Source organism: Oncorhynchus kisutch, linkage group LG27 (genome assembly GCF_002021735.2).
Source record: "Oncorhynchus kisutch isolate 150728-3 linkage group LG27, Okis_V2, whole genome shotgun sequence".
NCBI classification, from domain to species: Eukaryota; Metazoa; Chordata; class Actinopteri; order Salmoniformes; family Salmonidae; genus Oncorhynchus; species Oncorhynchus kisutch.
Window position 1 is genome coordinate 31634223 of NC_034200.2, and position 71004 is coordinate 31705226.

General features: G+C 42.6%; 5 protein-coding genes and 1 non-coding gene across 12 annotated transcripts; 4 read left to right on the plus strand and 2 right to left on the minus strand.

The window, feature by feature from the left end:
• The first annotated feature begins 947 nt into the window (after positions 1-947).
• Positions 948-7849, plus strand: LOC109871788 (calponin-2). Its single transcript, XM_020462784.2, has 7 exons — positions 948-1342; positions 4250-4371; positions 4686-4752; positions 5090-5227; positions 5531-5647; positions 6116-6262; positions 6449-7849. The coding sequence occupies exons 1-7, from the start codon at positions 1280-1282 to the stop codon at positions 6740-6742; spliced, it is 948 nt and encodes a 315-aa protein (XP_020318373.1). The 5' UTR covers positions 948-1279; the 3' UTR covers positions 6743-7849.
• A 1192-nt stretch (positions 7850-9041) lies between these two features.
• Positions 9042-14112, plus strand: LOC109872059 (40S ribosomal protein S15). Its single transcript, XM_020463150.2, has 4 exons — positions 9042-9151; positions 11702-11787; positions 12218-12452; positions 13956-14112. Exons 1-4 carry the CDS (start codon positions 9149-9151, stop codon positions 14067-14069), a joined length of 438 nt encoding a protein of 145 aa, XP_020318739.1. The 5' UTR covers positions 9042-9148; the 3' UTR covers positions 14070-14112.
• Positions 11843-11975, plus strand: LOC116357854 (small nucleolar RNA SNORA35). Its single transcript, XR_004205896.1, has one exon. It is a non-coding gene; the product is annotated as a small nucleolar RNA SNORA35 (small nucleolar RNA).
• A 64-nt stretch (positions 14113-14176) lies between the features above and the next one.
• Positions 14177-34892, plus strand: LOC109871695 (dipeptidyl peptidase 9-like). Of its 5 annotated transcripts, none has more exons than XM_020462658.2 (21): positions 14177-14965; positions 16899-16989; positions 17194-17432; positions 17589-17701; positions 19307-19480; positions 19870-20041; positions 20171-20281; positions 20537-20665; positions 21154-21215; positions 21318-21418; positions 21748-21925; positions 22354-22513; positions 24625-24704; positions 24856-25008; positions 25816-25951; positions 28137-28282; positions 28940-29086; positions 30170-30322; positions 32691-32833; positions 33226-33337; positions 33665-34892. In XM_020462658.2, exons 2-21 carry the CDS (start codon positions 16934-16936, stop codon positions 33755-33757), a joined length of 2658 nt encoding a protein of 885 aa, XP_020318247.1. In that variant the 5' UTR covers positions 14177-14965; positions 16899-16933; the 3' UTR covers positions 33758-34892. The 5 variants fall into 5 exon arrangements, with proteins under 5 accessions (XP_020318247.1, XP_020318248.1, XP_031662491.1 ...); XM_020462659.2 differs by having other exon boundaries at positions 14708-14965; positions 19873-20041; XM_020462660.2 differs by lacking the exon at positions 16899-16989 and having other exon boundaries at positions 14730-14965.
• A 4460-nt stretch (positions 34893-39352) lies between these two features.
• On the minus strand, positions 39353-42543 carry LOC109871821 (angiopoietin-related protein 4-like). 3 transcript variants are annotated; one of them, XM_031806789.1, is made up of 3 exons: positions 41973-42543; positions 40223-40501; positions 39353-40051 (listed from the first exon to the last, which is right to left on the minus strand). In XM_031806789.1, exons 2-3 carry the CDS (start codon positions 40473-40475, stop codon positions 39867-39869), a joined length of 438 nt encoding a protein of 145 aa, XP_031662649.1. In that variant the 5' UTR covers positions 40476-40501; positions 41973-42543; the 3' UTR covers positions 39353-39866. The 3 variants fall into 3 exon arrangements, with proteins under 3 accessions (XP_031662649.1, XP_031662648.1, XP_031662647.1); XM_031806788.1 differs by lacking the exon at positions 41973-42543 and adding an exon at positions 40575-40696; XM_031806787.1 differs by having other exon boundaries at positions 40223-42463.
• A 5820-nt stretch (positions 42544-48363) lies between these two features.
• Positions 48364-55794, minus strand: LOC109871672 (angiopoietin-related protein 4). The gene is made up of 7 exons (XM_020462618.2): positions 55142-55794; positions 54085-54195; positions 53884-53974; positions 50960-51073; positions 50717-50812; positions 49955-50233; positions 48364-49783 (listed from the first exon to the last, which is right to left on the minus strand). Exons 1-7 carry the CDS (start codon positions 55661-55663, stop codon positions 49599-49601), a joined length of 1398 nt encoding a protein of 465 aa, XP_020318207.1. The 5' UTR covers positions 55664-55794; the 3' UTR covers positions 48364-49598.
• Between the last annotated feature and the right edge of the window lie 15210 nt (positions 55795-71004).

Here is a 71004-nt window from a genome sequence, read left to right on the forward strand (position 1 = left end):
TTTCTCTCTAGTCATGGTTTTCAACGTTTTGAAATCTCACCGTATCAACTATAGGCCTATACTGCACTTCATTTGCTATATGGGCCTGCAGTGAAGGTAGAGTTTGTACCTTCAGACATATAAAATGGTTAAAAATGCCAACAGTTGGCCGACCAGGCCACAGTGCAGCTGAATCGGTGCACCTACCGACAACAGCCCAGACTAATAAAGAAGAAGAAGTGTAACCTATAAATGTTTGTCTTTTTTTACCCCCTTTTCCCCCAATTTCGTGGTATCCAATTAGTAGTAACAGTCTTGTCTCATCGGTGGAACTCACAGAATAATAGGAAATAGCTTATGATACTGAATTGGATAACGTTGTTGGTAGGTATCCAAATGAGTTCAGTATGCCATTTTCATTTGAGACTAAGAAGTGTAAATGTCATGGATTATCAAGATAATATTCCAAAGACTCTAATTGAATTGACAACGACACTAAGGCTGCGTTTAGACAGCCAGCACAATTATGATTTTTTTTTCTCCCACTAATCAAATCAGCTCTGAAAAAGAGCTGATGTGAAAAGATCTGATGTGATTGGTCAAAAGACTAATTAGTGGGGGAAAAAAACAGAATTGATCTGCCTTTCTGTCACTGAAGTGATATAAATGGACACTGAATTGACTTTACTTTTTTTATCAGTGTTTTATGATGTTATTGTAGACAAAACTAACTGTGGTTTATAACAATGTAATAACACATGAATCATGATAATTTGTCTAATGTAGGCTAAACTAAAATATTCGGTTAAATGTTTTATGTCGTGTTCTCGTTTGGATGTAGCCTACTAGTGATATTAACATTCTCAGAATTCCAAACCCCTTGAACGAGCAAAGGGGGTCCTTTACACTAAAAAAATGTGTCTCAAGAGTAGTATCATTACGTCATTCAGTAGCTCGTTTTGGTAGTTCCTTCTACTCAAACTTTTCCCGACGGTGATTCAAGACTCCATGACTGCTGGTTGGACCATAGGATACTCCCACCATTCAGGAATGTGGGACTTTCCTTCCATATAAGGACTTTTTGATATCAATCACGAGTCACTACCTAGACTCAGAAAGGGGAAGGTGGAGCCTAAAATCGATTAACGAAGCGTACAAGTTCGTGTAAGCATTTTTATTGGTTGCAAGAAAAAAGAAAGGAAGTGTTTAGTTCACTCCGGAGTTTAACTGGAAGAGAAACGAAAATAAAAGTATTTGCACAAAGTATCTATACGAAAAACAAAGTAACTCGTTTATAATAATGTCTGGCTCATCATTTAACAGAGGTCCTGCTTATGGGTTTTCTGCAGAAGTCAAAAGCAAGGTAAGTGTTCACGGAAGGGAGTAAAGTGCAAATGAATAATTTGCCTATAGCGTTAGTGAGGTTTATTACGGAAAACTTGATTTATTTATTGAAAAATGTGTATGCCTAGGTCTTTTAGGCTACATAGGCTATGATGTAGACTGAGTGTAAAGATAATTACGTGGAACGGGCAAAGCTACTATACTTTTGGAATGACCTAAATAAAGCGGTAAACTTTTATCAAATTACAAGTTTTACCGGCTACGCACATATGTTTGATAACACTGTTCATTAATATGACAAAATGCTAATTTAAAAAAACTTTAGTTTGGTTTAAGTAGTTGGTTTACTTTTGGGAAGCGCTTAAAAAGGCATGGGCGTTGCCCGTGTTGGCAATGTATATTTTCTTGTGGCAAGTTAAAAATCCCTATACTGTCCCATTACATAGAGAAACTGGTCAGTACAACACTGTAGGTCTTTCATGCATCCATCCATCCACGTCCCTGAGTTTGTCACCCATCCAGAGGTCACACAGTCCTATCACGAGAACAACTGCTGCATCCTGCGCTGTGGTGGATTGGGGCCTTGGTGAATGGCTATTGTAGTGCGCAGTGCGCCCACGTGCGTAATTTGACAATTGGCATCGCAAAACAATCCAAATAGAAATATGTACTATTTTTGAACATGTGCACTTTCAAAAGTAAACGTTGACAGGAGACAGTGCCAGTGTTTTCTGGTGGCAGGTAGTATAGCTGTTAGGGAACCGAGTCAGCAACCCGGTGGGTTGCCAGTTCGAATCCCGGAGACTCGAAACATTTGTCGGGAAGTGAGCAGGCAACCGGAGGTTTGCTTCCACCAAATCGGTTGGACCTTGTGTGTACTTGACCAATTAAGTGATCTTAGATTAATTTTATCTGCAAATGCCCTTCATCCAAACATCAATGACAGTGTGGATGGCACAACCAGGAGTTAACCTACTACTGTATCCCTCGGGCCAAATATAACTGTTTTATCACAAATTTACAGTGAAGATTTAGAGAGTTTGTGGTCCTGTACTTATTATTTTTTTGTAATCGTGTGTTACACTTTTACAGTGTAATGGGAGAAATGAAATTGAAATGCTTTGCAAAGTTCGCCAACCTGGCTCTTCACTTATTGGCTCTTCACTTATGTAAATAGAGAATAATGACTAATATAATATTATTTTTGTTTATCTTTCATAAACAACAAACTTTACCCATCATGTTCCAAGTTATGTTATACAAAGGAATACTCAGGTCCCCATGTTACTACCCTGATCCATTTAACTGCAGATTACACATAGCAGATGCATGTGCATTATGTTCTTCTGTGTCTGAGACCTAGCAATGTGTCTTTTAGACCACCGGCTGATTTATTGTTTGCATTCCGTGGCTGAGTCCTTATATTGGCGAGGGTTTTCCATTGGTCCTCAGAACAGTGTACGGGTAGCCAAGTGGATGTAAAGCTGGTGGTTTCCTCTCATACCAATGAATGATGTCCATTGTCTCTGGTATTTCCTGCCGTTAATGATGTAGCAATGCAATGTGAAGTGTTGTTATTCAAGGAGTTTTTCCTCCTTGACTAGGCCCCTTAACAATTCTAGATGGTAGGTGAAATTATGGTTAACCCAGATGTTGGAACTGATCCACTAGACAAGACTATCAAATATGTTTTTTGAGAACGTAATAGTGGTCCATGTTCAATCCATTGGATTTAAACTCCTTCAACTCAGCGTCCTAACAGTCTCATTCCCCATGATCTAAATTGCGCCGCGGAATGAATTCCTTGAGTTCACCATGCCTCTCGAAATTACATCTTTCAAATGTCCTGTGGGCAATTAAAGCAGTCAATGTTGTTTTAATTTGGGGATAATCAAATGAAGCAAATATATAATGACAGGACCGGTTTGCCCAGAAAGTCCTTTATTCGGTTGTACTTAAAGTTCCGCTTCACATTTTAGCCGTGGAGGGAAATTTGTGGAGAATATTTTGACCCTATTCCTCAGTCTTACTATTCTTTGGTATGTATTTGTAACTTCAACCTCAAAATGCATTGTTGAGAGATATAGAGACCTTTTTAAAAAAATATAACTTTCTGTACAAACATTGCAGTGTTTTTGCATTTCTATTTGTAGTAGCATTTTCACAGTAAGATCGACACTACAGATATATGACGTTTTCTAAACGTTGCTTTTAGTGCCAGTTTCCATCTTCACACTTTCTTTTGATTATTTACTCAACCAAAGTATTTACAAATCAGGATAACACTTTAAACACCCTCTCAACAAGGAATGCAGCGTCAAATTGTGCATAGTTTAACTCTCCCCTATACCATGCAGCTGCCTTCCTGTGCTTCAAGGAGATTTAAGTGGTTAACCGAACAGGATGCGTGCGCGTTTTGTGTTTGAGCTAATGTCAGTGTTGGCTCTGTAAGGGCTGTTAAACAGCAAGAATAACACACAAAGTTATCCCAATTGGTTGACACCGTGAATCATGGTTTTGGGGCCGCCCATAATAAACTCTTGAGAGAGAATTTTAACACGCACAAACCATAATATTCTTTATTTCTGCTGTGGTTCTGGAAATGCAAACGCCCACTACCAAGTCATCAATTGATGATGAGTACTTCCACACATATGTTAGTAACACTTTTTTTAATACGGGAAGTACCTGGTAAAATACACTGTAATAATCTATGAATTACTTGTTTGTTTCTTTGGGATTCATTCAAACAAGCAGCAATGGTCACCATTAGGTACCAGATAATTCTACACAATTGGTAACTATTTGAAGTACCCATTGGAAAGTTTTCTCCTAAACACCAGTGGAAACATTACTGTAAAATAAAGTGTAACCTACATGTTGTGCAACTTTTTCCAAGATGTAATGAACTTTTGACCTTCCCCAGATTGCCGGAAAGTACGACCCTCAGAGAGAGGAGGAGCTAAAGGTCTGGATCGAGGATACGACCGGATGTGACATCGGGGAAGACTTCCAGAAAGGCCTGAAAAATGGTGTCATCTTGTGCAAGTACGTTTCTGAATAGGGCCAGGATCCGTCATCACGTCCCTATGTACAATGTGGCTTTATTGACCCATAAAGCTACACATTTTATGGCACCAGCCAATGCATTCAACCAAAGACATCACTCACAAACGTTCTGCTAGCTACAATATTATACATCAAATCATACAATCCATTGCATATCTGTCTGTCCTCCTTGCTGTGGGTTTTACTGCAATATAGAGCCTTTTCTCCTCAATATAGAGCCTTTTCTCCTCTGATTCCTTCTGTTGCCTATGAGGTGTCGCAGTCTAAGTAAGCAAACTCTCTTCCTCCCCTAGACTGATCAACAAACTTCAACCTGGCTCTGTGAAAAAGATCAACTCGTCCACCATGAACTGGCATCAGGTGAGCTGCTTGGATTGTTCTCTCTACGTGAACAGACTTGAACTGTACTTTACCAGCTGGTTTTACAGCTAGAGAATATATCTGAGCTGTTGTGCTGACCAAGCCTGTTTTTTTACTAGCTTAAAGGCAGAGGTAGATTGTTATTGTTAGAGGTGCAACTCTCTGGACCAGTGAGTTTACTGAAATATAGTGAGACCTCGGTGTGCCAGAGAGAGCCTTTTAGCTCAATGGCTTGTGATGGCCTCGTTATAGGTGTGACTTCCTAAAATCTACCTTCATGCAATTATTGAGAAGCTCTTTACTCATCTTTTCTTCTTATGCACTCGTCTGGTTCTAGCTGGAGAACATCACCAACTTCATCAAATCTATCCAAATGTACGGCCTGAAGCCCCATGATATCTTTGAGGCCAACGACCTGTTTGAGAGTGGGAACATGACCCAGGTCCAGAGCACACTGCTGTCTCTCGCTGGCACGGTAAAACTTTTCAAACAAATTTTTATGGTTGCATCCCTTATGAGAATCTTCTGTATTTGAACTGTGTAATTGCCACTTGCATAAATCGCTTAACCTGACATGCAGTAATGCTCTGTTCAACAAGGTCTTGTCTTCGTAAAGATGTTCCAGACGCTAAAATAATGGTGTCTCGTCTTCATCAACATATGGTGTCAGAAGCGGGATGTAAATACAGCCCCCTCCTGAATAAGCTCATAGAATTGTGTCCAGTAAAATATTGGGGCATTCAACAGTGAATGGATTTCTGTACACTTTCCCCTGCAGGCCAAGACCAAGGGCTGCCAGTCCCGAGTGGACATTGGTGTGAAGTACGCAGACAAACAGGAGAGGCTATTCGACGAGGAGAAGATGAAGGCCGGACAATGTGTCATTGGACTGCAGGCAAGAGGGAATGTGTTGACAGTGATACCACTGAAGAACATGTTGTTCTTTTTGCTGTTGCCAGCTCTGTTGCCGTCTTGCCAAACAAAAAAACATCAGTAGCAAAGCTAACCAATACATATTGCTAACAGCCTTTATAACAGGCTAAGGCAGAGACAGACTGGCATCCATGCTATTGTTCTTATAAAACTCATCTTTTATTTCATCTTTTCATAACTTCTATTTGTTTTGGATATTTCTTATTGAAGGGATGCATGTAGGGTTAGATCAATGATTCCTAACTTTTATATGCCCTTTGGCATGACTTCTATTTCAGCCAAGAACAATATTGTTGATTTGATGATATCTACTCAGGCATTCTCAGTCTGTCTGAAAGTCTCCATCTAAGGGGGGGGGGGGGGGGGTTGTAATTTTCCATTCATCCTTTGCTGTTTTCCTTTTATAACTGATATCTGTCTCTCGCTGCAGATGGGGACGAATAAGTGTGCCAGCCAGGCGGGCATGAATGCATACGGCACCAGGAGGCACCTCTACGATCCCAAGGCTCACATCCTGCCCCCCATGGACAACTCCACCATCAGTCTGCAAATGGGTACCAACAAGGGGGCCAGTCAGGTAGAAGTCCATGTGTAGAAAAGCAAATGCAAGTTCTCATTAATTTCACCATGTCTTAACTCAATCAAGGTATCAATATTGTCAATGGGGGACATAACTGCACTAGTAAACTTTGGCTTTTACTAATGGATTCTTACTTATTTTAATTCACTGCTACATATGAATTAGTTATCTTCATCTACTCAGGCTGGCATGACAGCTCCAGGAACCCGCCGTGCCATCTATGACCAGAAGCTGGGCACAGACAAATGTGACAACAGCACCATGTCACTGCAGATGGGCTCCAATGCAGGTGCCAATCAGAGCGGGCAGAACTTTGGCCTGGGTCGTCAGATCTACAACGCCAAGTACTGCCCCAAGAACGAGGAGGAGCAGAATGGGGCCGGAGCCGAATATGTCCCTGACTACCAAGACGAGGGTTACCAAGAATTCAAAGATGAAGCAGTGCCGGTGTACCAGCAAGAGGGGACGGATTATTAAAAGGGGGGTTGTGCTGGTTGAAAACAGAAGAAACACCAAGAAAGGCTTTTTCAAAGTTATTTGTTACATAGGATTTTCCGCCTTTTGGTTGATCTCCTTTTGGTATTGGACAATAGTGCCCTCTTGCCCTCATTTAAGCACCGGTTAGGACCAATGTTAGACATATCTCACATGTACTATGCATTAGTAGGTTTTTATATTCCTGTTGAAATGGCTATGCTTATGTGTTTTTAAAGTGTAACCACTAAAGCTAGTACTGGTGTCTGGGCTGTGATTAGCTTTTATATCCCAATGATTAGCTTTTAGTAAAGTACCAAAGCCCTCTTGCCAGTTTCCCCCTCAATAACTGTTTGCCATTGGTACATTTAAATGTTTATGACAATTTTTTTTAAATCTTCAGGCAAATATTGCCTGGAATCCATCTTTGAAAGGACCCAATAGAATTCAATTATTAAAAATCCCCAGTTCAAAAATGGACTGTTCCATAATTGTAATTTACCTATCCTTGTACCAAAGGTCATATTGTTAATGTAACCTATATACATTTATATTACCATAATTGATGTAAATTTGTGGTAATTATTTGTATCCATTCAGTATTTTTACTTGGTAATCTAAAAGACAACAAGATGTATCTGTTTGGACCTTCAAAAGAAACCACCGTCCACGTTTTTATGTATGCCAACTGTATACTTTCTTTGGAGGAAATATTTCCTTTGTTTGCATAACCAGAGCAACTGGAGCCAAGATTGTTTTCTTTGGCTTAGAGTATCTTGGGGAAAAAAACATTCAGGCTTTCAACATTCCAAGCTGGATGCTGGATTCATTTTGTCAATTTTCTTCATTGTATAATGTTTTAATGGATTCACTGATAAGAGGATCAAACATATTTTTTGATTTTGAACTCTGTCATTCAATGTGATTATTTATATATAGTTTTAAGTGTTTTTGTTTTATACCGACTCTGAAGGGAAATGTGCTTTTACTACCTTTTTGGTTTTATATATATTCTTTGGGCTTTCCTTTCGATCCATATTTTCATTATGAATAGAAACATTTATGGATGTTGGGAAATATGTGTGAATAAAGACATACATTGTATACAAACCAGCCTGATGTGCCAATTAGTTACAATTATAGAGTGTCTCATTAGTTACATGGTTATCATAAGTTAGGCTACGATCATGTGGTTTTAATTAGGACATGAACAATGTCTACGTTCCATAGCCTAACATAGTAATTGCATGGTGTGTGAAAAATGCAGTGTAGTCGGCATGGGATTTTGAGTCATTTGGGTCACTGATGGAATAGAGAAGTACTTTTGGTAATTTAGTGTATGTGGACACCTGTTTGACAAATATCTCATTCCAAAATCATGGGCATTACTATAGAGTTTGTCCCACCTTTTGCTGCTATAATAGCCTCCACTCTTCTGGGAAGGCTTTCCACTAGATGTTGGAACATTGCTGTGGGGACTTGCTTCCATTCAGCCACGAGCATGCTTCCAATTCGTTTCATGGGGTTGAGGTAACGGCTCTGTGCAGGTCAGTCAAGTTCTTCCACACCGATCTCAACAAACCATTTCTGTATGGACCTCGCTTTGTGCCCTAGGGGCATTGTCATGCTGAAACAGGTAAGGGCCTTCCCCAAACTGTTGCCACAAAGTTGGAAGCACAGAATCGTCTAGATTCCAGCCATTACAATGAACCCATCCTCCTATAGCTCCTCCCACCAGCCTCCTCTGGTACCAGGTAAGGTGGGTTGATATCACATAGAATTTCTTAGCAATTTTCATACAGACATATGGGTATTACATGTCTTGTTCTTGCACATGTTTGTTTCTAGGTTGTCCACCCACAGCAGAAGCTCTGTTGTATGGCACTTTGCAGTTTCAGAAGGAGATCACGTGGGAGAAGAAAATTAAGATCTGGTACCGAAATCAGGACCTCTTTCTACATGGTTTATTTATAGATGGTGATTGACTTTATACGGCACATAATCAGGGTAACATTGTACTCTGTATGAACATTATCAGGTGTGGTGGGCTGGGTGTCTTTAATCAAATGTGTTTTCTCTTACCACCTGCCTTTGTGTTATTCCATGTTAGATATATTTTTGTGTGACAGCTGTAAAAAAAGATGACACAAATTGTTCAGCTGTTTTCATTTGGATATCTCCTATAGAAGTATCCCGACTATGGTGAGTGACTTCAACTTGAATGGAAGTTGCACTGTTTGATGTTTGATAAAGATAAAAGTTATTGTACAATACCTCCACCTACTGGTCCAGTGAAATATACAAATATTTTGCCTGGCCGGAAATAGATAGCCGGATGTCCCTACGAGTCGCGCGATATTAGCACAAACGAGACTTCGGAACATTCTTTTCACCGGAACATCAGGCAAAATGGTAGGGCCCCGATTTTACAAGAACCTGAATTTGACCATCTATGTCCATCTCAGCTAAGTTATAATACATTTGATTTATTAAACCTTACAGTGCAATGCATCACTACGTATCAATTGATACATTGGTGAATTTTAGGATGAAACACTATTGACGCTACCACAAAGCTTGGGATGCATGTTAAGCTCATACGGTTGCCTGCAGTGCTAATGCTAGCTTTCTGTTTATTTACCGAGTCAGGTTTAGTCATTTAGAGAATTTTTTTATTATTTAACCTTTATTTAACCAGGTAGGTTAGTTGAGAACAAGTTCTCATTTACAACCGCGACCTGGCCAAGATAAAGCACAGCAGTTCGACACATACAACACAGAGTTACACATGGAGTAAACAAACATACAGTCAATAATAATGAAAAAGTCTATATACAGTGTGTGCAAATGAGGTACGATAAGGGAGGTAAGGCAATAAATAGGCCGTGGTGGCTAATTACAATATACCAATTAAACACTGGAGTGATAGGTGTGCAGAAGATGAATGTGCAAGTAGAGATACTTGGGTGCAAAGGAGCAAGATACATAAATAATGGGCTATGTGCAGTGATCTGTGAGAAGCTCTGACAGCTGGTGCTTAAAGCTAGTACGGGAGATATGAGGCGGCTTCAGTGATTTTTGCAGTTCGTTCCTGTCATTGGCAGCAGAGAGCTGTAAGGAAAGGCAGCCAATGATGGAATTGGCTTTGGGGGATGACCTGTGAGATATACCTGCTGGAGCGCGTGCTAGGAGTGGGCGCTGCTATGGTGACCAGTGAGCTGAGATAAGGCGGAGCTTTACCTAGCAAAGACTTGTAGATGACCTGGGAGCGAAGGGTTAGGCGACGAGTATGAAGCGAGGGCCAGCCAACGAGAGCGTACAGGTCGCAGTGGTGGGTAGTATATGGGGCTTTGGTGACAAAACGGATGGCACTGTGATAGACTGCATCCAATTTGTTGAGTAGCGTGTTGGAGGCTATTTTGTAAATGACATCGCCGAAGTCCAGGATCGGTAGGAAGGTCAGTTTTACTAGGGTATGTTTGGCAGCATGAGTGAAGGATGCTTTGTTGTGAAATAGGAAGCCGATTCTAGATTCAATTTTGGATTGGAGATGCTTAATGTGTGTCTGGAAGGAGAGTTTACTGTCTAGCCAGACACCTAGGTAGTTGTCCACATATTCTAAGTCAGAACTGTCCAGAGTAGTGATGCTGGCTAGGCCAGCAGGTGCGGGCAGCGATCAGTTGAAGAGCGTGCATTTAGTTTGACTTGCATTTAAGAGCAGTTGGGGGCCACGGAAGGAGAGTTGTGTGGCATTGAAGCTCATCTGGAGGTTAGTTAACAGTGTCCAAAGAAGGGCCAGAGGTATACGGAATGGTGTCGTCTACATAGAGATGGATCAGAGAATCACCAGCAGCAAGAGCAACATCATTGATGTATACCGAGAAGAGTCGGCCTGAGAATTAAACCCTGTGGTACCCCGATAGAGGCTGCCAGAGGCCCTCTGATTTAACACTGAGCTCAATCAGAGAAGTAGTTGGTGTACCAGGCGAGGCAGTCATTTGAGAAACCAAGGCTGTTGGGTCTGCCTATAAGAATGCGGTGATTGACAGAGTCGAAAACCTTGGCTAGGTCGATGAAGACGGCTGCACGGTAATGTATTTTATAGATGGCAGTTATGATATCATTTGGGACCTTGAGCTTGGCTGAGGTGCACCCATGACCAGCTCTGAAACCAGATTGCATAACGGAGAAGGTACAGGATTCGAAATGGTCGGTCATCTGTTTAACTTGGCTTTCGAAGACCTTAGAGAGGCAGTGTAGAATAGATATAGGTCTGTAGCAGTTTGGGTCTAGAGTGTCTCCCCCTTTGAAGAGGGGGATGATCGCGGCAGCTTTCCAATCTTTGGGAACCTCAGACGATACGAAGAGAGGTTGAACAGGCTAGTAATAGGGGTTTCAACAATTTCGGCAGATAATTTTAGAGGGTCCAGATTGTCTAGCCCGGCTGATTTGTAGGGGTCCTGATTTTGCAGCTCTTTCAGAACATCAGCTATCTGGATTTGGGTAAAGGAGAAATGTGGTGGCTTGGGCGAGTTGCTGTGGGTGGTGCAGGGCAGTTGACTGAGGTAGGGGTAGCTGTAGAAAAATGCTTATAAAAATTCTCAATTATAGTGGATTTATCAGTGGTGACAGCCTCAGTGCAGTGGGCAGCTGGGGGGAGGTGCTCTTATTCTCTATGGACTTTAGTGTCCCAGAACTTTTTTGAGTTAGTGCTACAGGATGCACATTTCTGTTTCAAAAAGCTAGCCTTAGCTTTCCTAACTGCCTGTGTATATTGGTTCCTAACTTCCCTGAAAAGTTGCATATCACAGGGGATTCCGAAGTAAGCACGACAGCACTCTACTAACACATAGTGGCTATAACTATTATTAATTCTATTCCTAATGAACGTCTCGTTTTAACACTCATTTTCATTGGCCGTCAATATCCACTGTGTTAAAGTAGTTTGCGTGATTTCTCTAGGCGGATGTCGAGATCAAGAAGAAGCGTACCTTCAGGAAGTTCACCTACAGAGGTGTGGACCTGGACCAGCTTCTGGACATGTCCTAGTGAGTAAATCAATTCATCCAGTAAATGCGCCACTACATTTGGCAATATTGCTGTTTGCATTGTGGTATTTCGGTGAAAGCTCAGCCCTTTCTGAGTGTAACCATCATAACAATGCTAGATGAACCCCATCTTGCAGAAGGGTGAGGTCTGACAGTGGCGTTCTCTCTTTCGAAAGTTGGGTACATTATTATGGCAACTGGTATGCTGTGTTCCATTTTCATTTGTTTTCTCAAATTTGCATTTAATAAAATACATATCATTACATAATTACTTGGACTATGACTAAGTATGTGAAATTCTAGAGGCTATTTTGGTACAGTCCAGATTTAAATGTTTAATTAACTTCCCTGTAGATGTCTGCTATTTGGACCTGATGCTGAATGTTAATCTGAAAGTATGCCTGACTGCATCATACCTCCTCTCCTCCAGTGAACAGCTGATGCAGCTGTATTGCGCCCGCCAGAGGAGGAGACTTAACCGTGGCCTTCGCCGCAAGCAGCAGTCCCTCCTGAAGCGCCTGCGTAAGGCCAAGAAGGAGGCTCCCCCCATGGAGAAGCCCGAGGTGGTGAAGACTCACCTTAGGGACATGGTCATCCTGCCTGAGATGGTTGGCTCCATGGTCGGAGTGTACAACGGAAAGACCTTCAACCAGGTTGAAATCAAGGTGAGGTTATGGGAAAGATCTATGGGTAGGCTTGAGCGGTTTCCAGATTGTCATACCTTCATACCAACCTTGTGCTGTCCTGGGAAATCTGGTAATACCGACACTGAACACAAGGGGTATTATTTTGGGGGCTCCAGGTGGGGCAGCGGTCTGGCGGCGCACAATTTGGCCCAGTGTCTTCCAGGTTTGGTCTGGCATTGTAAATAAGAATTTGTTCTTAACTGATTTGCCTAGTTAAATAAAAACTGTCTAACCTCACTGAGCCTCTAATTCAAAGGTTAGCAATGCTAATAGGTTAATGTAAAATTCCATATTGAATGCTAGCTAAATGCTAAAGAGTGCATTGTGAACATTTTATAGTCTCTGACATTAACTATTTACAGTACAGACATCCCAGCTCAGTTATACAAGGAACTAAAAAATACTACTCAGTTTGCTGCACTCACATTTTTAGACAGCAAGGCTTTTGATCCAAAAGGAGAGTCTCTGCTGTTACCAAGAGAAGTTTGGTTTTGCGAGAGCTAATCAGGTAGAACGAAACCAAATGCACAACTGCATAGCAGTTAGCACATTTCAGACAGTTAATGTAATAGTAATAAGATACACTATGGCCAAAAGTATGTGGACACCCCTTCAAGTTATTGGATTCAACTATTTCAGCCACACCCGTTTCAGACAGGTGTTTAAAATCAAGCACACTGCCATGCAATCTTCATAGACAAACATTGGCAGTAGAATAGCCTGAACTGAAGAGCTCAGTGACTCAACGTGGCACCGTCATCCAACAAGTCAGTTTGTCTATTTTCTGCCAAGCTAGAGCTGCCCCGGTCAACTGTAAGTGCTGTTATTATGAAGTGGAAACGTCTAGGAGCACGTGTGGTAGGCCACACAAGTTTATTTATTTAACTATTATTTTCAATGAAGGCCTAGGAACTGTGGGTTAACTGCCTTGTTCAGGGGCAGAAGAACAGATTTTTACCTTGTCAATTTGGGGATTCGATCCTGCAACCTTCCGGTTAATAGTCCAACGCTCTAACCACTAGGCTACCTGCACCCACAAGCTCACAGAACAAGACCGCCAAGTGCTGAAACATGTAGCACATAAAAATGGTTTGTCCTCGGTTGCAACACTCACTACCAAGTTCTAAACTGCCCCTGGAAGCAACTTCAGCACAATAACCATTTGTTAGGAGCTTCATGAAATGGGTTTCCATGGCCGAGCAGCCTCACACAAGGAAGGCCTTTTTTGGGGAAGGCCCTTTCCTGTTTCAGCATGACAATACCCCTGTGCAGAAAGCGAGGTCCATAGCCTTTGTTAACAATCACAGATTTTTGTGTTGTCCATAAATGTTTTGGTCCTGCATCAGTCTTGGCCTTAAAAGTTTTATGTCTGAAGCTGTCAGTGCACAATGTACTGTGGTAGTTGTGGTACAGGTGTATTCTAGTTGTCTAGTAACAGGATTGTCCTGCTCCGTACTAACAATTTTACATTTCTCTCTCCAGCCTGAGATGTGCGGCCACTACCTGGGGGAGTTCTCAATCACCTACAAACCAGTCAAGCACGGTCGCCCCGGTATCGGAGCTACACATTCTTCCCGTTTCATCCCACTGAAATAGAAGGGCTGCTGTCTTTGTATAAATAAAAATGAGGTCCCCACACTTTTCTGTCGGCTTTTAATTTAAATATGTTTTGTTCTGTTTGCCTAAATTTGTATCCATTGAAAGGGGTCTAATGACACTGAATTAATTTCGTTTTCAAGGTCTGGGTACATATGTGCCAATGTGTTAACATTTTGGGGGGGTATTTAAAAGAAATAATCCGTTTACTGGCAGTATGGTATGTTGCACGTGTCTCAACACGTTGCCTAAATTTGCATATACATGACTACCACAAGGGTAAGCTCATATGTGAGGTCATCTATCACGTTTATTCAAATAAAATTACTGCCAAACAGTCACGTGTAATGAACGAACAAACACCCTAGATTGCTTCGCCGCCTGAATCGTGAATGTCTAGTAAACTGGGACATTTCATTAAAGCAATTAAGACTTGACGGTCATTGATATTGTGTTAATTGAACATTGCATCTACTGTTTTGGTTGAGGGGGGGTTTATGGACGGACTGCATATTTTCCAATGCAATCATTTTGAATCATTTACAGTTTTGGCAACCTTTCCTGTCAGTACATGTTTACAGTATGTGTACAATTCTTTATATTCATAAATTGCCTCGAATCAAACACAAATTTCTGGTTAGGATTAATCAATGCGCAGCCGCTAGCGCAGCATCATCCTTGCGAACACAGCCGAAGAGGAGCGGTGCGGCCCTGTAAAAGCGCCGAAGCATTATCCCCGGGTTAGAAGGTTCCTGGGTGTTCTCCTTCGTGATCTACGTTTATGTCTGCCTACATTCTGGGCCATGGACACAACCTTTAGCAGTAATAATATTAGTTTTTTAATACCTACCTAGTAAAGCAAAGAATCGTTTGGAAAATAAGAAGTGGCTGGATTGGTAAGTATACGCTTCTGAACTCGATTCTGATAGTCGACTCCAGTGACAGGCTTGCTAAGGACCCAGCTAGCTCATAGTGGCCAAGCTGGTATACCCGACAACTGTCACGAGAGAGCTGTCATGTTACAGTGTATCCTAGCTGGCAAACGTTGAGGTAATATGTAGTTAGATTGCCGCAATGTAACACTTACGCTATATTAGATATACAATTAAGCTAATCACGACACTGTTGCCAACTTGTACTGTTAGCTAGCTAAACTATATCCAGCTACAGTTGTGACCCCTTGATGAGAACAAAGATAGCTATGTCGTACGTACCGGTCATTAAATTATTTCCCCTATCCCAGGTTTCCTTTCCCAATTCTTTCTAGCTACCAACCTATCTGATATTTATAATGGTGGAATATCAGTTCATTTTTTTCATCAAAGGTTATGAATGGAATAGAAAATGTCAGTGACTTAGATTAGTCTGTAGTCAATGCAGGCAACGTGTGGATGACAAAAATGAGTTTGTCAGCTATCACTTCCTGCTTTCCAGACGCAGAAGTGATACTTCTTCATACCTTTTCTGTATGGTGCAGTTTAGGCCTTCCATCAAAAATAGAAATGCAACATGTAACGTGTTGGTTTCATGAGCTGAAATAAAATGCGAAGTGTTCCATACACACAAAAAGCTAATTTCTCTCAAATGTGTTTAGTGAACATTTCTCAGTTGTCAAGATAATCCATCCCCCTGACAGGTGTGGCATATGAAGCAGCTGATTAAACAGTCTGATCATTACACGGATGGATCTTGTGCTGGGGACAATAAAAGGCCATTCTAAAATGTGCCGTTTTATAACCCAACGTCACAGATATCTCCAAGTTTTGAGGGAGGGTGCAATTGGCATGCTGACTGCAGGAATTTCCACCAGAGCTGTTGCCAGAGAATGTCATGTCAATTTCTCTACCAACGTCGTTTTAGAGAATTTGGCAGTACATCCAACCGGCCTCACAAACGCCGACCACGTGTATGGCATCGTTTGGGAGAGCAGTTTGCTAATGTCAACATTGAGAACAGTGTCCATGGTGGAGGTAGAGTTATGGTATAGGCAGGCATAAGCTACAGACAACAAACAATTACATTTTATCGTTGGCAATTTCAATACACAGAGATACCGTGACGAGAGGCCCATTTCTTTTAAAGTATCTGTGACCAACAGATGCATATAAATGAGGGCCAAATTCATTTTTTGTTTAAATTGACAGATTTTCTCATTATAAATTGTAACTCAGTAAAATATTTGAAATTGTTGCTTTTATATTTCTGTTCAGTATAGAGCTATGAACAATTTGCATCTTCACCCTAGTCTCCCAGAGGGCTGTTTTGGAGCTATTGTCATAATGTTTACACACCCATCCACTCCTTCTGGAGCTTGAATGTTTTCTTCACATCATCTGAAAGCAAATGAGTTCTCTGAAATTCCACCAACACAAAGAACGTCAATGGGGTCCTTGGCAACCGCCTTTACGCCTGCCCACTCCATACAGAGGGCAAACTTTGTTTTTACTATCACTATGTTGGCTAAGGTTTCATGCATTCCTGTAGCATCAAACTATACAAGCAATGGAATGTGGACCATTCCTTATGCCTTTGCTGTCTTCTATCACAGCTTAGATACATTTTAGTCCTTTAGCAGACGCTCTTATCCAGAGTGACTAGGGTTCCATGCCTTGCTCAAGGGCACATCAACAGATTCTTCTCCTAGTCGGCTCAGGAATTCAAACCAGCGAACTTTCGGTTACTGGACCAACGCCCTTAACCACTAGGCTACCTGCTGACTTAAATACCAAACCTTTACCGCATGCAGGATTGAATGAGAGAGATTTTATATGTAGGCGTTTTATTCAATGTAAATATAAGATTGATTAACTCTTTTATTTGAACGTTTAGATTGCAGACTCTGGTTGAGGCTTGTTGGCCAGTGAATGCATAGAGTGAAGAAGGTCAAACTTGGAGACAAAACAGAAGGTTACTGGAAGAGGTATGGTGTACCTGTGCGTTCCAATGACCTGTGTGTACCTTCTCTGTGGATAGGAGTGCTAGATAACCCATTGTATAGGCCAATACATGTGTGGCTGTCTATCTGTCTGTGTGCGTTTCCATACTAGATGCAAGTGCCATTGTTCGTGAGCATGTAGATGACCAGCGGGTTGTCTCTGTGTTTTTTTTCTGTTCTCCCTCTCAGTTGTTTAGGAGGGAATATGACGGCGGTGGACGGGCTAACAGACAGCACAGAGGTGGTGGAGATGGAGGACGGTCCATCTCAGTTCTATGTGGAGAAGCACTCGTGGGGCGGCCTGCGTGACATCATCCACAGCAGCAGGAAGTACTCAGGAATGATCGCCAACAAAGCGCCCCATGACTTCCAGTTTGTGCAGAAAAACGATGAGTCAGGCCCCCACTCCCATCGACTGTACTACCTCGGTGAGCCAAGGCCATCTGCCACTGATGATCGTCACACTGGCTTACTCAGTGCTTCATTGAGTTACTCACATTTCTCAAGTTGCAACACTGTTTTGCAAGTTGTACCTTGGCCTCTTAACTCATTTTCACTTCCGACCATCTCTCTCTATCGATCAGGAATGCCTTACGGAAGTAGAGAGAACTCACTGCTCTACTCGGAAATCCCCAAGAAGATCCGGAAAGAGGCCCTCTTGGTGTTGTCGTGGAAACAGATGCTGGATCACTTCCAGGTGAATATCCCTTGAATTCTCTGTGCGTCACTGAAACCTAATGACCTCCGAACCTGGTGCCAAGGAAATCCTAATGAAATATGTTATAGTTATTATCCTCATAAGATGAAGATCTCAAGCTCTCTAACATTTTTTTTTACCGTGGTTTGTCATATGTTCATAACAAGACCTGAAGCAAGGAGATGCGTAATAGGAAAGTGGAACGATCATTTCTCACATATTCACAGACATTCATTCAGAGATACCCACAGTCTCCAGACAGCGACAATTAAATTAACAGTTGAATAATCATTAAAGGTAGACTCAGCGAAATGACGCTGCCACGATCATCACCGCAGATTTTGCGATGACTGAGATGCAGACTTCGCTCGCACACAGTCACACACAGTATCTTCGCATGTGCATGGGTTCGCTTCACTCTCTCAGATAACAGGCACACACACATGCATACTGACGCCACACATTTTAAATAATTTATCCAAATCCACCAATCAAATGTACAAAAACAGGATCCAAACATTTCAAAGGTCCCTGTATGCGTGGCCCTCCAGGGTACAGAAAGCACCTCCTTCTCCAAACAGCTAGGCTGCCCACGACAGCTGAAACAGAGCAGTATCTCGTCAATTGCTTCGCCCTAGTTTTTGTCAGGCCCGCAATCTGGAGGCCGCACCAAGTCTGTGTATGTGCCAAATATCAGCGCCACCAGCTTGCACCTCCACCCGAGGCTGTCCCAGCATGGCATGAAAGGCTGGTATTTAAAAAGCCTCTCAGCAATGGTTTGCTCCATGGAGCCGTCCACTGAGCAGCCCACTTCCAAAATGAACGCCTCCCCCACAACAACAATATCTGGTGTATTTGGCCCACAGGAAATCACATCATCATCAACATCAAACCAGCTTCCTGTTACACAACAATGTTTATGCATGTGGGCTGTTGGTGAGACCACTTGTCTCACCTCTCTGGCTATCCGTCTGATACCAAGGAGTGTCTTCCTGGATGTAGGATGAGATGTTCCATCATGGGTGACAGAAGCCTCCACAACAACACTGTGATCTGCCAAAGCTGCATCAGAGGCCGTCACTGGCTCAGTTTACATATTAGTCCGTCCGGTTGCTCAGGTCGTTGAGGTCCTGCCAGTCTCACCCGACTCCAAAGCCTGCAGCAGCACGAGTGTCCAATTTTCCATTGGCCTTCCTCCTGAAGCCCAAGAAGTTGTCCTCAGTGTCCCTGGCCAGTGGAACCTTCCTCAGCCAGAGCCTCCCTCCTTCTGGACCTATGGAGAACTGCCTAACTGTCACATCATCGTTGAACACGTTCAACAAGTCAGTCAGTCTGGTAGACAATGTAAATGGACCAGTAAGTAAGCATTTCACTGTTAGTCTACACCTGTTGCCTACGAAGCATGTGACAAATACAATTTCATTTAATTTGATTTCAGGTACGGGACCAAAACAACTGTGAAGTTTTTAGCCTCGCACTTCAACGTTCTTAGTTGTTGCTGAAATTGACCCACTATGCTGTTTACTTTGTGCACCAACATCATATCGCTGAGTCTACCTTTAAATCATTATGATGACAGCAAAATGACTTTCCCCTCACTACCAGGCCACGCCGCACCAGGGGGCCTATTCCCGGGAAGAGGAGCTCCTTCGGGAGCGGAAGCGCCTGGGAGCGTTTGGGATCACTTCCTATGACTACCACTCCCAGACCGGCCTGTTCCTCTTCCAGGCCAGCAACAGCCTCTTCTATTGTCAGGACGGGGGAAACAATGGCTTCATCGTGAGTCTTACCCCCCTTTATTCATTACATGAACTTAGAAAGCCTTTCCTACATCTGCAATTGCCACTAAGTGAGTTACAGTAACTTTGATTAGTAGCTGCGTTATTGAATGTCATTTGAACATCCTATAGTTGATATGAGCATTGGTGCATGAACTGCACAGCACCCAACGCCACAGCAATGAATGGCTGTTGCTGTGTGTATGGTTGTGTCTTCAGGGTTGCATTCATTAAGGCACACTGTAGCAAAAAAAAAGGTTTATCAATGGAAAACGAAAACAAGCAGTTCTATTGGACAAGTTGAGGTCCTCCCTGTTTGTCTGTTTTGTTCAGTTTAGTGCCTAATGAATACGACCCTGTACACTAAGAGTGTGTTTCCTGGTTTAAAAGCAGTCTGCGCCCATTAAGCCGGTGGAGATTAAGACACAGTGCTCAGGGACCCGCATGGACCCCAAGATCTCCCCAGGACAGCCCAACTTCATTGCTTTCATCAACAACAACGACCTGTGGCTGGCTAACCTCAAGTCTGGGGAGGAGAGGAGACTCACCTTCTGTCACAAAGGTCAGAAGGGTCAGGGACTTTTGGAAGTTTGTGTACTGTAGTTGTATGGAATTGTTTACACTCTCTATGCCATGTTGCTGACACTGCATGGATTTAATGAAATAAATGAATCCCCTCTCCCTGGGTCAGGTCTGGATAATGTGAAGGAGGACCCCAAGTCTGCGGGCGTGGCCACGTTTGTGATACAGGAGGAGTTTGACCGCTTCACTGGCTACTGGTGGAGTCCCTCTGCCGTAGAGGGTGAGTAGGCACCTTCTGTCACGCCTTCCTTATGACTAGAGAAGGAACCATTTTCATGTGAGAAATTGGGCTCTTCCTTAATCAAACCGTCAGTCAGTCATGCTTTGATGAACGTCGTACAGGCTTTAACTTGCCCCAGACACACTGTCATCATGAAGCTGTGTCTGTTATGAATGCTAGCTGTTTCTGTATGCATTTTCAAGAGCATGTTATCAGTTCCGTCCGTCTGTCTAACCTGCTCTTCTCCTCTGTTAGACTCAGATGGGGGCAAAACTCTGTACCTGCTGTATGAAGAGGTGGATGAGACGGAGGTAGAGATCATTCATGTTCCCTCTCCAGCCTTGGAGGAGCGGAAGGCCGACGCCTACAGATACCCCCGCACAGGTGAGTCCCCCTGGCGCTGGTTGAGTCCCCCTGGCGCTGGTCGGGTCGAGTCCACCTGGCGCAGGTTGAGGCCTACTCGGGTAGGGTTGTATGTGGTTGTAGTGACACGTGTTTTGCCTGACGACTCAAACTGAATTCTTCCGCTGCTCTATGACTGCCATCATTGAAGTTGTTTATGGTTGCGTCAAAATGAGGGGTGTTGTAGAAAACAAGGCGCCGTTTTACCGACGCGTGTTCTGGTTCTGGCCCAACCCATCCGTTTCTGGGACCAATCAGAATGTCAGGAATGTGTTTGTGTTCTAGAAATCGTTGGGGAGGTACTCAGATCCAGACTAATTGCAGAGAACAAACTAACATCCGTGGTGTAGAGTTTGGCCGGAGCAAGGAGTTTGGGAAGCTAGGCAAATATACAGTATTAGCAATGACCTAAAGAATTTATTTCAAGAGTAGACCACTAGAATTAACAAAAATATTATTATTTTTTGTAGGCAGTAAAAATCCTCAAACCACCCTGAAACTGGCTGAGATAAAGACTGACATACAAGGAAAAGTAAGCTGCTTTTGACTGCTCTCCATTTATTCTCTTATTTTGCTCTTGCTGCTCACTGTAGTGTTTATAAGGAGACTTGTGTGTGTGTGTGTGTGTCTCCAGATTGTGAGCATTCAAGACAAGGAGCTAGTTCTCCCCTTCACCACCCTGTTCCCTGGGACGGAGTACATCTCCCGCGCAGGATGGACGACTGATGGCAAATAGTGAGTGTTACGACATAATGTTTCCCCAGGAAACACTGCTTTTGACCTGTCTCTGATGCTACTTACATTGGTGATGGTTAGGGCCGGGGGACGGGAAAAGGCATCCTCCAATTCCGCAGAAATCTTGGTTGATTAGTTGATTCATTGAATCAGTTGTGCTAGTGTTGAGCTCCAACACAGGCCTGCATACTCTGTAGCGCTCTAGGACCTGGGTTGGTGTCCTCTGAGCTTGCGGAAAGGACAAGGCATTAGTGATGTTGGACCTGTCATTATTGTACTGTGCGTATGATCCAGTCAGTGAGGGAATGTGTGTTTCGGTCTCCCCCAAGTGGTTGGGCAGTGCTGCTGGACCGCAGTCAGAGGAGGCTCCAGCTGGTGCTGCTGCCCCCGGCCCTCTTCATCCCCGTCACAGATGACCTGGCCCAGAGGCAGAAGAACCTGGAGGCCGTGCCCCATGACGTCCAGCCCTACATCGTCTATGAGGAGACCACTGACATCTGGATCAATGTGAGATGGGCAGGGCAGGGTGGGGATAACATGGAAAATGACTACGGGTTAGGGAAAGGAGGGACACTGACTTGTCATTCCTCATTTTAAACTCTGGAGCCTCGGTCTTTCTTCCATCTGTACCTTATGAGAGAATTGTAGTTACCAGATATGTGCTTAGTATTATGTAGAATTAATCGTCAGACTGTAGATTTGGCTATCAGTGCCCTCTCAAAAATAGAAGATTTAATGCTTCTTGGGAATTACTCTAATATTTAGCTGCATGTACAGTTTGGTTGTTGAATTCCCTCATCTCACAGTCACTCTAGTGTAATAGTGATTTGAAGGGCTATATATTGACAGTGTGTATGTATGTTGACATATGTATTTGCATGGAAGAATCAGGCCACAACAAACTAACAACAACCATGTTTTTCTGTTGTCCACAGGTTCATGATATTTTCTATCCGTTCGTTCAAACGTCAGAGGACGAGTTCTCTTTCATATGGGTGAATGAATCCAAAACGGGCTTCAGCCATCTGTACAAAATCACATCAGCATTGCAACCAGACTGCTACCAATGGTCAGGAAGCTACAAATACACAGAGGGTAATTCCGTTGCTGTCATTAACCAGGTTTTGCATAATTAAACCCACGTCGGGCCTGATGGGTAAAAGCAAATTTGCTAAATCTCGGTCCCCCCAAAAATACACTTCACAAGGCGGGTTAAGTTTATTGCTTAAATAGATTGTGACAATTGCGGTTGAGACACAGTTATGAGCAACTTTTGATATAATAGCCAGTAAGAGTCACGTGATGATATGCCTACTACCACAGACAAAATCAGTTATGATGAACTTTATGAAAATGTACAATAAATATAGAGCAGTGGTACTCAACTCTTAACCTACGAGGTCAGGAGCCTGATGGTTTTCTGCTCAACCTGATTCTTTTTTTCTTTTTTCACCAGGTAAGTTGACTAAGAACACGTTCTCATTTACAGCATCGACCTGGGGATTATTTACAGGGGAGTGGAGGGGGATGAATGAGCCAATTATAAACTGGGGATTATTAGGTGACCGTGATGGTTTGAGAATTTAGCCAGGACATCAGGGTTAACACCCCTACTCTTACGATAAGTGTCATGGGATCTTTAATGACCTCAGAGAGTCAGGACACCCGTTTAACGTCCCAGCCGAAAGACGGCACCCTACACAGGGCAGTGTCCCCAATCACTGCCCTGGGGGATTAGGATATTTCTTTAGACCAGAGGAAAGAGTGCTTCCTACTGGCCCTCCAACACCACTTCCTGCAGCATCTGGTCTCCCATCCAGGGACTGACCAGGACCAACCCTGCTTAGCTTCATTAGCAAGCCAGCAGTGGTATGCTGCTGGCAATAATTAATTGCACATATCTGATGTCCCAAGTCTAAATCAGTCCCTGATTAGAGGGGAACAATGAAACAAAGCATTGGAACTGGCTTCCAGGTCCAGAGTTGAGTTTGAGGGATATAGAGGGTATTATTTGAATTCTGGTGACATGCCATGATCAAATAATAATGATCTTGCTGTTATCTATAATCTCATCATACAACCTACCCTGTCCACTTTACCAGTGAACTGTTGTCTAGAGCACATGCTCCAAAACCAGATGGAGTGACAAAACCATCGTTAGACTTAAATTGGTTTCCATCGCATTTTCAACTTAGTTTTTTTTGCCCCCGTTTTCTCACCAATTTCTTGATTACGATCTTGTCTCATCGCTGCAACTCCCGTACGGACTCAGGAGAGGCGAAGGTCAAGAGCTGTGCGTCCTACGAAACACAACCCAACCAAGCCGCACTGATTCTTGACACAATGCCAACTTAACCCAGAAGCCAGCCGCACCAATGTGTCGGAGGAAACACTGTGTCAGTGTGCACTGCACCCAAGCCCGCCACAGGGGTCACTAGTGCGCGATGGGACAAGGACCCCTAACCCGGTCGTGACAGAGCCCCAACCCGGTCGTGACAGAGCCCCAACCCGGTCGTGACAGAGCCCCAACCCGGTCGTGACAGAGCCCCAACCCGGTCGTGACAGAGCCCCAACCCGGTCGTGACAGAGCCCCAACCCGGTCGTGACAGAGCCCCAACCCGGTCGTGACAGAGCCCCAACCCGGTCGTGACAGAGCCCCAACCCGGTCGTGACAGAGCCCCAACCCGGATGATGCTGGGCCAATTGTGCGCCGCCCCATGGGACTCCTGGTCACGGCCGGTTATGACACTACAACCCCAGGCTGTAGTGACGCCTCAACACTGCGACGCAGTGCCTTAGACCGCTGCGCCACTCGAGAGGCCCGGGGTACGTGGACATTTTAAGTGCTTTTTATGTGCATCACATCATCCCTCACAGCTTTTTATCCACAGCCAGTCAATTTGATGGAAACACCTCTGGGGAGTTTAGAATATTCACATGAAATTCTGTTGCAAATTGGATGGAAACCTGGCTATCGTCATGTTTTGTGTGACAGCAGAAACAGATCTGGGATTCAGGCTTTGTCCTTCCTTCCTTGAGCTAATCACTGATCTGTATGTGTCGTGATTTAATGAAGGTGAGATATTGATTGAACTTTGAACAATCTGTAGTCGCCATCCGGGTGTCACAATACTGCACTGTAAGTCTGGCTAATGTAATAAAAGTCCAAATATCATCTCTAATCTCTATGGTATTTTCCTCTGCAGGAGACTTTAAATGTGCAATCAAGGAGGAGGTGACTCTGACCAGTGGGGAGTGGGAGGTTTTGGCCAGACATGGCTCCAAGGTAGGATATTCAGTCAGTCAGATTAAAACCCTTATTGTCACAGTGCATTATAACATATCTTTATAATGGACTTTTGTGTGTGCTTACGCTATTGTAAGTTTATAATGCATGTTCTGCCATCAATATAAATATCATCTGTGATTCTCTCTAGATCTGGGTGAATGAGGCCTCTAAGCTGGTGTACTTCCAGGGCACTAGAGACACTCCCCTGGAGCACCACCTCTATGTGGTCAGCTATCAGTCCCCAGGGGACGTGGTCAGACTCAGCAAGCCTGGCTTCTCCCACAGCTGCTCTGTAAGCAAGGTATGGACTCACTCAACAAATAGGATTGCCTGGCTGCCAAGCCCCCCTCTTGCACCCCTGTAATTCCAACTCTTACCCCAAAAATGTATTCTTGTAATCGGGCTACAGGGATTGATTGAATATATATATATATATATGGCCCTCTGTCGCCTGTCTTTGCATTCACAAGCTCTCCGGTGGCCATTTTGCCAAACAACATGACTGCAGTAGGTAGTACCAACGAACACCGTAACATCCTGGCATTCTGCTCTCAGTTAGACACACTGCACTCAATCATCCCCTCCCCACGCTTCATGAGACCACACCACATAAGTACCATAGGGAGGTACAGCTGATCTCTTCCCTATGAGAAGCCTGGTTACATCAGGCAGTGTTGTGGAACTCTGCCCATGTCATGCTGTTTAACCATCTGGTCATTCAGCGTCACTGTGTGCCTGTGTGAGAGGGTATTGATGGATGTTACTACAATGTTACAGGAACTTGCCTTAGCTGTTAACAGATTGGGCAGAGTAGACATGTTGTGTGGGCATCTGGGCCCTCTGTGATGTGGAGTTATCCAGGGAGGTGGTTCTAAACCTGATGGTCTCAGATCTGTTGTGATTTTTCAGGTATACCTTTAACATTGTACGGTGAGAGACAAAGCTGGCTTGAAATCAGGGCCCCGTGACATTCTGTCTCCGATGTGAAGATTAATTCACAGCTGTTCATCTCGGTCACCTTCTCTCACCCCTTATCATTGTATCTCCCCTTTCTATCCCTATTTCTCTCTATATTCTTTACTCTCCCTCTCTTTTTCTCTCTCCACAGAACTTTGATATGTTTGTCAGCCACTACAGTAATGTGAGTACTCCCCCCTGTCTCCACGTCTACAAGCTGACTGGCCCCGAGGGAGACCCTCTCCACATGGTGCCTGAGTTCTGGGCCAGCATGATGGAAGCCCCAGGTAAGGAAGAGAGGAGGGTTTATATCATTACTTTAAAAGTCCCAAAAATGTATGTGGCAATTACAGATTACCCCTTTAAAGATGTATCCTGTCTTCCTTGAGACAATCACTGTATAGGTGTAAACTGTACCACGGGACTCTCAATTACTCATTCCAGGGCCAGGTTTCCTGATAGCAATGGAATTTAGGCTTCTGAGAGTTTTAACCATGCATCTTTGCTACAACGGCTGAAGATGTAACATGCGTTTCCAGTGGTGTAAAGTACTTCAGTAAAATACTTTAAAGTACTACCTAAGTATTTTTTGTTTATTATTTATTTAACCTTTAACTAGGCAATTCAGTTAAGAACAAATTCTTATTTGCAATGACTGCCTACCAAAAGGCAAAAGGCCTCCTGCGGGGACGGGGGCCTGGGATTAAAAATAAAACACAAATATGGACAAAACACACATCACGACAAGAGACACCACATAGAGACATAAGACAACAACATAGCATGACAGCAACACATGAAAACACAGCATGGCAGCAGCACAACATGGCAGCAGCACAACATGGCAGCAGCACAACATGGCAGCAGCACAACATGGCAGCAACACAACATGGTAGCAACACAACATGGCAGCAGCACAACATGGTACAAACATTATTGGGCACAGACAACACTACAAAGGGCAAGAAGGTAGAGACAACAACACATCACGCGACGCAGCCATAACTGTCAGTAAGAATGTCCATGACTGAGTTTTTGAATGAAGAGATTGAGATAACTGTCCAGTTTGAGTGTTTGTTGCAGCTCATTCCAGTCGCTAGCTGCAGCGACCTGAAAAGAGGAGCGACCCAGGGATGTGTGTGCTTCGGGAACCTTTAACAGAATGTGACTGGCAGAACCAGTGTTGTATGTGGAGGATGAGGGCTGCAGTAGGTATCTCAGATAGGGAGGGGGGGGGCTAAGAGGATTTTGTAAATAAGCATCAACCAGTGGGACTTGTGACAGGTTTACAGAGATGACCAGTTTACAGAGGAGTATAGAGTGCAATGATGTGTCCTATAAGGAGCATTGGTGGTAAATCTGATGGCTGAATGGTAAAGAACATCTAGCCGCTCGGGAGTACCCTTACCTGCCGATCTATAAATGACATCTCCGTAATCTAGCATGGGTAGGATGGTCATCTGAATCAGGGTTAGTTTGGCAGCTTGGTATCTGTCCTGGGGTTCCACTTTGCTATTCATATTTTTGACAACTTTTACTTCACTGCATACCGGAAAGGAAATAATGTACTTTTTACTCCATACCTTTTCTCTGACACCCAAAGTACTTGTTACGTTTTGAATGCTTAGCAGAACAGGGAAATGGTCTAATTCACGCACTTATCAAGAGAACATCCCTGGTCATCTCTACTGACTCTGATCTGGTGGACTCACTAAACCGAGAACATCCCTGGTCTTCTCTACTGCCTCTGATCTGGTGGACTCACTAAACAGAGAACATCCCTGGTCTTCTCTACTGCCTCTGATCTGGTGGACTCACTAAACAGAGAACATCCCTGGTCATCTCTACTGCCTCTGATCTGGTGGACTCACTAAACAGAGAACATCCCTAGTCATCTCTACTGCCTCTGATCTGGTGGACTCACTAAACAGAGAACATCCCTGGTCATCTCTACTGCCTCTGATCTGGTGGACTCACTAAACAGAGAACATCCCTGGTCATCTCTACTGCCTCTGATCTGGTGGACTCACTAAACACATGCTTCGTTTGTAAATGATGTGTGAGTGTTGGAGGGGCACAACTTTCACTGGGGAGGGGGGACTTGCAACATTTTGGAATTGCACCCGTACCTCTGGCTATCAGTAAACAATTTGCAACAAGAAAGTTGTGCCCTGTGGTTTGCTTAATAAGCAATTGGAAATTATTTGAACTTTTACGGCGCACCATAAATAAAATATTCATTGCGGATGTTACACATCAGGAAATATATTGAGGCAAAATTTACAGACAGTAGTGTACAAATAGCTAATTAAAACCTAATTGAATTAAGTAAAATGTATTTATATATCATTCAGATATATAGGTCTATGTAGCCTATATCCTACAGGAACACGGTTGGAGTGAAAACCTACAGGAACATGGTTGGAGTGCCCTAATCTTGTTTTTCTGTGTGTATCTTTGTGTGTACTCCAGGTTGCCCAGGAGATTACAAATCTCCGGAGATCTTTGACTTCCCGGGAAAGTCAGGCTTCCAGCTCTATGGAATGGTGTACACGCCTCACAACCTCCAGCCTGGCAGGAAGCATCCCACAGTCCTCTTTGTCTACGGTGGCCCGCAGGTTTGTGGCTTCTCTCAGACATTACAATTTTGTTATTTGATCAGGAATTCCTTATAGAAATCCAATCAGACCTGTGAGCGCTGAAGGGGTAGGAACTAAGGGGAAGGAGTCTGGGTTTTGTCTTGATGGGATACAGCATTTGTCAAAATGGACTTTTCATAGCAGGTTAGGAGAACTTATGCTGCAGGTTATGATAATTAAAGTAGTAAGTTAAGAGCATTAGGTTAAGGTCAGGAAAAGGGTTAGGGTTAGCTAAAATGTAGACATTGCCAGGGGCTGAAATGGAATTGGTCCTGTATGACCTGTTTGTAACTAGCAATCATAGCCAATACTTTCCCTAGAAATAACCATACCAAGTTCTGTCACCTTGTTGTTTTTCACGTACAGTAGCAAGATGTGTTCAATGCTGAAGTCCTGTAGTCTCTATAGGGCTGACCCAAACCGTACGGTGATGTCTAAAATATATATCTATTTTTTTAAATGATCCTTTCCAGGATTGTTCCAACAACTGTGGTGTATGCATAATCAGGCTAGCCCTGCTAGGCTCTGCCCTGCTAGGCTCTGCCCTGCTAGGCTCGGCCAAGGCTAGGCTCTGCCCTGCAAGGCTCTGCCAAGGCTCGGCTCAGTGGTGTGAAAAGGGTATGTGTGTGCCCACAGGTCCAGTTGGTGAATAACACCTTCAAGGGGATGAAGTACCTGCGTCTCAACACCCTGGCCTCTCTGGGATACGCTGTGGTGGTCATCGACGGGAGAGGCTCCTGTCAGAGAGGCCTGAAGTTTGAAGGGGCTCTGAAAAACAAAATGGTAGGATTGGTCGAAAGCCAACCCATATCTTGCTTTTTTTAATTTATATAAATGGTTCCAATCCAAATTGTTCCATATTGTTGTGTATAAACATTAAAGCTGTAATCCTTAATGGTGAAACTGCAACGTACGTTTATGATATTACAGCAACAAGAAAGTAAACAACCATCGGATGTCATCGCACGCATGATAAAGAGCACAATATGTACTGGCATTTTATTTTTTTACCCTGCTGCACCACGCTCTTCAGCTCGGCAACAAAAACAATAACGGTGGTCGGGCGGCCAGGGGCGCTGTGTCCCCATGCTGCGGATTCAATCTTTAAGGTACCCGTGATCTACTGTAGACGCAGACATGGCAAATTGTACTGTGCCAACAAAGGCTGTTCTTGCTGTGCAGGTTCATTAAATCACATTGGATCACCATATACCGTGTGCAGGCACCCTTTTTCCTGTTAATAATACCTTCTGGTATTTATTAATTGAACAGCACCTGTGTGACTCTCTCACGCATCTTTCATCTAGACCAGGTGTTCTTGAACTTTTTCAGCTTGAGACCCAAATGAGAAATTGATCGTCCTCCCATGACCCAAATTAAGAAGAAAATGTGTGATTAAATGTGTGATTAAAAAATGTGAATTTGACCCATCTGGGTGTGTCACAGTGACTAATGTCCTCCTCTCTCTGTGTGTTACCAGGGCCAGGTGGAGACTAATGCCCTCCTCTCTCTCTCTGTGTTACCAGGGCCAGGTGGAGACTAATGCCCTCCTCTCTCTCTCTGTGTTACCAGGGCCAGGTGGAGACTAATGCCCTCCCCTCTCTCTGTGTGTTACCAGGGCCAGGTGGAGACTAATGCCCTCCCCTCTCTCTGTGTGTTACCAGGGCCAGGTGGAGACTAATGCCCTCTCCTCTCTCTCTCTGTGTGTTACCAGGGCCAGGTGGAGACTAATGCCCTCCCCTCTCTCTCTCTGTGTGTTACCAGGGCCAGGTGGAGACTAATGCCCTCCCCTCTCTCTCTCTGTGTGTTACCAGGGCCAGGTGGAGACTAATTCCCTCCCCTCTCTCTCTCTCTGTGTGTTACCAGGGCCAGGTGGAGATTGAAGACCAGGTGGAGGGCCTGCAGTACGTGTCAGAGAGGTTCAACTTTGTGGACCTGAGTCGCGTGGCCATCCACGGCTGGTCCTACGGAGGCTTCCTCTCCCTCATGGGCATCATCCAGAGACCCAACGTCTTCAAGGTGAGAGGAACTACTAAAATACACACTTCCAATCCCAAATCACTTGATGATCTGAGTAGATTCGATACCACATTGCCCTCTGATTGGCTAGGGGAGATTTTCCCATATTGCTTAGACCTATTTAAACATTTCAGATCTCCAGGAGTGGGTAGTGATCTGAAGAGACTTCATTGGACTAGAACCATCTTGGATTGCGTTTTATTCTAGAAAGTGTAATCACATCTCATTTACAATGGAGATTAGACTGAATGTAGTTGATTATAGATTGGCCTATTGGTGAGTATAGCTTTGATTTATTTGAAGCTCATCAGATATGACATTCTGTATGGATGTAGTTTTCCCGTTAGGCCTCATGGTGTTGATGTTGGGTCACACGTCATTCCACACTGCAGTTCTCATAGTGCCTGTCCTTAGTTGTACTGCTCTACAAAGCACACTGGCAAAGATCAACAAATGTATTATTTTTTAAACCATCTATGGAGCATTTTAGGGTTATGTGTCATGCTCAAGGGCACGTCAACAGATTTGTTTTTTTTCTCCACCTTGTCAGCTTGGGTATTCAAACATCAACCTTTTGGTTACTGGCTCAATGCTCTAACCGCTAGACTACCTGCCCCCTCTCACCAGCATCATCTCTCACCAGCATCATCTCTCACCAGCATCATATATACCAGCATCATCTCTCACCAGCATCATATATATACCAGCATCATCTCTCACCAGCATCATATATACCAGCATATCTCTCATCAGCATCATATATATACCAGCATATCTCTCACCAGCATCATATATATACCAGCATATCTCTCACCAGCATCATATATATACCAGCATATCTCTCACCAGCATCATATATATACCAGCATATCTCTCACCAGCATCATATATATACCAGCATATCTCTCACCAGCATCATATATATATATACCAGCATATCTCTCACCAGCATCATATATATACCAGCATATCTCTCACCAGCATCATATATATATATACCAGCATATCTCTCACCAGCATCATATATATACCAGCATATCTCTCACCAGCATCATATATATATATATATATATACCAGCATCATCTCTCACCAGCATCATCTCTCACCAGCATCATATATACCAGCATCATCTCTCACCAGCATCATATATATACCAGCATCATCTCTCACCAGCATCATATATACCAGCATATCTCTCATCAGCATCATATATATACCAGCATATCTCTCACCAGCATCATATATATACCAGCATATCTCTCACCAGCATCATATATATACCAGCATATCTCTCACCAGCATCATATATATACCAGCATATCTCTCACCAGCATCATATATATACCAGCATATCTCTCACCAGCATCATATATATACCAGCATATCTCTCACCAGCATCATATATATACCAGCATATCTCTCACCAGCATCATATATATACCAGCATATCTCTCACCAGCATCATATATATACCAGCATATCTCTCACCAGCATCATATATATACCAGCATATCTCTCACCAGCATCATATATATACCAGCATATCTCTCACCAGCATCATATATATACCAGCATATCTCTCACCAGCATCATATATATACCAGCATATCTCTCACCAGCATCATATATATACCAGCATATCTCTCACCAGCATCATATATATATATACCAGCATATCTCTCACCAGCATCATATATACCAGCATCATATCTCACCAGCATCATATATACCAGCATCATCTCTCACCAGCATCATATATATACCAGCATATCTCTCACCAGCATCATATATATACCAGCATATCTCTCACCAGCATCATATATATACCAGCATATCTCTCACCAGCATCATCTCTCACCAGCATCATATATACCAGCATCATCTCTCACCAGCATCATATATACCAGCATCATCTCTCACCAGCATCATATATACCAGCATCATCTCTCACCAGTATATCTCTGACCAGAAAATGTACCAGTATATCTCTCACCAGCAGTAGAGGTACCAGGGGGCGTATTCAGTATGTATAGTACTGCTCGACAGAAATAGGGCTTCATTGAACCATTAAATAGCAGAAGTTTAGACATGCCACACAATCAATGTATGCCACCACCCTGCTATACTGAACAAATTCCCACAGGCATCCATCTTCTGAAAAGCAGTTTGACCTGTCATGTTGCGCTAAAATGTAGAAAATGAACACCTGCTGAAGTGTGATTGTACAATGCATCTTAAATGTCTTAATTGTCTGTCACAGTGGAGGGAGAAATGGCAGGACAGGCTTATTTTAATGCTATCCTTACTGAAAAAAATAATAAATTGCCCCCCCCCCACCCCAAAAATAACAATGTTGTTCCTTTTCAGGTGGCCATAGCGGGTGCACCCGTGACGGTGTGGATGGCGTACGACACGGGTTACACAGAGCGTTACATGGATACACCTGATAACAACCAACAGGGCTACGAGGAGGGCTCCGTGGCGCTGCATGTGGACAAGCTGCCCAGCGAGTCAGTCCCATACGGTTTACTGTACTCTATACACTTGAACCAATCTAAGAGATAAGAATGGCCGACTTCTATATTTATATATTGTACTGTAGATGAAGGTAACAATGTTGTGGTCAGTTCCATTTTATTGATCATTGTTGAATAAAAACAGGCATTGGTTTTGAGCAACAAAAATACTACTTATTTGTTTTTTGGATGTTTCTCAGCTCAAATTTCAAGGACAGATGGAACGTTATTGAGTTTCACCATAAACATTTCTATATGTATAATAAACAGGATATGCTTACTGTAGTGTAGTATTTTTTAAAGGGACGAATATGAAAATTGAACCTGTTTTATTTTCATGTGGTTTCTATGTCTGTTTCCGTCCCTTTGCAACCCTCTCCACCCAGGCCAAACCGCTTGCTGATTTTACACGGATTCCTTGATGAGAATGTTCACTTTTTCCACACCAACTTCCTGGTGTCACAAATAATCCGTGCTGGAAAGCCATATCAGCTACAGGCTAGTATATTTACGTGTTGTTGACCTTTCTAAATCTGTGTTGAAGGCATGTTATGGGTAACAATGTCCCATCTATTGATATATGTTTCCCCAACATGGACATTGTGGTACAATTAGAGAGAAGCACTGCTACAGTCTGTCCCATGTGGTGTCAGTGGGACCCAGAAGGGGGCTGCTATCTTAGCCAAGACTTTAATGGACAACTCTTTCATTTGAATGGGTTTCAGGGAATATTGTTTTCAGAAAATTGCAAATTGTAGTCACATGTACCATATAGTATATACTGAAGCAGGAATGAGTGGTTGATTTTCCTCTGTTGTTTTGCAGGTCTACCCCAATGAGCGACACAGTATTCGCTGCCCTGAGTCAGGAGAACACTATGAGATCATGCTGCTGCACTTTCTACAACAATACCTCTGAAAGTCACCCCCCTCTACCCCATTCTGAAACCAACTGTATACCTCCCCCGAAACCTCTGAAACCCAGGCATAAAGACCTCTCTGTAGCCACACCCAACTACTCCCAACTTTACCATGAACTGGTGATCTCACTCAATTATACCTCCACCTGTCTCAGTTGCTCTCTCTCGGTCTCTCTGTCTCTCTCTCTCTGTCTGTCTGTCTGTCTGTGTTCTCTCGTCCCTGCACCTAAGGAGATCCAAGGCAGGGTTGTGAAGTTTCACCTCGGACCGTGGAGTGAAAGGGGACATTATCTGGAGGCTGTCTCAATCTCTCTCCCTCTCCACCGTGGAGTGAAAGGGGACATTATCTGGAGGCTGGCTCAATCTCTCTCCCTCTCCACCGTGGAGTGAAAGGGGACATTATCTGGAGGCTGGCTCAATCTCTCTCTCTCTCCACCTCGAACCGTGGAGGAGTGAAAGGGGACATTATCTGGAGGCTGGCTCAATCTCTCTCCCTCTCCACCTCGGACCGTGGATAATGAAAGGGGACATTATCTGGAGGCTGGCTCAATCTCTCTCTCTCTCCACCTCGGACCGTGGAGGAGTGAAAGGGGACATTATCTGGAAGCTGGCTCAATCTCTCTCTAATTGTCTTCCCTTTCTCTGGATTGTTTTGCCAAATGTTTTTCTTTTTCCTCCATTTTATTCACTCTAGTCAGTGGTAGGATTGGGGTTCCTTGAAAACTAAATGGAATCTATACACACACACACACACACGCAGCATATTGGAGTTGGTGTAATGGCTAGAGGAAGAAACGCTGCCTTTACTTGCATTCATTAACTATTTTAAGTGTGTATTGTTAAAAAAAGAAAATATTTTTATGGATTCTTATTCTTTTATAATGAGTGTCAAATGAAGTCGCTCATTGACATAATAAAGTCATTTTCTCTCCTCACATTGCAGTGCTCACGGTGTCGGCTTGCCTTCTGAAGACATACCATGTATGCCAAAGTACTTCTTGACTTGATCGTGCTGGTATTTCCTTTTTTACGGCAATTACGATACGAGTACGAGCAGCCAAGTCTTAAGCAGCTTTGTACCACCTGAATAAAATGTGTACGTAATGATGAAGAATAAATACATGTATGATGAAATCTCTTTAATTTTATCATTTATCACAAACAAGGATGGATGGATGGATCTATGCATATATGGATGGATAGACCATAATGATGAACCAAGATGTTGAGACTGTTTCAATGTCTCAAACTGTACATGATGTACAAGATCAGTGTCATGGTCAACTACAATGTGATTCATATGTTAACACAGGGAATATCCTATGTGTGCAATCTCAGGGCTAGTAATCTTTCCATGTGAATTGATATTCCTCTAAGACCCTCCTGGTTCTTTGGAGATGGGGAGACATCTCATGTCCCTTTTGACCAATCACATCAGATCTTTTTCAAAGCTGATCTGACCAATTTGTGAAGAAAAAAAGATCAGAATTGTGCTACCTGTCTAAACGAGGCCTCTGTTCCTCTACTCATTGAGTCCTCGAGCAGGTGCAGAGGGTTGATATGCTATCCACCATAGAATTTAATAGAGTCTCTATGCCAGAGCCATATGTTAAGATATGTCAATATATTACTCTGCTCTATGCTATCCACCTTCCCTTTGGGGGAACGGTTGCCATGGATACCAACGATGTGATGCTGCCATTTCATAGAGGAGCTCGCTGGAAGCAAGGGTGCTTGGAAGTGATTGATGTTACCGAGGAGCCTCTGTAGGCTCTGCCATTTTGAGCACATGTTAGTGATGCAGCTGGAAATGGGAACTCAACCTTTTATTAGTGAAGTTGAATTGTATCATTTAAAAAAAAAAATCTAATCAAAGTAACCGTTTACCCTTTGGCTACCTTTTTATTGATAAAAACCACATATTTCATTTGACATCCTCTATGAAAAATGTACCTCACTGTCTTTTCCATGTGTGTGTGTAGACCCTACAGAAAGTGAATTATGACCCTTCAAAGTCAGCATAATAGCCTGAGTGTCACAGGAAGATAATGATCAATTGGCTCAAATCACACAGGCACCTAGGCAGTATGTCATTCGCCCTCAGAACAAGATTGAATAAGGAAAACTGAGCATTTGATAGAGGTCGATCACAAACAGTAGGACATTGGATGTTCCTTCCTGTCCCTCACTCTCTCTGAAGGTGTTCTGAAACACATTAGCAGTAAGACTGACCAGATTTCTTGGTGTGAGTAATTGAAGCTGGACCCCAGCTCGCTGTAAGATGACTGAACTTCTGATTCTGGGGAATATGAGAGGTCCACGTGCATGGTGCCTCCAGGTAACTGCTGCTTTAAAACATGGCTCAGTCTCAACCCTGGCCTGCCTAGGGAGAGTTTGCATCACTCAGGTATTCCTGTAAAGTGAATTGGTGAAATATTATGTTTCGTCGCTGTGGTGGAAAAATGCGGAATGCAAATCAAGAGCCAGGGCGTGTCATTACTTTTCACCATGATGGATTGGCTTCAGTAATGAAGGCTTGATAACATGAAAAAATATATAACTTGGTAATATGCAAATCATTGAAATGGGGACAAATAGCACACATTGATTTGATAATCATGTTCGAACTCAGTTGTATCAGCAAATTTCCGGTCAATACAATTAAATGGAAGAACCCTTACTCAGCCATACTATACGACATCAAACAGAAACAGTGGATTCAGAAAGTAATCATACCCCTTGACTTATTTCAACAAAATTATGTTACAGCCTGAATTCAATTTATTTTTTATTTTTTTGTATAATTCTCACACCTCTATCTACACATTAAAAATATGTTCTGTGTTCTAGAAAGACCTAGCAAAGCTGCAGCTGGTTCGAAACAAAGCAGAAGGCCTTGCCCTGAACTGCACACACAGAACTAACATCAACAACATGAATGATAGTCTTTCATCAAATCAAATTGTATTGGTCGCATACACGTAGATGTAGATGTTATTGTGGGTGTAGTGAAATGCTTGTGTTCCCAGCTCCAACAGTGCAGTAATATCTAACAATACACAACAATACACACAAATCTAAAAAGTAAAAGAAGGGAATTAAGAAATATAGAAATATTAGGACAAGCAATGTCGTAGTCCGGAGTGTCAAATCAAATTGTATTTGTTACATGCGACGAATACAACAGGTGTAGTAGACCTTACAGTGAAATGTTTACTTACAAGCCCTTAACCAACAATGCAGTTCAAGAAATAGATTTAAGAAAATATTTTCTATTTTTTTTTTTTTTTAACACAATAAAATTACATAACAATAACAAGGCTATATACAGGGGGCACCGGTACAGAGTCAATGTGAGGGGGCACAGGTTAGTGGAGGTAATTTATACATGAAGGTAGAGGTAAAGTGACTATACAGAGATAATAAACAGAGAGTAGCAGCAGTCTAAAAACAAAGGGCGGCGGGGGGGGGGGGGGGGGGGGGGGTGTCAATGTAAATAGTCTGGGTGGCCTTTTGATTAGTTGTTCAGCAGTCTTATGGCTTGGGGGTAGAAGCTGTTAAGGAGCCTTTCGGACCTAGACTTGACGCTCCGGTACCGCTTGCCGTGTGGTAGCAGAGGGAACAGTCCAGGACTGGGGTGACTGGACTCTTTGACAATTTGTTGGGCCTTCCTCTTACACCACCTAGTATATAGGTCCTGGATGGCAGGAAGCTTGGCCCCAGTGTGTGTATATATGTGTGTGAGTGATGGGATGTATAGACAATATGGACAGTATATGAATACAATATGTAGTATATATGAAGAATAGTATATGTACAGCAATAGTTAAATTGGATAGGCCTTGACTAGAATATAGTATATACATGTGAAGTGGGTAAAACAGTATGTAAACGTAATTTAAAGTGACCAGTGTTCCATTATTAAAGTCACCAGTGTTCCATTATTAAAGTGACCAGTGTTCCATTATTAAAGTGACCAGTGTTCCATTATTAAAGTGACCAGTGTTCCATGACTACGTACATAGGGCAGCAGCCACTAAGGTTCATGGAAGAGTACACGGGTGGTAACCGTCTAGTGACAGTGACTAAAGTAGTGGGTGGAGGCCGGCTAGTGGTGACTATTTAACTGTCTGTTGGCCTTGAGATAGAAACAGTTTTTCAGTCTCTTGGTCCCAGATTTGATGCACCTGCACTGACCTCGCCTTCTGCATGGTAGCAGGGTGAACAGGTCGTGGCTCAGGTAGCTGAGGTCCTTGATGATCTTCTTGGACTTCCTGTGACACCAGGTGCTGTAGATGTTCCAGATGGCAGGCAGTGGGCTCTGACCACTTCTCATCTAGTCTTTTAATGAAACATTTGTGTGTTGAAAAGGCCTAACCACTTGTATAATCTATTTGCATACACTTCAAACAGACACACGGTGCATTTGGAAAGTATTCAGACCCCTCAACTTTTTCTACATTTTGTTACGTTACAGCCTTATTCTAAAAAGGATTAAATTACATTTTTTCCTCATCAATCTACAAACAATATCCCATAATGACAAAGTGAAAATGGTTTTTTCCCCCAAAAATCTATCAATCAAATTAATAATTGATATGTGCGATTCACGTCTCCATCTCAACCAAAAATCTAAGTTAAAGAATAGGACTAAATCAAATCAAACTTTAAAAACACTTTAAATAAAGTTTGATTTGATTTAGTCCTAGTCCTAATCTTTAATTTAGATCTTTGGTTGAGATGGAGATGTGAATCCAACATATCAATGATTAATTTATAGACAAACTGGAATTAAAGCCAGACTTAGTCAGTGGCAAAAATGGAACTATCCAAGCAGAAGATACATATACTTCAAATGTTGATATTTGGTTGCTTTCACAAACAAACTCAACTCAGCATTGATGAATTTGCAAATCCTAAATATATGAGTGATATAGTATAGTCACGTTTCATTTACTCGGTTAAACCTACCCTTTGGAATGACTTCGATGGCAGTGAATCTATTTCATTTTTAAGTGGACATTTTAACAGTCATTCTCACAATAGCACATTGGTAATAGTCAGTGAGAAATATCATAGCTAGGCAGGGCTTGGTTAAAACCCTGGATGGGAGACGAAAGGGTAGCTATAGATCAATCACCCAGTAGGAGGTGCTGTCCAGCCTATAGTTTTTATTTTGGATTAGTGGATATAACATTAAAGTTCTGAGGATCTGTTTTAAAGGTACAAATTCAACATATTTTATACAAGGTTTGGCTTGGTTTAAATTTGGTTACTGTGAAAAGATAATACTGTCGTTGAAATGTCACCCTCAAAACAACAGTTGATGACTTTTTCAAATCCAATGTATTTTCCACGTAGATTCCATGTCACAATACGTTGAGAACTAAGTTGAAACAAAAGTTGATTAAACCAGTTTGTGTCCACTGGGATGTTAATTTTACTGTTTTTGAGTTGAATACTATTTACAGTTTTTTTTCTTCGAGTTGGCTGCTATGTTCATTTGAATGTTACTCCATTTTGGCCTTTGGCCGACTTCTGAATTGCTTCTCTCGCTGCATCAGTGTGTTTAATAAGAGATCAGACAGCGAAAGTATTTTTCTTTAAATAATTTTTATTGGCTGGTTCGAGCCAACGAGGGCAGTATTCAACCTCTGGGAGAGCTCTTACCATTCAGAAACCTCCGTCAGATGGGTCTTAGCATGTGGAAAATGCTTGGTTTCTTGCAACACAAAACATGTTTGAACTCACCTCATTCTGTTCCATTCATTAGTCCCAAGGCTGAGCGTTGCTTTAAACAGTGATTAAGAGTGAGCTCGTGCCACAGCTGTGGTGAAACACTCTTGCTAACTTTCCACTGCTAGATTCACATGTTCAGGTACTTCTTAACTTTTTAAACATTGTTTGGTTTTGTCTCTAGCTGAGAGACTCTAAGACTTTTGAAAAGTATGAGTTATTTAGTTTTTTATAATGGCCTTGTCTTTGTTGGAAGTCTCACTGGGTGAAGCCAGGACTGACTGGGTAGCAACCCAAGTCATCGGCTAACCGCCTCTAACAGTGTTTCAGTTCAAGAGGAGAAAATGTGTCAGAATGCTGAGCGTCTTTCCTCTATGACTTGTTCTCGATCACCGCGGGGGCGATCATCATGACGGTGGTCTTCAGGGGATAGTAGTGGCCACGCCAGGTCTTCCAGAAGACCCCCTGCTTCCTCTGATGCCTCTGCTTGGGAGGAGGGCTCATGAAGTAGCGGCCGTTCAGGTTGGAACGTCCACAGTTGCTGAACCACCAGCCACCTGGAGAAAGAGAACAAACATCTGGTTAGATTGGCATTGCTGCTACATTCCCAATTTGAGTCATAGAGAGATAAACCTTAGACTAAATAAATCTTAAATCGTAGACTAAATAAATCTTAGATATAATTCAGCAAAATAGTAACTTTGAACTTTGAAAAAGAGGAGACGTACCAGAGAGGTGTTTGGCACAGCTGATGTCATTGTTCTGGTCATTGTCTTGGCTGTGGATGGAGAAGTGCAGGCCGGAGGCCTCGGTAGCCAGGGTGCCCTCCAGGCTGCTGTTGGAGGTCTCTTGGATGTGGAGGGCATAGTGGCTCTCCTCCCCGCTGAGACGGATGGGGTACTGGATGCTCTCAGAATCACCCCTCCAGTCGGAGAACTTAACCTTGAGGATGTAGTCTGTGTCTTTGACCACGGCGCTCATCTTCTCAAGACCAAGCCAGAACTCACCTAGAGAGAGAGAGATCAAAATAAAGACAAAAACACAACACGGTTCACAAACTTTTTTGTCCAGACTCTGTACCTCAGATAGTCAGTATCAGTACACGTCATCAAGGTCTGTGTTCTAACAGGGCTTTGGCCTTTCCCTTTCGCTGGCACAAATATCCTATTTATAAATGACTCATTCAACTAGAACAAGAGCCTCCAGTTTCATATCTCTAAAGCCTTGAACTTCAAACTGTTATGTTGTCCAGCAGCCAACATAGAACTTGTTTGTGAGCTATGGGGCAAAAGTCCTCTCTGCCTCTGACAACTCCACTTGTTTTCTACTGAGGGAATTCACACCTGTGTGTATTGAAGTGGGGGGTTTGGTGGGTCCAAGCAGAAGTAGTCAAATATGACTGTTTTTATAATATTGTTCTGTAGGGACATAATTGCATAACATGTTTACCTTCCACTTAATAACTAGGTCAGATGTTCAGGAATCAGGATACATCTAGTTTCCCTATCTGGGTTCCCTATCATTGGCTTCTTCATTGTAGCTGGTTAATTCTGCAACTACGGCAACTTCGATGTCCTCAGGGTAAAAAAAATGTTATATGTTAAGTTCACACTACATTCACCCCATATTTTTGTTCAACACCTCTCTATCAAGTATTTTAACTACCTTTCAGATTTTATACCTCAATTTCACTGTTTTGCCCTTGTCCCTGACTCAAACTTATGAGCTTCTACTATGTTTTTCTATGAGAAAACATAATTACACATTATGTAATGTTATCTCCTAGAGAAAGAGTCAATTAAATACAACCTATATCAATATTTATTGTGAGTATGCCCTTTATATTGCTATTTACACAAAATATACCTGTCCTTTGGTAGTGGTGTCATTTCCACCACTGAGGGCACATTTTATTGTTATTAATTTCCAAACAGGCTGCAATTTCTTTATTTTGTGGTAGAATTTTGATTTTTAAAATATATTTGATGTATTTAGTGTAAACCATATGCTAGCTGTAATACTGGCCAAAGCATTCTAAGCAGTCTGTCTTTTTTCTCCAAAAACAGCAGAAGCGTCGTTTCCACCACAGTCATTTCCATCACAAACTTAACTGTGATGGAAATTACAGAACGTGGTGGAAATTACAAAAATCCATTATGTTATTACTTTTTACTTCGTTTTTAAAATTTTATTTATGTTTATTTAATCATGTAAATGACTTGAATCTAGAAACATAAGTAGTATTTTTCTTTGTTTTTCGAAGATGCCACATAAAACAGCACAGACATAGAAAGAAAATAAATAATGATCCTATACGATACCAGGAACATCTGCAAAAAGACAGAGAGATACTGGGGAAAAAAAGAGAAGAGAGAAGTGATATCTCAGTGACACCACCTCAGTCATAAGTGACACCACCTCAGTCACCAGATGACTTGCAGCCAGAACATGAGGCCATCATACCTGCCCCTAACTTACCTGCCCCCGATGCATGCCCTGATACCCCTTCCTCATGGTCTGCAACAGGAATGAAAAGTCTAATACTTGCTGGAAAGAAAAAGGTTGGAAGAGGTCGCTCAAAAACATAAAGATCTTTGCATGACAAATGTCAAACTTGATAAAGCTTAACGGAAAACTGAGAAATACAAAAAAAGATATGATCATCTGATGAAGAAAATGGATAGACAAGATTTCCCAAAGACAAAACAGAAAATGAAGGGAACTCCAAAGAACTTGAGAAGGATTTTCTTGTTTCAAAATGTCATCATTGCATAGTTAAAACAAAAGTATAAAAAAATGTGCAGTGCCAAGGACAAACAAGTGGCTTCAAAAAATGCTCAGAGGAAACATCCTGAGAAAGTACGGCCTGGCCAAAGCTGCAAACAGAGAATTTGGATTTTCAGCAAAAGCAATGAAGGAAAATGAAAACAGGCCATCTAGTCTTCAATACTCCAGGAAAAAAGCAGTGTAACATAATTAGCACAGACACAGAAGAGAAAATCACTAGATTCTATGAACGTGATGTCAACAGTAGAGCAACAACAGGGGAAAAGGACACACTAATGAGGAACAAAAAAAAAAGCAGAAGCGCTTGTTGAATGGAACCATTCAGAGCCTTTATCAGGATTTTAAGAGGGAATATTCAGAACCTGTATCAGGATTTTAAGAGGGAATATTCAGAGATTAAAATGTCCTACTATGAATTATTTTAAAGACATATTTTGAGGTTGCCAAGCCAACAGTCCAGGATAGGGACACATGCCTCTGCAAAACCCACGCCAACCTCCAGTACATGGTGGACAAACTACAGTATCACAAAGTGATCAGCTGCAGCAACAATGACAACCTTATTGAGTCTTTGTGCTGTGAGAACCTGAAGAAAGATGTAGACAGAGTTCTCCCTTTGCCAAGCCAAAGAGCATAAACATCTGACTTTGATACTGGTGAGCAGACATTGTGGTTTGAGTGGAAAAACTAAGCTGAAGAGAGAGAGAAGAAAAACAAAGAGGGAAACATGGAGAAGTTCACTGTACATTTGACAGTATAAGAAAAGGTGTGTGGCTCACTGCAGATTCTATTGGAGGACTTCTCCAAAGGATTGAAAGAGAAGTTGGGGAAACACATGTACAACATTCGACACCAATACTCCAAACTGAGAGAATTAAAAGGGAATCTGCAGAAAGAGGAGATCATCGTGCATATTGACTTTGCATAGAACTCAGGGGCGCAACTTTCACTGGGGATGGGGGGACATGTCCCCCTCACATTCTGAAATTGCATTTTAGTCCCCTCCAGTTTTATAATTTGAATGTGATACAAAATGAGGCAACGGTGTTCTTTAGGACCATGCAGACACCTCCGAGCGGTCGGGTAGGCTGTTTAGAGTGTTTATCCTACTGGATAAAACAAATTATAATATTTATTTCCCCCCCACTTCTAAAACCAAAGTTGTGCCACTGAGAAAACTACCTGTGTAAATACACCAGTGAAATCCAGGCAGTTCACTTTAGTGATTCTTACATGCAGGTGACCCTCCACACCTGTGTTGGACATACCACAAATGATACCGTTTCACTTTGCTCACTGAGTTCTTCTATACGGATGACCCCTCTGCAATCTGGGCTCATCCCTCAAAAACACTGGCCTACTTCCTTGAGCTCTGGCCAATTTTGGAATCTTACTTTTTCTTAAATTAATTAAATGTTCTACAATGGTTGTTGTTCAAAGTGTTTGCAATAAAATATTGTTTTCATTTTACATAGACGTAATTTCCACCACACCTTGTCATTTCCACCACACCCATATTTTTTGGTAAATTAGTATATTAGTATATTAGTATATTTGTTTTACATAGGGAAATCATATGGTTGTTATCATAATCTCACAAAAAGGTAGGGTGGAAATATCTTATTTTTTTATGATAAATAAAAAATTCTGCTGTCACAAAGGCAAGTTTATACATTCAGGCGTTGTGTTGAATGATTAATTTTTAGGAAAATCTTAAAAAGCACTTAAAATAATATTCAATGCAAGTTAAGTACAAATGTATAAGAAATGTGTTATAAAATAATTGTATGATAATTTCATTTTCAACAACAATTGATGTTTAATGATGTGATGGAAATGACATTTGTCTTTGGCTGTCTGAGAAAAATGACGAAAATATATACATTCCTGAATAGTACGATCACATCCATTATCAGATATTATTTCTAGACAAATCAAAGACGATTATAATACTGGTAAAATGGTGTTTCAATACATTTTAATTTCTGAAAGCTTGCCGGGCCAAAGTGCCCGAAGTTGCAGAATCACCCAGCTCTCCAGGTCTGTGAATGCTGAATGTTTGCAAATAAAGGGGCCTTATTGTGAAATGGGTTTATCAGTAGTTGTAAACCTAAGAAAGATAAAGAGTTAATCTTGTGCCCTAGTCTGACCTGCCCGGAACAAAAGAGAGCTCCTTGCTTAGTAGTAAACATGACCTTTCTCCCAGTTCTCAAGCAGACTTCCCCCTCAGCTGCCTGGTCTACTGATTACATGTGCCTCTCCTCAAATTCCACTACCCCCTCCACTCCTGCCTTCACGTTCTCTCCCCTCCTCCTCCCCTCCTGTTTGACATACATACACGTGCAAAGCAGCCAGTCAGTGACGTAGGAATGCATGGCCACTGCATGCACAAGGAATGCTCAGAGAGTACTATAGGAACAGCAGGCTCATTAAAAAAACACAGGTAAAATAGCTGTTTACACATGTGGAGCTTCAATTTCACACATGAAGCCATATTTTCACATTTATTAAAGAATAATACGTTTTCACCTCACGTGAATTGCAGTTTCACATGTAACATTTGAGGTTTCACATGTTAAAAATGTTCACATGTGAACATCGGATATGCAATTCCCCATGTGAAAGTGAGATTTTCACGTGAAACTGCAAATTAGAGGTTTTTACATAATTTTTTTCACATGAACTTGTAATTCCACATGTGAAAATCTCATTTGTAATTTCCATTATAACAAAACTCCACATGTGAAAATATCACTTTCACATGTAGAATTGCAGATTAAAATGTGGGGTTGAAATAATGTTATTCTCCTCACGTGAATTTTTTTTAACATGTTGCAGTAGAAATGTTTCCAAATGTGGAATTAGGGTGACCACAACACTTGAGTGTGCTGTTTCTGACCAACTTTCTCGCTATCGCTCTCAGAACGATCTTCTTGACCCTAACCAGACAGACTTCAAGACATCCCAACCCGAGCACTCCGTTCCACTACCTCTGGTCTCTTGGCCCTCCCAACCCTGCGGGAGGGCAGCTCCCGCTCAGCCCAGTCAAAGCTCTTCTTTGTCCTTGCACCTAAATGGTGGAACAAATTTCCCCCAACCTCTTTGAAGAGTACACTGCATGGTATGTACACTATGTACACATGGTAAGTATGTGGACATCCCTTCAAGTTCGTGGATTTGGCTATTTCTGCCACACCCATTACAGACAGGTGTATAAAATCAAGCACACAGCCATGCAATCTCAATAGACAAGCATTGGCAGCAGAATGGCCCGAACTGAAGAGCTCAGTGACTTTCAATGTGGCACCATCATAGGATCCCACCTTTTCAATAAGCCAGTTCATCAAATGTCTGCCCTGCTAGAGCTGCCCCGGTCAACTATAAGTGCTGTTGTGAAGTGTCTAAGAGCAGCAATGGCTTAGCTGCAAAGTGGTAGGCCACACAAGGTCACAGAACGGGACCGCCGATTGCTGAAGCGCATACAAATTCTGTCCGGCTTTGGTTGCAACACTCACTACCGAATTCCAAACCACCTCTGGAAGCAACGTCAGCACAAGAAGTGTTCGTTGTGAGCTTCATGAAATGGGTTTCAATGGCCGAGTAGCCGCACACAAGTGTAAAATCAACATGCGCAATGCCAAGCGTCGGCTGGAGTGGTGTAAAGCTCGCCACCATTGTACTCTGGAGAAGTGGAAACGAGTTCTCTGGTGTGATGAATCACACTTCATCATCTGGCAGTCCGACGGATTAATCTGGGTTTGGCAGATGCCATGATAACACTATCTGCCCCTAATGCATAGTGCCAACTGTAAAGTTTGGTGGAGGAGGAATAATGGTCTGGGGCTGTTTTTCGTGGTTCGGGCTAGGCCCCTTAGTTCCAGTAAAGGTACATCTTAACACTACAGCATACAATTACATTCTAGATGATTCTGTGCTTCCAACTTTGTGGCAACAGTTTGTGGAAGGCCCTTACCTGATTCAGCATGACAATGCCCCTGTGCACAAAGCGAGGTCCATACATAAATTGTTTGTAGAGATCGGTGTGGAAGAAATTGACTGGCCTGCACAGAGCCCTGACCTCAACCCCATCGAACACCTTTGGGATGAGTTGGAACGCCGACTGTGAGCCAATCCTAATCGCCCAACATCAATGCCTGACCTCACTAGTGCTCTTGTGGCTGAATGGAAGTAAGTCCCCACAGCAATGTTCCAACTTCTAGTGGAAAGCCTTCCCAGAAGAGTGGAAGAGTGGAGGCTGTTATAGCAGCAAAGGGAGGACCAAATCCATATTAATGCCCATGATTTTGGAATGAGATGTTTGACTTTTGGCCATGTAGTGTATACTAAATAACTCTCCTCCTTCTCTGCACCCTCTTAGGGGCTGGGTGTCTCAGGCTCTGCACACTCTTGGATTGGATCCTGCCTGGCAGACCGCTCCTACCAGGTGACGAGGAGAGGATCTGTGTCTGCACCACGTGCTCTCCCTACTGGTGTCCCCTAGGGCTCGGTTCTAGGCCCTCTCCTCTTCTCTCTATACACAAAGTCACTCTGCGTCGTCATATCCTCACATGGTCTCTCCTATCACTGCTATACAGATGACACTCAGCTCCTTTTCTCCTTCCTCCCTTCTGACATCCAGTTGGTGTCACACGTCTCTGCGTGCCTGGCAGATATCTCAGCTTGGATGTCGGCCCACCACCTCAAGCTCAACCTCGTCAAGACGGAGCTGCTCTTCCTCCCGCTCCAAGACCTCTCCATCACGGTTGACAACTCCACGGTGTCCCCCTCCCAGAGTGAAAATAACCTTGGCGTGACCCTGGACAACACCCTTCTCTGCAAACGTTCTCTGCAAACATCAAAGCAGTGACTTGCTCCTGCAGGGTCATCGTCTACAACATCCATCCAATGTGACCCTACCCCACACAGGAAGCGGAGCAGGTCCTAATCCACTTGTCATCTCCCGTCTGGACTTGGCTGGGCTCCCTTCTTGTGCCATCATACCCCTGCAATTTATCCAGAACGACGCAGCCTGAAGTATGACAGGGGATGAGGAGGCAATCTTTAGTTGCTACATCCATTTTTGGACATAAATGAATGATATGTACCCATTAATTCTTGAAGAATAAAACGTATAAATGCCTCATGTGCTTAGTTCAACTGTCGTATTCCATCAGAAGCCAAAATATAAGCTTGTTTAACTCCAATGTTTGTAAACAAAGTAACAAACAACCACTGTATAGCCTAAAAACATGATTAAAAGTATCATTTCTATATCATGGATGGTCAGTCTTAGCATCCATAGTCCTGTCTATGAATGAGAAATGTAACCTCAGATTAATAGACAGAACTATGGATGTAACGACTGACCATCCATTATATCACAACTATAGTTGTAACCATGTTTTGAGCCATAATAGTGTTTGTTTACATTTACTTTGTTTACTAACGTTGGAATAAAACAAGTTTATATTCTGGGTTCTGATGGGGTACGAGCTCATGAGGCATTTGTTTTATAAGTTATATTCTTCAAGAATCAATGGGTACAAATCATTAATTTATGAGTCCAAAAATTGACGTAGCAACTGCTTATTGCCCCTTGAATAGAGTAATAGTGTTATTATATGGTGCAATCCTTTAGTGTGTGAGCTGCTTTTGTTGCATTAATATCAAGCAAAACTTCTGCAGTCAAGAACAAAATTCTTATAGCAAACAAAAATAATTATATTAAAAGCAAAACACAAACTCAAAAGTAACATATTGCAAAGTCGGTCCCGGGATGGGAGACTAAATTGTAGCTGGAAGTGGTGATAGATAAACATGTGGAAAAAAATGTCACATGGGAATGTATTTTTTCACGAGGGAAAAACACTACATGTGAATCTTCACACATAAAAAAAATATATATATTTATATATTTCACGTGTCCGACAACCACGTGATTTCTTCATGTGGTCTTTTTTTGATACTCAATTCTGGTCATTGGCTCACTTCTGGATTGTGTTTCCAGCTGCATCAGTGTGTTTGATCAGAGATCAGACAGAGAATTGGCTGTTTCATGCCAAAGATCAATTTCATTGGCTGGTTCATGCCAAAGATCAATTTCATTGGCTGGTTCATGCCAAAGATCAGTTTATTTTCTCTTAAAAAAACAACAGCAATTTTACACAACTGGAAAACTTGAACTAGACCATATAAATTATAAACAGGTGATAGCAGAAATATATAAAGATTCTTTACAACTTATAAATAAAGAAGATACAAAGAAACCTCAAGTCATCGACAAGAACACTAGAGAATTTTACAAGTTACAGTCAAGGTTCTGAAGAGACAGTCGACATTCATTCATCATACACTAGACAGAAATAGATGACTCTGGTCATTTTAAGAACAGTCAATGTGACTGAAAGATAAAAAATCTCCACAAGTACACAACAGTGTTTCGTGAGCTTACTTTGATTCAAAATAAAACTGCAGGAGAAGTAGGTTTACATTGTACAGAAGCTGGAATGGTGTTTGCTCCATAGAATAACTTAAAATTTAGACAATGAAACCACCAGTGTTGAAAAATACTTTACACATGTTCTGTCTCATTACATCCTGTAATTCTGTAATTCTAGATTACAGTGATTATTTCTTTATATAATGCCTTTGGAAAGCTAATGGCATTACTTTCATGTGGAAAAACAACAAATTGTTTCAGTCACCATTTGGTCCATACAATCGGATTAAGAAACTCTCTAGAGTTGCCCCACTTGTACAACTACAGTGTTCATGCTGACAAGACTTTGCTCTAGCTAGAAATCACTGTTAAAGCTCTGGGAGAGCTCTTGCATTCAGAAACCCCTGTCAGATAGGTCTTAACGTGGAAAATGCTTGGTTTCTTGCAACACAAAACACATGTTGGAACTCGCCTCATTCTGCTCCATTCAGTGATGCAGTCTGAGAGGCCCAAGGTTGCTTTAAACAGTGATTAAGAGTGAACTCATACCACAGCTGTGGTGAAACACCCTTGCTAACTTTCCACTGCTAGATTCACATGCACATGTACTTTTTAACATCTTAAAGATACATTTATGCATTGTTCGGTTGTGAATCTAGCTGAGAGACTTTAAGACTTTTGAAAAACAGAGAATTGGAAACATGGAGCCCATTCAAGTATGAGTTATTTCATTTTTTATAATGGCCTTGTCTTTGTTGGAAGTCTCACTGGGTGAAGCCAGGACTGACTGGGTAGCAACCCAAGTCATCGGCTAACCGCCTCTAACAGTGTTTCAGTTCAAGAGGAGAAAATGTGTCAGAATGCTGAGCGTCTTTCCTCTATGACTTGTTCTCGATCACAGCGGGGGCGATCATCATGACGGTGGTCTTCAGGGGATAGTAGTGGCCACGCCAGGTCTTCCAGAAGACCCCCTGCTTCCTCTGATGCCTCTGCTTGGGAGGAGGGCTCATGAAGTAGCGGCCGTTCAGGTTGGAACGTCCACAGTTGCTGAACCACCAGCCACCTGGAGAAAGAGAACAAACATCTGGTTAGATTGGCATTGCTGCTACATTCCCAATTTGAGTCATAGAGAGATAAACCTTAGACTAAATAAATCTTAAATCGTAGACTAAATAAATCTTAGATAGAATTCAGCAAAATAGTAACTTTGAACTTTGAAAAAGAGGAGACGTACCAGAGAGGTGTTTGGCGCAGTTGGTGTCGCTCTTCTGGTCATTGTCTTGGTCGCGGGTGGAGAAGGGCAGGCCGGAGGCCTCGGTAGCCAGGGCGCTCTCCAGGTTGCCGTTGGAGGTCTCTTGGATGTGGAGGGCGTAGTGGCTCTCCTCCCCACCGAGACGGATGGGGTACTGAATGCTCTCAGAATCGTCCCTCCAGTCGGAGAACTTAACCTTGAGGATGTAGTCTGTGTCTTTGACCACGGCGCTCATCTTCTCAAGACCAAGCCAGAACTCACCTAGAGAGAGAGAGAGATCAAAGGAGTTAAAACCTGATCCGTGGCTGTGGTAGCATGTGCAAAGTCTCCATACATGTGTCCAGATATCTCAGTGTCTTCGTAAATTTAAAGGATCTGATAGTAACAGGGCTGGTAATCACTTTATCTAATTTAACAGGAATAGACCATGCGATTTGGTCACTTCTGGCACCTAAAGCCACCAGGGACATTAAAGCTGGAGATTAGAGGGTTGTTTATGCCAAACCTACCATATCAAAATCCATTTGATTCCTCGATCTTTATATCTACAATCCTGTATCAGTGTTAGTATCACTGCTTGTTAATCAAACTGAACCGGGAGGTTTCGGGTCAAGAGCTCTGTGTTGTACTGTTCTATGCTGTGGATGTGGGTGGTACTGTCCGACCCTCGGTGTGACCTCGCTAGCTAGCTCCAGAGGAAAGTAATTGAGGGAGATGATAAAAGACAACAGAGGATATATTTACCATTCAGACTGCCAAAGCCGCTCTGGTAGGCCTGCCATAGCTGGTCAAAGTCAACTGAGCCATCCTGGCGCCTCTGGATCACGGTCCAGCCACCTTCTGTAGAGTGGAAAGAAAAAGAGCAGTGGGATTAGTATTTTTTTTACTACTGCCAACTGTCATACATGTACGGATACAATATGTTCATAAACTAAGCTATAGGGTAACCTTATACGGTGAACCAAAATCCTGGCTAACTCCACTTACCAGTTGTCATTTCGCAGAAGACTTCAAAGGATTGGGAGTTTAATGGCTGAATGGTGTACACTCCCCTGGCCGTCTCGCCTCTCAGGAACAGCTCATGGCAGTCTGAGGCCATCTCTGAAAAAAACAAAGACAAAAACACAACACGGTTCACCAACTGTTCTCCCACACTTCGTATCTCAAGACAGTATCAGTACACATCGTCAAGGTCTGTGTTCTAACAGTGCCTTGGCCTTTCCCCTTCGCTGGCAGAAATATTCTATTTATAAATGACTCATTCAACTAGAAAACAAAAACTCTGGTTTCTTATCTTGAGCGCCTTGAACAGCAGCCAACATAGAACTTGTTTGTGAGCTATGGGGCAAAAGTCCTCTCTGCCTCTGACAACTCCACTTGTTTTCTACTGAGGGAATTCATACCTGTGTGTATTGAAGTGGGGGGTTTGGTGGGTCCAAGCAGAAGTAGTCACTTAAGTCAAATATTACTGTTTTTAAAATATTATTTTGTAGGGATGTTTACCTTTCACTTAATAACTAGGTTAGATGTTCAGGAATCAGGATACATCTGGTTTCCCTATCTGGGATCCCTATCATTGGCTTCTTCATTGCAGCTCTCCAGGTCTGTGAATGCTGAATGGCCCATAAAGAGGCCTTATCGTGAAGTGGGTTTATTAGTAATTGTAAACCTAACAAAGCTCAAGAGTTAATGTTCTGTGCCCTAGTCTGACCTGCCCGGAACAAAAGAGAGCTTAGTAGCGATTGGTTGCTGTGCATATGAGGTAGAATGAGATAGAGACAGCCAGGCAGCATCAACAAAAGGTATGGGGGGCCCAGTGGCTGTCATGTGCCTGATGAGGCATGAGATGGTGCACACCCTTAATGTTTTCCAGAAAAGAGTTCAAGTTTATATAATGCCGACTTGATAGATACTGCATTACGTTCATCGGCGATGATGCTCTTTATCAGCACCAATTGTCTAAATAAATATTTTAATTGAATTGGAGCCAATCAATCGATATTGGTTTTGGTTGGATTGATATTGATTTGACTTGGTTGCTATTGAACAAACATAAGAGCAGACCACGGAACCCCAATGCATCACTCTTCTGGAATAAACCTTTTAGGCCGAAGCATGAACTCTATTGGTTAACGGGTACGTGGTTGTGGTCGCGGTTTGCCTTGGGGTCAGGGTTTCCTCTCAACTTTGGCACACTTCTCATTCATCTACGGCCGGAGAAGCAGGGGTCTACGGGGATGGGGAGAGGGGAAGGAGGGATGGAGGAGGGGAAAGAGGGACTTTTGACTACTCTGATAGATCTGGGGGAAAGGTTGCACATTCTTGAGGGATGTATCACTGTTTTATGGTGAGAGGGAAAAATGGGAGGGCTGGAAGGAGGGAGCAAGGAGGTATGCAGTCAGTGCCTTCAAAACAACAAAGGATGTATGTACAAAGTTCACCAGACTAAATTATACCGCCTCCTTTTCCTTGCCTTCTTTCATGACTTTTCTGGCTCTGGGCCAAATGACCTAATCTGAGGAACATACACTCTTAATAAAAAGGGTTCCAAAACGGTTCTTCGGCTATCCCTATAAAGAAACCTTTAATGTTCCAGGTAGAACTCTTTTGGGTTCTATGTAGAACCCTCTGTGTGAAGGGTTCTACATGGAATTCAAAACAGTTCTACTTGGAACCAAAAGGGTTCTCCCTAGAACCAAAAGAAGAACCCTTTTAGGTTCTAAATTTGCAAAAGGTCCCCCTCCTCCGTCCCAAACTCCATCAGATTTGTGAGTTATCCATCTGTGATGGGGATGTGACCCTGAGTTAACACTGTCCGAGACAGCTGAACTATCCCCCAATTGGAGTCCAGCCAGATGACTTGTTTCTTTCATAGAATTCCTGAAATCCTGCTGACGTCAGAATTTGCTGTGAGACGACTCATTGTGTTCTGCTGGGTGACTGCATCTCACAATTCTGGGCCTGTGGGTTCACCTTTCACCTACTTTCCTCAGTGGCTATCAGACAGTGGGAAATAGTGTAAAACCCACTATTTAGATAGAACCACAAGTCACGTTGCTTTGACTGAGAAAGCGATAATTGACTTATTTTAACAGGCAATATACTGAAATGGTATGTATGATAATGTTACTTTCTTTTTCAATCAACTCTGAGTAGGTCAATCACATATCTGACCAACATCCATAAAGTGACATTGTTCGCATAGGTCACATTCAGAGTTAAATCATGACTCACATATCCTGTATAGGCCTATTGATTCATTCATATCCCTCAATGCTGACTTTTTAGTGACACCAGACCCCAGCTAGAGCACTAAACAGGAACTTGCCATGAGTTAATCATTGTTCCATTGCCAGAAATCCTGGAACTAGTGTCTGGACTTTTCCCTACTTGGCCATGATCAAGCTACATATAGCACTGATGAAAGCCCACATTATGAGCTGGCCACAGAAGTACAGTTCAGATGTTAACAGCTGTCTGGTTTGGGTGTAGGTTGAGGACATCATGATCACTTTTACAATTACTGTACTACTGTATTAAGTGTGTAAGCTAACTCCATTGACACTTCCTACTGTGATCTTTTTCTTTATACTGTGAATATATTATATTTACTGTGAACCCAATGAAAACGTTCCTTCAGACAAGTAATGTACTTTTTCAGTCATTGGTAGGTGCATTAATTGGCATGGCCAATCACCTGTGCGTCATTTTTCGCGGGCTTGGGGCAGATAGATACGCGCAGGCAATTATCTGCTAATTACTGTCTAACCTTCACGTCATTTAGAGGGAACTCCAGTTAAACTTAATGTTTTAAGCCTCGTATTGCCTCAAAGCAGATGGCATGGGAGGTCAATATTTGTCTGGGCGTCAATTTAAACAACGGATTTGACATGAAGCTTGGTTTTACTTACCGATGGGTGAGTCGCGCTGCTCAATGCTGCCATTTTGAACGGTCTCTTCTGGTTTACGCCTGAATGCTGGTCTCTCTTTTTTCAGCTGAATCTGAGTGAGCAAGGAAAACGACGTTTTAAATAATTCATAATACATAATAGCCTCATGAATTGTTTAAATAATTATACATGGGTCAGTGATATTCACCGAATGTTTCATACCTGGTGTTGCAGGGTCCTGATGCGCACGTTCTGCTTTTCAAGTTTATCTTGCTGGAGTTGGATTCTGTTGACCAGGTCATCAATACGTTTATTCTGAGCTTCCAGCATCCACTGAAAGAAAACAGACAGGTACCCTGTTAGTCTTTCTCCTGTGACATAATTTTAAGTAGCCTATGTTTCTTATAACATAGGAATAGCCCACCACAAAGCCGATATTGTGATCTGTGTTTTTAGACTATAACTATGTGCTTGTACTTTGAATGGGGGCGCATTTCACATAGCCTATCCGAGCACATTCAACAGCTTTTGTAATTTCCAACCAGGTAGTCTGGTCACAATAACGCGGGGGTTTCCATCCCACAAAAAAAGTCAATGTCAGGTCTTATAGCAGCTCCACGTGATCTTTAAATCAAGAGTGACATTTTCCTCTACTGGGCTATGTTCCAAATATCATGGTTTAAATATCATTCACACATTCTGAAACGAATGCGTGCAGTTCCTTTGTCTGGCCAACGTTTAGCACGTAGTCCACGCACTCCAGCACAATAAACACACCCACTGGCATGCCTTCAGACATTGCTTCAGGCTGAATATCTATAAATCCCTTTGAGTCAATGTAAATAATCCCAGACCAACTGTTATTGTCCATCAAAGTGCATCTATTGTCCCCCTCCAGTTGTTCCTCTGAACATCAGTAAATAGGCCATTTGCCAAACTATTATGCATGACTAATGTAGGAGAAAGTATAATACTAGTAGCCTACTGTATTATGCATTACTTAATGTTAATCAATTCATCTATTTGCTGTGGTGTTTTGTTATGTTATTGCAGTAAATTAATAGTAAATTAATATGCCAGGCTGCTCACTGCAAAACGCATTGTATGGTAATGCCTTCATTCAACTGAAGCAATCTAAATTGAAGTGATCAGAAATGAATGGATACAATGGAAACTGCAGAGAAGTAAACTCACAAACGGGGAGACATGCAGCAGTTAGCTTACAGTCTGTCTTGTTAGGAATCTATTTTTATCTCAGGTAATTTGATTCCCTCCTTACCTGAATGATGCGTGCATCGCTGTAGTTGCCTGTGTTGCCCATGTTCATGTCGGGCAGCCCCTCTCCCTGCAGCATGTCATCCATCTTCTCTTCCAGCTTGTTCATCCTCTCATCCACCCTCTTCCTCTCCTGCTGCATCTCCTCTGTCTTCTCCCTCAGCTCGGCCGTCTCGTTGAGCACCTGGACCTCCCTGTCCTCCAGCCCCCGGGCCTTGGCCTTCAACACCTCGCCCTCCGCCTGCAGCCTCTGGCTCTCCTTGCCCAGGTCCGCTGCAGTGCCGTTGAAGACCTTCAGCTTGGCAGTGATATCCCTCATCTGGCCCTTGGTTTTGTCCACATGCTCCTTGAGGCCTTGGCCTAGCTGGAGCAGGCCATGGGCGATCACATTCACGTCGTCCCACGCTGCATACTGCATCTTCTTCTCCTTCCCGCTGGTGGCTGAGCCTCCTCTCCTTTCGAAGGGGTTGCCGGTGGCCATCAGAATAACCAGGCAATGAGTCAGGGTTGCTAGTGTTGTCTTCATTGTTGCCTGATTTCCTTTGTTTGTTCGTTGGCTCAGGTTCTTGGTAGTTTTTTTGTCAGGTGGTTTGCAGAAGCACCCTTCTCTTTCCAGTTTGTTGCTTGAGCTCAAGATCCTACCTCTCTGTGCAGAGCACTTTGGTTTTATACTTTCAGAGCCCTTCAACTCCAGCTGGCTGGCTGATCTGATTGGCTGGCCGAGCAGAGGGGGGAGAGCTGCTCTCAGGTTTCTCCCCCGCTCAGTTAACTCTTTATGTCAAGCGATGGTGTGAGAGGGGAGCAAGGGATGTAACAATGAAGCCAATTTCATCACTACCTGTAAAATACAGTAAACAAAGAGATTTCAGTCAAATTATTATAATTATTAATAATTACTAATTATTGCACATTGACATGCACAGCTGTATAATAAAAGACAGCTTTATGTGCAAACACATCCAACTACTCATAATGTTTCTACTATCACTATACTGTCTCTATCATTCAGTACCCAGAAAAGGGGTTCAGACATGTCAGTGCACTTACATTGACAATCACACAGCTGTATGGTAAAGGATAGATGAACTCACTTTGTGTAATAAACTTGATGACGTAACAAAGAAATGGTTGATATCACTTCAAACAAGAGAGGAAAGCCTATGCTGATTGATACTTTACACCGGTTACTTTGCTGTTGATAATGTTATTGTTATGGTGTGATAATGCTATGGCGTGACAATGCTATGATAACGTTATGGTGCAATTATGTTGCGATAACGGCACGGTGCGATAATGTTACGACAACGCTATGGTGGGATAACGTTGCGATAATGGTAGGACAATGGTACAGTGGGATAATGTTACAATAATGTTATAGTGTGATAATGCTGTGATAATGTTATGGTGTGATAATGTTATGACAATGTTATGGTGTGACTTGAACATAATATAAAAATGACAAGTTACCATTACTTTCTATAAAGAGGTTAGGTAGTTATTACAGGTAAAGCTAAGTGTATGTTATTTTCCGAAACGCTTAAAAATCAGATTATTTATGTGTATGTAACAGTATAACTTTAGTCCGTCCCCTCGCCTGAACCAGGGACCCTCTGCACACATAAATAACAGTCATCCACGAAGCATCGTTACCCATCACTCCACAAAAGCCGCGGCCCTTGCAGAGCAAGTGGAACCACTACTTCGAGGTCTCAAAGCGAGTGACGTCACCGATTGAAACACTATTAGCGCGCACCACCGTTAACTAGCTAGCTATTTCACATCCGTTACACTCACCCCTCTTTTGACCTCCTCCTTTTCCGCAGCAACCAGTGATCCGGGTCAACAGCATCAATGTAACAGTATAACTTTAGTCCGTCCCCTCGCCCATACCCGGGCTCGAACCAGGGACCCTCTGCACACATCAACAACAGTCACCCACGAAGCATCGTTACCCATCGCTCCACAAAAGCCGCAGCCCTTGCAGGGCAAGGGGAACCACTACTTCAAGGTCTCAAAGCGAGTGACGTCACCGATTGAAACGCTATTAGCGCGCACCACCGCTAACTAGCTAGACATTTCACATCGGTTACATGTATGTACATTGGATGGTGCCCACATTGATCGTGCCCCCGCTTATAAATATTTTGGCATCAGGATTGATGAAAAGCTATGTTTCAAAAAGCATATTGATGAGTTAGTTACGAAGTTAAGAATTAAAGAATAAGGATGGGCTTTTATTCAATTTTTGCCTAAAATGACATACCCAAATCTAACTGTCTGTAGCTCAGGCCCTGAAGCAAGGATATACATATTCTTGATACCATTTGAAGGGAAACACTTTGAAGTTTGTGGAAATGTGAAAAGAATTGTGCACTTTCCTCAAACAATAGAATGGTATTCTTTCACTGTAATAGCTACTGTAAATAGGACAGTGCAGTTAGATTAACAAGAATTTAAGCTTTCTGCCAATATCAGACATGTCTTTGTCCTGGGAAATGTTCTTGTTACTTACAACCTCATGCTAATCACATTAGCCTACGTTAGCTCAACTGTCCCACAGGGGACCCACCAATCCCGAATAAGCTTTAAAGGAATAGGGCATGTCTTTCATTAAATAGCAGAAAACAAACAATTCAGTCGACATTTATGCTCGTTATAGATTATGTCAATATCGTCGAATGAATGCAGTTGCCACTGCAATTGAAACCAGTGGACGCAGTTAATAATAGCACACAGTACACATCCATGCTTTCTGTATCAGAAAGTAAGCTGTCCGTCTTTGAAGTCTCGTAGATCGAAGAATTGCGCTATTTGTGTTTATAAAGCCCTCTTACACAAACTTCCACCGTACCTCACTTCATTGTTAACTTACAGAAGTATGAGCTATCAAGACCCGATCTCAGGGAAGGATAACTCTGGAGATCCCTTCGATCTCCACTGAGTCAGGGAAGGATAACTCTGGAGATCCCTTCGATCTCCACTGAGTCAGGGAAGGATAACTCTGGAGATCCCTTCGATCTCCACTGAGTCAGGGAAGGATAACTCTGGAGATCCCTTCGATCTCCACTGAGTCAGGGATGGCTGACTCAGGAGATTCCTTGTGTCTCCAAAGAGTTAGTTAATTTTGCTTTTAGTTTTTTAGCACCTTGTGGAATAATCTAAAACTGGATGATTTGTTGCCTTGAGGGCAATTCATAATATGAAACATAGCTTTTTGTCAATCCAGATGCCCAAATATTTATTATGGCTGATTGAGGATCTTTTTACTGAAGAATGTGTTTGTTTTCTATGATTGTGTTTTGCATCTTTGTTTTGTTTTTCGTAGCGCATTGATGTATATATTTTGGTGAATATTTCTTTAATTACAGCACTCTTCTGTAAAAGAGACCTTGGTCTCAGCATGATAACGGGTTTTTGATAAACAAGGCTTTAATAGCTCAAAATGTTACATTGCATATAAATGTGCATAGATAATAATTTGACAAAATATATCCAGTGTGTGAATAGACATTCTGTCTTGCGTCCTCCATAAAGAAGAATGACTGATTATACTTAGTTAAAGGAAGTCCAGCCAGGTCTATAATTATTGGCCCCTTGATAAAGATGAACAAAACATTTATAATACAAATACTGAGCTATATTGTATGCTAAAAAATATATATGTATTTTCATGTAATCTGACCATAGTACCGGTTCCAATCCAAGTGCCAATGCCGCTTATCAAACTCCAGGCAGTGCTTTGTTCAAATGACATGAAAATAGACACCAGTGGTGGGTTTGGCGTTGAAAAACAGAAGCATATGCAGCGTACCTCATATGGTAAAATATGGTGTTGGATTATTGATGTTATGGGGCTATTTTGCTTCCACTGGTCCTGGGGCCCTTGTTAAGGTTTTGCCAATAATTATGTACCTGACTGTACTTCTTAATAAACTGAATATAATTTCAAGTCTAGATTTGTTTTGAAGCCAGTACAGAGAAAACACAATCGGAGAAACAGCTATTTGAGGCAGCCTAATTGTATGGCTGGGATAAATTGAAGCTGGTTGCGGATGTGTGAGGTCACTGGCACTGTGTTGGACGTCAGGAAGAACGCGCTGTATGATTTGGCCTGAGGTAGTCCTCTGTTAGACTTGCTGTGAGGTAGGAGCAGTGTGAGAATTAGGGGAAAGTTCACGCATAGAAAATGTCCAAGTTAAGGCAATTCCCAACATTCAGATGTAACACCCCAGCACGGAGAGCACGGGGAGCACGTAGGCGATTCATGACCTGGGGCTAGACCACAAAGAAAAGTTAACCCCCTCTTGTCTGCACCGGAGGCTAAGTAGGTGAAAGGTAACCAGCAGACTTCTTACTGTGCTTGGCAGGGAAAATCACTGCAGTTGAACTATAAATCATTACTAACGCTGCTGAAATGTAACAAACATCCGTTAGTTTGATTAAGGATCAGGGAGTTTATGAAGACAGTCAAAGAACAATCATTTTTATACAAAAAATAATATTTTGTTGCCCAATCTTAGGAAGGATATAGATTTACTCTAAATAAGAACCTTTGTAAAACAATTGTTTATACGACTTAGCCTAAGCCAAATGAGTTATCGAATAACATTCATAAGGTCAGAGTAACTGACAGAGACTAGTTGAATGGAAACAGATGTGTTGCTGAAGGCTTTTGAAGAGCCGGAAAAGCTGACAATTATTTGTCTGTGGCAGGAACATGCAAGAAAGAACATTGTAGCCTGTCCACAAACGTGCCGTCATACTGTATCTCAGGACTAGTAATATTGAATAATGTTAACACAAATTGAACTAACATACTCACTGGTTACTGATTACAAATGGAAGGAATGTGTATGTGCTTCTGGGGACATTACCGATGGAGTGAGGAGGGGTCCTTGGAATTTGGGGGTGTAAAAGACAGTGTTGCTTTAGGGGACTGGAAGGGTCCCCAAGCCTTCCACTCCCTTCCTGCTGGAGTATGCAAACCAAGCCATGACTGGGCCTGCTGATGTCTGAGAAACGGCAGGTTTTCTGGAAGCCAGATGGGAGAGGAAGTTGCCCACGACTTACTGTTTGAACATGTAGTTATGCTAGTGTTTCACTGATAGTGTGACTGACGGACTGTGTCACAAACCACAGCATGTTCTAATCACATAATCATTCAGTCAATGTTAAATGTTGGCTTTAAATATGTTTTACAGATGTTACTATATTGCCTATTTTTAGATAGTTTCTTATTTGGGGATGTTTAATTCCCATGGGTACAATATCTTGTTGGCAGTGATTGAGACAGGAAATGACACAAAAGACAGCTGCAATAAGCCAACCTTTCCTGTCTTGGAAATGTCAGTTTGTTACTACAGTGTAATTACCATTCCACAATGAAACATGTACTTTGAATTAATACCTCAAGCCCTGTTTTTATCATAAGTGACTGTCAGAGTGTAATGATTAAGTTGTTTCCATGAAGAATCACCTTACTCTTTAACATGGTTGTACCTAACCAAACAAGATTCAATTGATTTCAGTATTATTTACATTATGGAAGAGAACCAGCATACACAATATAAACCAAGGAAGGAAGGACTCAATATTCTCTGTCAATAGTTATATGCAGGACATTCCTAGGAGACTGGCTAAACAGGGGTTTTAACTAAGAAAAGTCAATGATGCTGGAGGCTATGGGAATTTGGCGCCTTCCAGCCGTCTGTGACTGATCATCACCCGAACCACACCTACAGCTGCTTATTCAATTCCAAAATGGCCGCTCTCTCAGCATGACGACCTTTTACCTAGATTCTAAATGCAGAACATCTGTATGGCCCACTGAAGTCCAACAGTCATTCACATATAGGGAAGGATGGATACCACATGCTCAGAATGAATGCTGAAATGGTGGACCCCGGTTTCCATGAATACGAGATTGTCTTTATTTGTTTAAACTTTGTTTCAACATTTTTACACATGTATTTTTTTTCCTTACAATGTACACTGGACAAACTGTTCAAAAATAACATCTTATATTAGAATTGAGTAACTAAGAAATTAATTGATATTCAATGGATGGAATCACTCCATTGGATTCATTTTCCTAATTTCTGTCAAATGACTAATGCTGTATTGTCAGGAAGTGACCTACCTAGGTATGTAGCTAAATATACAGAAAGCTGACAAAATAAAGGAATCACCAACATAAAGTGTCTTAATAGGGCATTGGGCCACCACAAGAGCTTCCATGTTTTATTTAACTAGGGAAGTCAGTTAACAAATTCTTATTTACAATGACGGCCTACCCCGGCCAAACCCTATGGGACTCCCAATAACGGCCCGGTTGTGATACAGCCTGGAATCGAACCAGGGTCTGTAGTGACACCTCAAGCACTGAGATGCAGTGCCTTAGATCGCTGCACCACTTCAATGCGCCTTGTCATAGATTCTAGTAGTGTCTATATCGGAGAGATGCGACAATATTCTTGCATAAGAAATTCCATCATTTGTTGTTTTGTTGATGGTGGTGGAAAACACTGTCTCAGGTGCCGCTCCAGAATCTCAAATAAGTGTTCAATTGGTTTGAGATCTGGTGACTGAGACACACATACCCTTTAAACATTCTATGCTCCTTTGAGACCTCTGTTTCAGAGTCAGTCTCTTCCAGCCATGGTAGCCAAAATAATGGGCCACTGGGCGTTTATATACATTATCCAAAGCATGATGGGATGTGAATTGCTTAATTAACTCAGGAACCACACCTATGTGGAAGTACCTGCTTTCAATATACTTTGCATCCCTCATTTACTCATATGTACTCATACTTTAAATTCTTTGGGACTGGGGGGCAGTATTGAGTAGCTTGGATAAAAAGGTGTACATAGTAAACTGCCTGCTACTCAGAAATAAAAATCACTGGATGTTTTGGAACTACTGACATTTTTGGATATAAATATGAACTTTATCAAACAAAACATACATGTACTGTGTAACATGAAATCCTTTGAGTGTCATCTGATGAAGATCATCAAAGGTGAGTGATTCATTTTATCTCTATTTCTGCTTTTTGTGACTCCTCTCTTTGGCTGGAAAAATGTACTAGGTACTAGGTACTGACCTAACATAATCATTTGGTGTGCTTTCGCAGTAAAGCCTTTTTGAAATCGAACACTGTGCCTGGATTTACAACAAGTTTATCTTTAAAATGGTGTAAAATACTTGTATGTTGGAGGAATTTTAATTATGGGATTTCTGTTGAATTTGGCGCCATGCAATTTCACTGGCTGTTGGCGAGGTGGGACGCTACCGTCCCACATATCCCAGAGAAGTTGATTTGGCAGTTACCCGTATATTTTGTCTCGTGATGACAAGACGTAACATCTCCTTCCTCAGTACTTGCAGTGGCTCTGCATTCAATGATGTTGGAGGCAGTTTATGGTAGATAAATTAACATAAAATTATCTGGCAACTGCTCTGGTGGACATTCCTGCAGTCAGCGTGCCAGTTGCACGCTCCCTCAAAACCTGAGACATCTGTGGCATTGTGTTGTGTGACAGAACTGCACAATTTAAAGTGGCCTTTTATTGGCCTTGTGCACCTGTGTAATGAGCATGCTGTTTCACCAGCTTCTTGATATGTCACTCCTGTCAGGTGGATGGATTATCTTGGCCATTTGTGAGAAGATCTTAGTGAGAAATGCTCACTAACAGGGATATAAACTAATTTGTGCACCAAATTTGAGCTAAATAAGCTTTTTGTGCGTACGGAAAATGTCTGGGATTTTTTATTTCAGCTCATGAAACATGGAACCGACACTTTACATGTTGCGTTTATATTTTTGTTTGTGTATTTCACAATTGTTGATGGTATAACTACCCAATAATTGTATTATTTTGTCTAGTATAGGATCGATGAATGATCTAATTGACTCATTTTGTAAATGAAAAACATCCTAAGATTACAAAACTGTTGTTCAGGTTCAAATGGCACATGACGTTCTGGTGTGTCAGTGCTCATTTTGTGGTGCTGGGAATACAAAAACATTTACACAGGCAGCCCAATTCTGATAATTTCCCCCCTAATTGGTCTTTTGAACAAGCACATTAGATCTTTTCACGTAAGTCCTTTTTCAGAGCTGATCTGATTGGTCAAAATACCAATTAGTGAAAGAAAAAATCAGAATTGGGCTGCCTGTGTAAACGCAGCCTTAGTTATTGGCATATATCACTCCTCTTCTCTCCACCATGATAGCTGATGTGTGGTGAGCGGTCTGGCACAAAATGGTTGCCGTGCATCACCCAAATGGGTGCTAGACATTGGTGGTGGAAGAAGTGAGTTTCCTACCTTATAATGCAGAACCTACTGTAGGTGGAAAGGAGCTATATAAATGCAATCAATTATTATTATTACTGATACAAATGTGCAGAGCTAATTGGGGATATTTTAGTACCGGTAAATTGATTATTTGCATAGTGTAAGTTGGAGGGTCATGCAAGGAAAAGCACCCATTTGTAGCAGTAATCCATGCCAATCTATACAACAATTCGGAAGAGGCCGAGGAGCCGCATCCGTGGTTGTCCCACTGCTCTATCCTCAGTCTAAATACCACATCACATTCAAGCCAGGACTGGTTTTCCCCTCATCCCGAGAGATGAGAAATATTTAATATGAAGCAAGCAGCAGTGGATAGAGAAAGGATTTCCTGTGAGGGCTCAGCAGATGCTGTCTATCTTGGACGGGAACGGTCCCCGGTGTATAGGAACCCACCTCAGAGGCTCTGCTTCTTTATGAGTTCATTGTGCCAAACTTCCTCTCAGCTTTGCTTTTGTAACCTCTTGTGCTCCTCCTACTAAAGTCCATATGTGAGGCATGTAACATGCTCCGTTCTTTAAAAATGTAACCTAGGTCACAGAATATGTACAGTACATACACTGAGTGTACAAAACATTAAGGAACACCTGCTCTTTCAATGACATAGACTGACCAGGTGGATTCAGGTGAAAGCTATGAATCCTTATTGATGTCACTTGTTAAATCTACTTCAATCATTGTAGATGAAGGGGAGGAGACACGTTAAAGAAGGATTTTTAAGCCTTGAGACAACTGAGACATGTATTGTGTATGTGTGCCATTCAGAGGGTGAATGGGTAAGACAAAATGTCTAAGTGCCTTTGAATGGGGCATGGTAGTAGGTAGTAGGTTTGTGTTAAGAATTGCAATGCTGTTGAGTGTTTTACTCAACAGCTTCCTGTGTGTATCAAGAATGGCCCACCACCCAAAAGATGTCCAGTTGACACAACTGTGGGAAGCATTGGAGTCAACATGGTCCAGCATCCCTGTTGAATACTTTCGACACCTTGTAGAGGTGAACAGAATAATCCTTTTTTTTTGTCATATCCAATTGTTTAGTAGCTACTATCTTGTCTCATTGCTACAACTCCCGTATGGGCTCGGGAGAGACAAAGGTTGAAAGTCATGCGTGCTCCGATACACAACCCAACCAAGTGCCCCACTTAACACAGCACCATCCAACCCGGAAGCCAGCCGCACCAATGTGTCGGAGGAAACACCGTGCACCTGGCAACCTTGGTTAGCGTGCACTGCGCCTGGCCCGCCACAGGAGTCGCTGGTGCGCGATGAGACAAGGTTATCCCTACCGGCCAAACCCTCCCTAACCCAGACGACGCTAGGCCAATTGTGCGTTGCCCCACGGACCTCCCGGTTGCGGCCGGTTACGACAGAGCCTGGGCACGAACCCAGGGTCTCTGGTGGCACAGCTGGCACTGCAGGACAGCACAATTAACTACTGAGCCACCCGGGAGGCCCCGGGAATAATCCAAATTTAACCGTATAGGATATCTTTTCAGTTTTTAATGTGAGGATATGAGTGAATTCATATTCGCAATACTTGTCTAAACTCTGGGAGTACTGACATGACGTTGCATCCAATTATGTAAAAAGAATCACAACGATACTTATAACTTTGCAAAATACCAAGACGGTGCAACATCTTAATATGAATAATATAGTACCATACCACCCTTCTTTCACACAGCTTACTATGCCATGTGCCTCAGCAGAATGTGCCTGTCAGCCTGTCCTTCTCTGTCCTTAGATGCAATCACCTCACACACCTTAGCTAAGAATAATTAGGATTCATAATAGTGATTACAATTCTTTGTATAAAAGCCATACAAAGTCTGAAATCATTGCATGTGCATTTTGAGTGACCTCTGTCTTTTTGACCCAATGGAGGGTTTTGAAAAAAAGACAATGCGTTTTCTGGTAAAGTCATTTTTTCTCTCCCCAATTTCGTGGTATCCAATTGGTAGTTACAGTCTTGTCCCATCGCTGCAACTCCCGTACTGACCCTGGAGAGGCAAAGGTCAAAGCCATGCTTTCTCTGAAGCACAACCCAATCGCACCGCTTAACCCAGAAGTTAGCCGCACCAATGTGTCAGAAGAAACACTGTACACCTGGCAACCATGTACTGCGCCCGGCCCTCCACAGGAATTCGCTAGAGTGCGATTGGACAAGGACATCCCTGCCAGCCAAACCCTGCCCTAACCCGGATGACCCTGGGTCAATTGTGCAGCAGTCTCCCGGTCGCAGCTGGCTGCAACAGAGTCTGGACTCGAACCAGGATCTCTAGTGGCACAGCTAGCACTGTGAGACAGTGCCTTAGACCACTGCGCCACTCGGGAGGCCCTGGGACCTGCTTGGTGGTATTTGCATGGATGCAATGGCTGTGTGTGCACAGCAGCGATGCTCTGTCCCAGGGTCACCTCCAATGTCACTGGCTGATTCATTAAGGGATGACACAGGTTTGGTATGCCTGAACATGGCATGGGCCAATTCAGCATGCACCCTGCATGCTCAGAGGTTGCCTAACGGTCAACCGCTTTGGGCCAGTGACTGAAAGGCTGCTGGTTTGTATCCCTGAGTTGACTAAATGAAAAATCTGTTGATATACCATTGAGCAAGGCATTTAACCCTAGTTGCTCTGGATAAGAGTGTTGGCCAAATCAGGGTTTCCCAAACTTGGTCCTGGGGCCCCCCCTGGGTGCATTTTTTTTTTTTCCCTCTAACACTACACAGCTGATTCAAATAACCAACTCATCATCAAGCCTTTGATTATTAGCCTTTATTAGTGCTAGGGCAAAAACCCAAAACCTGTGCTAAATTACAAAAATGTACTGTAAAATGTAAATGTTGGTGTCTTTTCATGTTCCAGCTTCTTAGAAAGAGATCAGAGATGAAGATTCTGCTGGTTGCATACATATACATAGACAGCACAGTAGGTTAGTGGCACCTTAATTGGGGAGAACTGGCTCGTGGTAATGGTATGGTTTTCATGTGGTTGATGCCATTCCATTTGCGCTGTTCCGAACATTATTATAGACAGGAATATGATCTAGGGAGTTTTTTCTAGTCACTGTGCTTCTACATCTGCATTGCTTGCTGTTTGGGGTTTTAGGCTTCAGGCAGCGCAGAGGACACAGTTCATCGGCTTCATCACAGCAGTGTTTACTAAAGAAGAGAGTCTCTTTTTTACACTCCCCATAGCACAAAAACAGGTCTAACAATAACAGCAACATGTCTGACCCTGCCTTGTGGCTCCAACAGGCAGTCGCTCTTTGCACCTGCTATTTGCACTGCCACTTTGTTGAGTAGTGGGAATTGTGGGAAATTGACCCAACATATGCGACGTGGGGGACTGCACCTTTGAAAATAAATGGTTCTAGATTTCATTGACCTATCCTCGTGCTATTTGTATGAGCTAGTGAAAAGTGAAAAGTCTGAGTGCTATGAGGAAATTATTTGTTTCTGTGGCTGGTATTGTAGTCCTAAAGCTCTCTTTCTCATTCCCACTGTCTGTTATGGTCACAGTAATCTCGGTTAACCCAGATCCAAAGTCTTGCGAAATTGGTCAGACACTCAATTAATTTCTGGGTCCATACTTGTTAAGAGAAGAGAGTGAACACGGATTGGAACCAGAACGAAGAGCTTCAGCCTCTCTCTTTGCAAGTTAGGGACAAGTCTATGTGCAAAATGTCCCCTCCCCTTCCGAAATTCGAAAGATACTAACACCTGTGAAATCGTGATTTGTCCAAAGCAACGGAACTAATGGTGCTAGTTGTCTCATGCATCACGTTGTGGCATGACAGATCTACGGTAACATTTATGTTATGTTATGTCTGTCCACTAGAGATTATGGTCACACATGTTGAGGACATACACACGTTCTCTTCCCCATTGTTAATGTCCTCATGCACACAGGATCGAAGTTGGATGCTTTAGGCTGAAGTTATTTTCAGGTTATTGGGCTAGTAAAAGTTCACCACATCCTAATTTGGAATTTCCTGTGCATGAAATGGCGTCAATGGAAATGAGTGTTCCTGCATCTGTTTTTGTTTCTTTTTGTCTTTCGACTTAATTAATGTGCTTTGCTTATGCCCCCATCTGTGTGAGCTTGCACCCCATCTTGGAGCTTAATTTAAACAGGTTGTGCTGCAATTAGTGGCAGGAAATGGATGCTCTCTGCTTAAGGGTGCACTGCAGTTTAGAGAAGCAGTGAATGTCCGCTAGTTTCCTCGGAGGTGATTGTCTGAAGGCCTTTCTCTGTGGTCCCAAGGGCCCCATTAGTAAATGTGAGCACCTTGACCGTGGTCACTGTCAGGGCAGTAAATTAGAGGCCCCTCTTCCCCACGAGGTCCCCTGACCCAACCACAGCATGGGGGGCTATCCTTAAGCCGACCTGTTTGTCGTGCCAAGTGTCTGATGGAGACTTTTTATAATCACCCCTAGCGTAGTGGCCATCTCTTGGTCGGATGAAGCTAGTCTTACATAAATGAATCTCCATTTGACAATCTTCATTAGACAATCGTCATTGTACATCATGACTTTTAATTAAGTCTCCAAGGTCTGTGATACAATAGTTAGATATAGCATAGGGTGTTCAACATTGGTTAATCAAGGACCAGAGTGTGGGCCTATGCTGTTTTTGTTTGCTATTGCCTTATAATTACGTTGAAGCTTGGGCAACCAGTTTTGTGGACTGCTATTAAATCTAATGAATTGCCAAGGACAAAAGAAGAGGAGTTGTACCTCTGAATGTACAAACCTCATATGCAGAGAGCACAGTAAACATTACTTCACGAGATAACTTGTCTCAACAAGAACATCAGCTCCAGCGGTCGGCATTGTATTGTTGACTATGAAATACCCTGCAGACAAGTCACCCAGCTGTTTTTTCCCCTGCTCTGTACAAGTAGATGCCTTGAAGGCCTGTAGACAAAGAGGACAAGAGAGACAAGAGGCCTTGGTATGGAGCTGTTTGGGGGGTGGGGAGATGGAGAGAGGAAAAAACACCTGCCACCCACTGATCGAGATGGTTCACTTAGGAGTGGTGTGGTGTGATGAGAAGTTAGCTGACACCTTTTTGTTTTCACCCCTTTTGGAAATGATGTTGTTGACTGAATCCCAAATCACACCTGAAGACATCGGTCAAAATCATGAAATTTGCCTGCGAGAGTAGCAAGCGTTAATTCACATACACTGTTTAACATATGCCAGCATAATTGTCTTGAAAATCCATGATAAACAGTTGTATTTTCTCTCAAAATCTGAATTCCTCAAATTTTCCAGCCATAGCCTGCCTAAGCTATATATAGTGCATTCTGAAAGTATTCAGACCCCTTGACTTTTTCTACATTTTGTTACGTTACAGCTGTCATGTATACTCCCTCTCCGGCCTCTAGGTCACCGGGCTGCTGACGCACACCTGTCACCATCGTCTCGTGTGCCTCAAAACACTCACCTGGACTCCACCACCTCCTTGATTATCTTCCTGATATCTGTCACTCCCCTTGGTTCTTTCCTCAGGTGTTATTGACTCTGTTTCATGTTGGTGCGTTGTTTGTGTTTCGTGTTCATTGTTTATTTTATTTATTAAAACACTCCCGGTATTTGCTTCCCGACTCTCAGCGCACTCGTCACAACAGCCTCATTCTAAAATTGATTAAATATTTTTTCTCATCAATCTTCACACAATATCACATAATGACAAAGCAAAAACAGGTTTTTAGAAATGTTTGCAAATGTATTAAAAATAAAAAAACTTCGATATCACATTTATGTAAATATTCAGACCCTTTTCTCAGTACTTGTTGAAGCACCTTTGGCAGCAATTTTCTCCCATTCTTCTCTGCAGATCCTCTCAAGCTCGGTCAGGTTGGATGGGGAGCATCTCTGCTTTTTATTGATCATAACCTGATCAGGAAAACTTTGGGCTCTTTTTCCTGGTCAAGACCCATTAACCTAAAAAGTGGGGTAAACTCACGCAACCTAGTTGTTTTGTAAGTTTAAATATTATTTCAGAATGAACACCAAATATTTAGCCCTATGCCTTCCACCCGCCTGCCTTCTGAGAAATGACCATGCACAGGATGCCAGATGATACTATGTCTTCCACCCGCCTGCCTTCTGAGAAATGACCATGCACAGGATGCCAGATGATACTGTCTTCCACCCGCCTGCCTTCTGAGAAATGACCATGCACAGGATGCCAGATGATACCATGTGTTATTGGACCCAGTTTTTGAAGTCCATGCATAGCTTGGCAAAAGTTGATCCGGTCCATTTGTAAATGTATGCCAGTGAGAAGGGCCGTAATAGTAAATCACTTTGGGTTTCAACTTTGTAGAATACATTGTAGAATAATAGCCACCCTTTGCCTTGATGACAGCTTTGCACATTCTCTCAACCAGCTTCTCCTGGAATGCTTTTCCAACAGTCTTGAAGGAGTTCCCACATACGCTGAGCACTTGTTGGCTGCTTTTCCTTCACTCTGCGGTCCGACTCATCCCAAACCATCTCAATTTGGTTGAGGTCGGGGGATTGTGGAGGCCAGGTCATCTGATGCAGCACTCCATCACTCTCCTTCTTGGTAAAATAGCCCTTACACAGCCTGGAGGTGTGTTGGGTCATTCTCCTGTTGAAAACCAATGATAGTCTTACTAAGCCCAAACCAGATGGGATGGCATATCGCTGCAGAATGCTGTGGTAGCCATTCTGGTTAAGTGTGCATTGAATTGTAAATAAATCACAGACAGCGTCACCAGCAAAGCAACCCCACACCATAAAACCTCCTCCTCCATGCTTTACGGTGGGAAATACACATGCGGAGATAATCTGTTCACCCACACCGCGTCTCACAATGACACGGTGGTTGGAACCAAAAATATCCAATTTGGACTCCAGACTAGAGGACAAATTTAAACCGGTCTAATGTCCATTGCTTGTGTTTCTTGGCCCAGGCAAGCCTCTTCTTCTTAATGGTGTCCTTTAGTAGTGGTTTCTTTGCAGCAATTCGACCATGAAGGCCTGATTGACACAGTCTCCTCTGAACAGTTGATGTTGAGATGTGTCTGTTACTTGAACTCTGTGAAGCATTTATTTGGGCTGCAATTTCTGAGGCTGGTAACTCTAATGAACTTATCCTCTGCAGCAGAGGTAACTCTGCATCTTCCTTTCCTGTGGCAGTCCTCATGAGAGCCAGTTTCATCATAGCACTTGATGGTTTTTGCGACTGCGCTTTCCGCATTGACTGACTGTAGCTCCCTCCAGTAACCATGAGCACAACCGTTCCTTGATTTTAACTGGCGGCTTTATTCTGTAGTTTTAGTCAGAATTGTCACCTTCTGTGAGAACTATAAAGTAAATTAAAATACAGTTAAGCACACTCTTACAACTTTCTTGTGTTATGAGTGACTTATTAGCTTGATATGGTTCTGGTTAATTCTGGTTCTGGTTAGTGTTTATTGGATTATTTCACTGTAGGGCCTCTAGCCCTGCTCACTATACCTTATCCAACCTTT

Excerpts from the sequence above, each read along its gene's own strand:
- LOC109871788 (XM_020462784.2), top strand. The coding sequence starts at position 1,280 with ATGTCTGGCTCATCATTTAACAGAGGTCCTGCTTATGGGTTTTCTGCA. Across the intron at positions 4,372-4,685 it reads AATGGTGTCATCTTGTGCAA|ACTGATCAACAAACTTCAAC; the intron begins GTACGTTTCTGA and ends TTCCTCCCCTAG. Across the intron at positions 5,228-5,530 it reads TGCTGTCTCTCGCTGGCACG|GCCAAGACCAAGGGCTGCCA; the intron begins GTAAAACTTTTC and ends TTTCCCCTGCAG.
- LOC109872059 (XM_020463150.2), top strand. Across the intron at positions 11,788-12,217 it reads CAGCTTCTGGACATGTCCTA|TGAACAGCTGATGCAGCTGT; the intron begins GTGAGTAAATCA and ends CCTCTCCTCCAG. Across the intron at positions 12,453-13,955 it reads TCAACCAGGTTGAAATCAAG|CCTGAGATGTGCGGCCACTA; the intron begins GTGAGGTTATGG and ends TTCTCTCTCCAG.
- LOC109871695 (XM_020462658.2), top strand. The coding sequence starts at position 16,934 with ATGCATAGAGTGAAGAAGGTCAAACTTGGAGACAAAACAGAAGGTTAC. Across the intron at positions 22,514-24,624 it reads AAGCTACAAATACACAGAGG|GAGACTTTAAATGTGCAATC; the intron begins GTAATTCCGTTG and ends TTTCCTCTGCAG. Across the intron at positions 29,087-30,169 it reads GGGCTCTGAAAAACAAAATG|GGCCAGGTGGAGATTGAAGA; the intron begins GTAGGATTGGTC and ends GTGTGTTACCAG.
- LOC109871821 (XM_031806789.1), bottom strand. The coding sequence starts at position 40,475 with ATGAGCGCCGTGGTCAAAGACACAGACTACATCCTCAAGGTTAAGTTC. Across the intron at positions 40,052-40,222 it reads CTGTGCCAAACACCTCTCTG|GTGGCTGGTGGTTCAGCAAC; the intron begins GTACGTCTCCTC and ends CTCTTTCTCCAG.
- LOC109871672 (XM_020462618.2), bottom strand. The coding sequence starts at position 55,663 with ATGAAGACAACACTAGCAACCCTGACTCATTGCCTGGTTATTCTGATG. Across the intron at positions 50,813-50,959 it reads CTTCTGCGAAATGACAACTG|AAGGTGGCTGGACCGTGATC; the intron begins GTAAGTGGAGTT and ends TCCACTCTACAG. Across the intron at positions 49,784-49,954 it reads CTGCGCCAAACACCTCTCTG|GTGGCTGGTGGTTCAGCAAC; the intron begins GTACGTCTCCTC and ends CTCTTTCTCCAG.